Source organism: Chiloscyllium punctatum, chromosome 9, assembly GCF_047496795.1.
Source record: "Chiloscyllium punctatum isolate Juve2018m chromosome 9, sChiPun1.3, whole genome shotgun sequence".
In the NCBI taxonomy this organism is placed as follows: Eukaryota; Metazoa; Chordata; class Chondrichthyes; order Orectolobiformes; family Hemiscylliidae; genus Chiloscyllium; species Chiloscyllium punctatum.
The window spans coordinates 47679443-47751531 of NC_092747.1; the positions used below are offsets into that span (position 1 = coordinate 47679443).

The 72089-nt window shown below is 41.6% G+C and overlaps 1 protein-coding gene across 1 annotated transcript; it reads right to left on the reverse strand.

Moving 5' to 3' along the window:
- Nucleotides 1–8744: 8744 nt before the first annotated feature.
- Nucleotides 8745–30009, reverse strand: LOC140481366 (adrenodoxin-like). Its single transcript, XM_072577447.1, has 4 exons — nt 29705–30009; nt 18111–18235; nt 16302–16431; nt 8745–12239 (listed from the first exon to the last, which is right to left on the reverse strand). Exons 1-4 carry the CDS (start codon nt 29992–29994, stop codon nt 12125–12127), a joined length of 660 nt encoding a protein of 219 aa, XP_072433548.1. The 5' UTR covers nt 29995–30009; the 3' UTR covers nt 8745–12124.
- Between the last annotated feature and the right edge of the window lie 42080 nt (nt 30010–72089).

A 72089-nucleotide genomic window follows, 5' to 3' on the forward strand; every position in this document is an offset into this window, starting at 1 on the left:
CTATAACTGCACTTTGAGATGGAGTATATCCAGCATAAGTTGTTAGAAAATTCAAAGATCCAGTACCTGAAGGAAGTTGGTTCAATCAACTCCATGGCACTGTGGCAATTGATGAGCCAACCTGGCTCAAAAATAGAGAACTGAAGTTCTTTTTCTGTAGTTTCAGATAATTCTGTAATCAAAGCTCCAAGATATAGGATCCTAACTTAAACACTAGGAGGTTTGCTTTGCTAAACTGTACAACATTTTTCTAGAAATATATTTTATTCATAAAATATGTAAACAAACACATTACAAAACATTGACCTTGAAAAATATAGATTTTACAGTAATTACTTATCTCAAGGCTCTATACCATTGTAATAGTTGTAATATTTACAAAGTACATTCTGTCAAGTATATAATTGAACTGCAAAATATTTCATATTGGAAGTCCAAAAGATATATTTTTCCTGTATAAATCATGTTCCATTTTGAGGAGACTCAATACATTTTTAATACTCTTGATTTATAACATACATTCTTTGTAAGTCACACAGCCCAAAGGTTACCAGTTTCCTGTGAGTGTATGATGGCTGATAGGTCCAAGGCAGTGACCTTTCCTTACTGTGCCTTTTCAACGGCTGCCCCAAGCTTCCGAGTCCCTGAGCACTTGGCCCTGGCCTTGGAAAATGCCAGTCTACTACAACTGATGAAGAAATGTTCCTTGCAGCCATAGGTTTCAAGTAGTGAAAGGATGTCTTTTATCAGGTTGATTAGTCTTCCAACTGCAGATGGTGTCTACCTCAGTGCAAATTCCTGAGACCAATCAATACAGCACAGAGCTGTATGTCACAGACCTGTTCAGTCTAAACATTGTCTAGACACAGTGATTTTAGCCATTCTATAAGGAGTTGGATAACAGCCTCAAGGGCAATATGCAGAATCAAACCTGAAGTAATTGGTTAGGAAGGTGAGCGCATACGAAGGTGAATGGTGAGTTCAAAAGTTACATCGTCAGCATCAGTCCTATCAGGATACCTGAGTGAACAAAAGCTCTGTCACGAAAATCTTTGGCTTCAACAGGCTCTTCTCCTAGATGCCCTTTAAGAACTCCATATAGTTTGCAATTTTCCTGAACATCATACTAAGTTTTCAGTGCTGGGGTAATATCCATAGCTTTGAATCCATATATTTCCAACATGATCATCTTGATGAAGGGCCCCCCCCCATTTGAGAACATCCTTCATTACCATCCAAATAGTGTTACATACCCCCAGCGTTGGTTATAGCCAACACATTCCTGACCACATTAACCAGTTGCTTGCTTAGCAAGGGAGCCAATCTCCACGTTCTTCTGTGTTCACTACATGGCTGTATGGATTTTGAAGTCACCACTCTGGAGACTGTTCATCACAGTAAGGGGCTCCCATTTTTGTTAGACCAAAGAAAATGATCTGTGTCTGTTTAGGAAGGAGGAATCAATTAGAATTCCAACATGTCATTGGTATTCAGGTGACCCCCCCAGCTAAAATTCCATGTTCAAGCAGGAAGGAGGCAGGTGAGAATCAGAAATAAAATCGATTGTTATGTCCACTTAAAAAAAATACTAGGGACTGTTCATTTGGTTAGAGACACAGACTGCAGATTTTAATGAGATATTGGAGGATGGTTACTGAAAAAAACACGAGATGGTTCCGGTATAAGTAATAGGGTTTTATAATTTATAGGACAAAGTTACTTTGTGTTATCTGCATATAAGACCATAAGACACAGGAATGGAAGTAAGGCCATTCGGCCCATCGAGTCCACTCCGCCATTCAATCAACCACATCAACTCCACGTACCCGCATTCTCCCAGTAGCCCTTAATTCCTTGTGACATCAAGAATTTATCAATCAATATAGGTAACAATATAATCCTCATGAATGTTTGATGACTGACATAATATAGAAAATACCCATTGTACCCTTTCTGCTAAACCTGCAAGGATTTCATTTATAAGCTTTTACTTTTGCTGCCACATTTAAGCTATGGTTCTTCTCATATATATCTGTATTGCAAGGCAAAAAAATCTCTATTGGCAGTGCCAAGCTATTAGCAATCAGCAGCTTGACAGCAAAAATTGGTTGCTGAATGAAATGAAATTATTTTCATTATCTACAGAATTGGGGGGGGGGGGGGGGGCTCTTTCATATCAATCTTTCCTATGTAATAGGAACAGCAGTTACTTGGCCTATGCTGCAAAACCTCATTTATTCTATGTGCCCCCTTTTTGGTGGTGAATTGGGGGGAGGTTGAAAAGAAAGAGGAAGAGGGCTCTTATGTTCACTTTACACTACAGCACTGCCACCGACAGCAGCATCCAAGTAATGACAACAAATCCAGTTTCAGTTTCGGACACTTAATATTTGGCATTGCAAATAAAGACAAATATACAGCACCTAGCTATGGATGAAATTATGCACTTTAAATAAAACCTACTATAATGGTGTAGTGATGCAAGGAGAGTTTTTTTTAAAAAGAAATATATAATGCATAAAATACCATTTATTTTAGAATTTAAACTTGATTTGGTGAAAATGATTAACCTGCAAACATTTGTAGCTATGGCAATTTCTTTGAAAATACAAAGAGAGACTTCCTGAGAAGTAATAAGGCTTTGTTTTCATTAGCTAAGTTTACCGGGAAACAGTACAATTGAGCATTAAGTTTCAGGTAGAAGGATCTGGAGGTGGTAGTTTTGTTTTTGGCTTACATGAAACACCCATGGTTTGAAGTCAGTCATTTTGTTTTCACGCTCCCAGAATTCTTTGCTAAAGCTGTATGTGGAAAACAATTGCTCCTAAAAAAAAAGGATGGAGATAGTTTAGAACTGTTTAGAAGTAAAAAGGGACTACTTCAGAGTAAGGAGTTTAGTTTGAAAACTCCAGGTCAGAAGTATTTGGTTTGACTTTCTTTTCTAAATCAGTATGCAGCCTTCAGGAAGAGGCACTCAGATTCTCAATGCAGAATTGAAATCACAGTAAAATTAAGCCCCATAGTTGTGATAGAGAAGGAAATTCTATTTGGTATAAGTACTGTAAAGGAGTGCTTTGGGATTAACACATTGCATTTCACCATGAGTTTTGAAATATTTAAAGCCATTGTTCAGTCTAGGATCTGACTTGACCAGTAATATCAATAGCTGGCATCATGAGTGCCAATATATTCATGTAATCTATGTTAAGTGTGACTCTACTAAGGCATTAACATCTTGTAAATTGTGGATTACAACCAATGGAGCTAAGAACAGCAGGAGTTATGGTAATCTGTTTTCTTTACCTCACCTGCTTCAAGGTACTTTTTTTTTGTTTGGTCTGGTTTATTCTCAGATTTAACCCAGAATGTGGTATGCAACAAAACCCTTCATATTCTCTTCATTTGAGATTTTAAGGGCAAAATGTTAAGTTTCTCTCTCCACAGATATTGCCAGACATACAGTTTCTCCAGCATTTGTTTTTATTTCAGATTTCCAGCATCAATATTATGTTTTTAAGAGACCAATTACCTCAATGATTATTATAGCATCTTTGTTTAAAATTTACGATAATTTCTTGCTTAAAGTTCTGTCCAATGATATAACTATCTAGTTTATTCCTAATTCCACACCCCTACTGATTCATTCTAAGCAAAGATCCTTCCATTCTCATTGCTTTAAATCAAGACTACCCTCCTTTTTTCATTCTACCTATCTTTTGAAAATGTTGTGTAGCCTGGAATATTTACTTTCTGATGTGTCATATTGCAACCATGTCCCTAAAATTCTAATGTCACTATTATAGAGTCTTTTCTTTTATATGAATAACTGGCCTGAGGTCCTTGTAAAATTAGAACCTTGCAAAGTAACCATTGTGCTGGTGTGTTCAGTAATTACAGAATAGTAATAATTTCACAAAAACTAGCTCAGGGTGAAAATGTCAGAGGGATAAGGAAGCTCCAGGTAAGCAGAGTTCTTGGTTCAGCGAATCAACTGAAAACCAGTTTGATTGGCAGCCTAGACGTTTCTGGATCTCCAGTGCAGATAATTATGGTAGTTCACTTTTGGAAATACCCCGGTACAGAGGAACCTCGATTATATGAATTTCAGATTAATCAGAAGAGGATTTCGAGGTCCTGCAAAAACATTACATCAAAGAGGTAACTGTACTAAAGAACATTCAAAATCACAGGCAAAAACAAAGAAGGACATCAGCGCTTGGATATTTACACAGCCCTTTGCAAAAGTAAGTGTTTTACAGTATTTCCGTCACTTTACCAGACCATTCATGAAAAAAAAAGCCGAGAATGTAAACGCATGTGCAAGGTGGTGCTTCTATATTACTATTGTGAGACTAAGTTCCCAGAAACTGAAACTGTCTTGCGATCATAGGAGCTGTTTGAAACCTTGTTTAATCTTGTCTTCACCACTCCGTGCCAAATGCAAACTGCTACTGCATTAAAACATTTTCTCGTGTTATCATTGCTTTATTTTATTCATGTGAAATCTGTGTCCTCTTGCGTTCAACACATTAAAACTATAGATTTAAACAAATTCTCCAGTAGAGCACAGTGTTAGATCAGCATGGTTTCCCTTGTCCAAGGTAAAATCAATTATCCGGATAATCAATTATCCGAACGAAATAATGCTCACGCATCTTGTACGGATAATCAATGTCCCTCTGTATTATGACCCAACATTTTAAACAGGAGCTAAAGAACAGCAATCAGTATCAGATATCATTGACTCTTCACACCCATTCCAGAATCATTTGGAAATTATAACATGCATGTAATCAATTGCACATTAAATGACCCACACTGACCAATGATCAAACAAATCAGCTTTGTAATTAACTTGGTGTTACAATACCATGTTGAACAGTAATCAAAGCAATAAATCTTTCTTTTAATTAATTGGAAGATGCAATCTTTAAATTGTGTTAAGATGTTTTGGATCAGAAAGATTAACCCCTTGCAATGAAGGAAGGTTTTAACAAACAAGAACCAAGATTGATATTCTTGTCAAATGATCAAGGCTGAAAAATCAAATTCTACTTCTACAGTTTTAAGTAAACTGGCAGGAAGAATAGTAGACAAGAAAAACAGGAAATTAACTCCAGGTGCACTGAGAAAACACTATGCTGATATGGACAACAGAATTTACTGAGTAGTCGTCACTAGGCAATGGAAAGCTTAAATTGAAACATGCAATCTTCTACTCAGCAAATCACAAAAGATTTATAATTAAGGTCACTTGTAGTGAAAACCTCATGTGGTGTTAGTAACAAGAATGGAAGCCAGAAACAATGCAATTTCAGAGGTCATAACTTATCACAGCAAGAGGGCATGCAAGATATTCACAAGTGAAAAATCAGCTTTAAAAAAAAACTATTGCATTTTGATGAATGTTGTATTACACACAAACCAATGTATATTTAGTTTCTAGTATATTGCTGCCCAATATAGATAATAAAAGGACGAAAAAGGAGTGGGGACAGGAGTCAGTACCCTTCTACTCTGGTTCTATACATTTATTCTCTATTGCTCAGCATCTGAATGTAATGAATCCTTAAAATCCTGTTCAAATTATAGTCAATATCTTTTTGCGACTCACTTTCCAAAAATAGCTGCTTATAATAAAAGCTGCTACATTCTATTGCTCAAGGAAGATGGCCTAAAAAGTCAAATAAGGAACTAATATACTGTAAGATTGTTACACGTAATACTCTGTGCTTGATTTAAAATTTGTTTGCATATTTTTAAAAGCAGATTTCTGTAAGGAACAAAACATCGCTGAAAATATTGAATGATTTTAATATTTCACTTACTATTTTAAACAGGGAGAGAAACTTTCAACTTGGTCATGGAAACGACAGATTCAAGGATAATGGGTTGAGATCTAATGTCTGAACTTTCATATAATATACATAATCCCATTTAACAGTGCACTGCAGTGTGTGCATGGGTGCTCATTTTGAAGTGTGGAATTTAACAAGTTGAATATTTCAACTTATATTGCACCCTAGGATGATAAACTATTTTATTTTTGTGCAATTATAACCTCCAGGTAAGGACAGTCATTGGGGTTACTGTTAGTGCTGAAAGCTTTCTCCTTAACTATCCACCATCACTAATCTCTTTACACCCTCATTTTTGACCTTTGGACTTGTCAAATACTAGCAATCTCATTTTCTGGATATTATAAGAATATTGATTTATCGTTGCTGCTAAGATACACTAATAAAGCTGGCATTTTAAACAAAACTGTTTTCATATCTGAACAGGACCAAAGGCTTTTGATATTTTCTGTAAAAATGGAAAAGTCCTCACATGAAATTGTCATCTTTATCATTAACATGCTATGTCATTTCTTTCATGACATTCAGAATTTAAATCTAAAGTTTTGACAATACTTAAGGTTTATTTCCAGATATATTTCACAGTAAATACAATGAGTATTTTATTAATGGTATCAGAGTATCAGAAGTATCAATATAATTGGGGTCATTATCTCAAAAGAATTCTTGAGTAACAATGGATAACGTGTACCATTTATTTATGTTCCAAGATCTAAATGCTCCAGAGTTTGAATAATTATTTTAATTAACACAATGCATTACTTAAAAATTCAGTTTACAATAATCGCCACAAAATAGACATTCACATGGAATTAATGTCTTTGGATCATATATAGATAGCACCGATAATTTAGTAGCACAAAATATCAGAACATCTGCTCAGTACCAAAATTCATTAGAGAATGGTCCCATCAATTTGGAGGCTACAGACTTTTACAGTACTTTCCAAGGACAGATTGGGGGGGAGGAAGAGAAAGAGAAAACCATTGGCCAGTCATCAAAGTTTTAAAAATGCATGTAGAAAACCAAAAATAGTAAAAATACATGAAGTAGTAAAAATTCTAAAAAGGAAAATCATGTTTACCAAATTAGAGTTCTTTGAGGATGTAACCAGAAGGGCAGATGAAAGGGAATCAATAGAATATCAAATCCTTAGAGTGGAAGCAGGCCATATGGCCCATCAAGTCAACAATGACCTTCAAGGAGCATCTGCCCAGGTCCACCCCTCTACCCTATCCCTGTAACCCTGCATTTCCCATGGTTAATCCACCTAGCCTACACATCCTTGGACACTATGGGCAATTTAGCATTGCCAATTCACCCAACCTGCACATCTTTGAACTGTAAAAAGAAACCAGAGCACCCAGAGGAAATGCAGACATGGGAAAGATGTGCAAACTCCATACAGTCACCCCAAGGTGATATCGAATCCAGGTCCCTGGCACTGAGGCAGTAGTGCTAATCACTGTGCCACCAGTGTGCCTAAATTTCCAAAAAAACAACATTGAATCATGTGCCATGCAGAAGATTAATAAGCAGGACAAAGGACATGGAATTGGGCGTAAGGAGTTACTGGACAGGAAGTAGTAAGTGGGCATAAATGGGGTAGTTTCATGTTGGCAGACAGCAAATTGTGGAGTGTTGCAAGGATTGGCACGCACTAAGACCTCAGCTATCTATATGAAAACATGAATAAAGAGACAGAATGTGTTGAGGTTTGCTTTTGATTCAAAGTTAGGTGGAAAGATAAACTGTGGGGAGGACAGAGGCTGCAAAGACAGACATTAAATGAGACAAGATAGCAGATGGAGTATAATGTAGGGAATTACTATGGTCTTAAGAACAGAAAAGCACTTTTCTACAAAAAAAAAGTACAATTTTTCACATCTTAAAGCTCAAAAGAAACATTGGCATGCTTTTACAAGAAATGGAACATGCAGAATGCTGGTGCAGCAAGCAATTAGGAAGGCATAAAGCACGTTGGTCTTTTTTGGAAAAGAATTGGGAGTATAGAAAGGAGGAACAGCTGCTAATATTGCAAAAGGATTTTGCAAATCCATATCTGGAATATGGTCTGCAGTTTTGGTCTCCATTATGAAAGGAAATACTTACATTGGTAATGGCACAGTGAAGATGGACTTAGTCTCTGGAATGAGCTTGCATGTTATCCTAGGATAAGAGGATGAGTAAATTGGACCTATATCCTTTAGAGTTCACAAGCATGAAAGACCCTTATAGAGACAAAATTCTGAAGGCTCACATAAAAGCCAAGTACTGTCAATGCTGGATTATTCTGAAGTGTTGCATTGGACTTGAAATGTTGTTTTTCTCTGCAAAGACATGGTCAGACTTGCTGAGTTTCTCCAGTACTTGGCTTTTTCTCTCAATCTGAAGGTGCTTGATAGGATAGGCAGATTATTTTAGATTCCCAGACCAGCAGAAATATGGCAACAATCCTAGGATAAGAGGTTCATCATTTAGGGTAATGCCAAAGAGAAAGTACTCAGAGGGTAGTGAAACTATGGAATTTTCTACTTGAGGGCTGTGGGAGACTCCAAGATTTTGGTCTTGGGGGATATTAAGAACTGGCAGGAAGGCAGACTTGGAGCTCACGTTCAACTGAGGTCATACCAAATGGCACAGCAGCAGGCTTCATGGGTCATATGATCTCCTTCTGCACTTATTGTTTGATTTTCAATGACTAAGAAAATATATGTTCAATTATTCAGTATGATTATTGAGAATAATGTGAAAGAAAGAAATTACTTCAGAGATCAAAGTTAATGAATTCACATAAGAATTGTACTCACCATATCCATGGGTTCAACAGCCATCGATACTTGTAGTCAAATATTTTTACATAAAGTTACAAAAACTTCACATGGATTAATGTGGTTAACGTTTATTTGAACTTGCAATGATGTTTTTTTTTAAACTGAGTCAATGATAAAGGAAGTGGTAAGGGCCTACAGCAGGGAGGTAGATATCAGAGTTCAATAACATTAAAAATAACTACTTGCAGTGATAGAATGGTTTACTGACATGTTTAAGGACATTGGTAACATGACCAGTCAATGACAGGAAACATTTGTTTACGTAGCAAAATTGTTGAGATCTGGAACACTGCCTGAAAAGGGTGGTGGAAGTAGATTCAAAAGCAACGTTCAAAAGCGAATTGATGGGGGCAGGGGAAGACAGAAAATTAGGATTTTGGAATCCTGGTTATTTCCTGAGACAACTAAGCCATAAGATTCCAAGGTTTAAAATAAAAGATATATTTTAATATACAATGGTCAAAGCAAATAGCAAATACCATTTAGTTAACACCTATACTCCAAGCCCCAAAAATCAACAAACCGAATGAGGAATTACCAGCTAACTTTTCCCTTACCTTAAACAAACACTTTGAAACCAGAGCTTCTATCAGAATGTACACCTGGGATTAATTACTTAACTTCTCCAGACAGCAGGACAGACATGATGAGCTAATGTTCTCCTTCAGTGCAGTGTTACTGACTATTAAAATGTTTCAATTTCTAGATATTGAGTGACAATAAGAAACGAGTAATAAAGTTTCATTATGTGAATCTTGCAATTGATCAAGAAATAGCAGGAAGTGGACAAACATAGAACTTGGGGAATTGCTTCAAAGAAAGAAATCAAAACAGGTTCAACATGTCTTTTTCATTTGAAATTGTAAATTTCTTCCAGCATTTTACAACTTCCTTAAGAAAAAAAATGTAATTACAAAATCTAAATATAATTAAATACATGTACAATTAAAGACTTGATATAATCTTCAGTTAGCAATTATTGTAAGCTATATTAATTGCAAGTTTGCTGGACACAACTTAAGAAATGTTTTGCATGAGTTTTGTCATTAGTCAAGTTATAATCAAGGTTTGCAATTCCAAGTAACGTTGGAGTAGTTATTACTTATCACATCCACATAGCCAATGAAGAGAAAAACAGCAAGCAAGAAGCAAGATTTTAAAGTGCATATTAACATCTTTGCACAGTTTCATGGCTGTAATTATTCCTTCTAAGAAAATAATTGTGACTTGCTTTTGTACAATTGCGTGACTTCATTCAGCTCAATTAGTATATGTACGTATTTATATTCTGCAAGCTCATTGAGCCCTACCAGTATATCCTCTATTCCTTTATACCACACATACAAAACCATTCATTTGCTGCTGAAAAATCCTCACTCATGCCAGTCATGTCTACCATTCCAACACTTTACCATTCCAACACATTCAAGCCAGCTTCCTATTTTCTACCTTCCATGAGTGATCCAAAATTCAGCTCTTCTTTACAGAACTTGCCCAAAAATCTGTACATCCTGCATGCAGTAACTTACTTTGGTTCCCTAGCTCTCAGATAAGCAACACCACAAATGTAAAATTCTCATCCATACTTTCAAATCCCTGCATGGCCTCAAGCCTCCCCATCTTTATAATCTCCTCCAGTCCCACAACTTTCCAAGCTCCTTCAAAGCCTGGCTTTTACAGCTTCAATTTTAGCTCCAACATTAGTGGCTCTGCAACAGCCTAAATGTTAGAACTCCCTCCCTAAACCACTCTCCTCTAAAGATGCTCCCTAAACAACTAGGCCAAGACTTTGAGATTATATTAGATTAGATACCCTACAGTGTGGAAACAGGCCCTTCAGCCCAACCAGACCACACCAACCCTCCGAAGAGTAACCCACCCAGACCCATCTCCCTCTGACTAATGTACCTTTGGGCAATTTAGCATGGCCAATTCATCTAATCTGCACATCTTTGGACTGTGGGAGGAAACCGGAGCACCCAGTGGAAACCCATGCAGACACTGGAAGAATGTCTGTATGGAGTTTGCACAGTCACCCAAGGCTGGAATTTGACTGGATGTCCAACTGTCACCTGCATAATCTTGGGTCAAATATTGTTTAACAAGGCTCCCGAGAAGTAATTTGGGATGGTTTATGTTAAAAGCACTACATAAATACAAGTTGGCCATGCTGTTGGCCCTCTTTAATGCACCAATGCTATTTACCTCAACTACAGAATGTTACATTCTAACCATAATCAGAGGAATAAGTTACTTCTATATTCCTCATGAGATTTATTAATGACATATTTACATCCTCCAGTTTTGGACTCCCTCATGAATAGAATCATCCCAATATCTAACCTATAAAATCACTTATTTGTTTTAAAGACCCAACCTATTCACCTACTTTTAAAAACCTGTGTCTTGAACTATAAGATGTTTAAGTATTTTAAAAGGGCTTTTGATTAATGAAAAGCAGGCAATGAAATTACTAGGGGCAAAAAAATTGATATATTGGATATTATTTCAACAGTATTGCTATTTGAAAAGGCTGAACTTTCACAAGAAAAACAAATCATCTAGTCTTCACCTCATGAAAGTCATACGTTCTATTGAACTACACATCACTGATGGAATTAAAATGGTCAACATAAATACAGTGACAACTGGTATTTGAAAGTTTAACTCCAAAACTAAAAATAATTTTGGCAAGATATGAACATAGCATTGTCCTGTATACAAGTTCCCTTGTGCCCCACCACCCTGACCCAGTGCTGTACTCATTTTATCAGTGACAGTTTAAGAATGTGAAACTTAAAAATGTAGAGGAAGGCATTTTAGGCACCTTTTGCTGCAAAATCACTCAAAATACAATGTGGAGAAACTTATATTAGTGCCTGATGAAAAGGCTGACAAAACAAATTATAAATACCTTCTCTGCTGTAACATTTTCAAAATATTATATTAATTTCTTACTGAAATACATTTTGAAATACTCAATTAGTTTATTAACGAAAAGGCTCTCAGGGATGATCAATGTAACATTAATGGTTATTATCAATGGAATCGGATTCAAATTTCAGTCTTATACCCACTGGAGCTAGACAAAACTGGTCTGAATTCTGAACTGTAATCTTTGGAATTCCAGCACTCAACAGGACAAAGCTGCACTTGAACAACATTTACAATGTTCTCCAAAAAGTAAAATGGTTTTCTTTATAGTAGAGAAGTTGTCTGTTAGACAGTTTGTAAAATGTACTTTCCCCGAATCTCTACAGCTTTACAATATTGGTGGCTCTAAGCCATCAAGAAATTAGAGACAACTCATTGAGACATTCAATATTGAGTAATCCATCTATACTAAAAATTTTAACACTTATAGTAAAGTATGATTTATTGTTTGAGAAATTAACTTCAGTTATGTTGATTTTGTAAATTAGATTAATCCCTTTAGGAGCCAGAATCAATGTCCTTGGTTTCTCTTGCATCAGCAACATCACTTGGTACTTCCACAGTCATTCCATCCATCCATTTCTTAAGGCAGATCTGGCAACCCAAACGAGATCTGAAAGTAAAATTGAATTATATTTTAAAAACACAAGAATCTTTAAATAAGCTTATCGCAAAATATATTTTGGGAAATATTCCAAAGAGCTGATTCTGCAGTATCTGTGTTACAATTTATAATTATAATGATATATCAAATGACTGCCATAGTTGAAGATATGATCGCTGAGCTGGGAAGTTGGATTTGCAGACATTTCGTCCCCTGTCTAGGTGACATCTTCAGTGCATACATTCCAGAAGACACCGTACAGCCGCCCTTCACTGGAGGCTCCAGAGCACTGAAGGTGTCATCTAGACAGGGACAAAAATGTCTGCAAATCAACTTCCTAGCTCTGCAAACGTACCCACAACCATGGCAACCGGCACCTGAGCTACAAATCTTTACGCAAATCCTGAATATAAAATGACTGCATTTGTTGAAAAAACTTTTATATTCCAGCAAACAAAGTCTGCCCTCAGTCTCTAAACTATTACTAGTTATGTAGTAAAATATGCTGAGTTTTGGACAAAAATCACTGATTCAGAACATCCACAAACTTTCTCAAAGTTATTAGAATTTTTTCAAGTACAGGTCGAATACAATCAGCTATAATAGACATCACCACATCACAGATTGACTGGACATTAGTAACAAAATGACTAATGAATTATGCCCAAGCTGAAGAGATTTAATTTTATATTCCATTCATGTATTTCTCCATGTAGATTAGGCAAAAAATAAATTTGCCACAGCCAAACAAATTCCAGCCTCAGGTGTCTGTGTGGAGTTTGCACATTCTCCCTGTGTTTGCGTGGGTTTCCTCTGGGTGCTCCGGTTTCCTCCCCCAGTCCAAACATGTGTAGGTCTGGTGAATTGGCCATGCTAAATTGCCCATAGTGTTAGGTGCATCAGTCAGAGGGAAAACGGGACTGGGTGGGTTACTCTTCAGAGTGTCGGTGTGGACTTGTTGGGCCGAAGGGCCTGTTCTACACTGTAGGGACTCTAATCTAATAATGGATAAGAATTGTAGTTCATGGGGCAACCATAATTCATTCAACCTAAATTTCATATTCAAATACTTGCCACATTTTAGGAGATTTCAAAATTGGAAGATGATTAAGATGATTAGATTAGATTCCGTATGGTATGGAAACAGGCCCTTCAGCCTAACAAGTCCACACCAACCCTCCGAAGAGTAACCCACCCAGACCTATTCCCCTACTCTAATACTCTACATTTACCCTTGACTGGAAGAAGAAAGGGATGACTTGATAGACGTGTCCAAGGTAATGAGAGGCATAGATACAGTAGGTAACCAGAGACTTTTCCCCAAACAGAAATGGATGTCATAAGGGGTCATAAGTTTAAGGTAATCAGAGGGATGTATAGGGAAGATATTAGAGATATGTTCTTTACAGAGAGTGGTAGGTGCGTGGAATGCACTGCCAGCAGTGGTAGTAGAGTCACTGACATTAGGGACATTTAAGCAAAAACTGGTCAAGCACATGGATGGCAGTAAATTGTAGGTTAGGTTGCTCTTAGATAAAGAAATGCTCAACACAACATATTGGGCTGAAGGGTCTGTACTGTGCTGTATTGTTCTACGTTCTAATGCACTTAACCTTCCACTCTCTCCTCTTTCCCCACCCCTCTCACACCTATTGATGTTCAGTTTAATATTCCAACACATTACATATTGTCCCTTAGTTTCACTTTTGAGGTTTGAGAGCTCCTTGCATATTTAGTTCAGGTTGACTCAAACTCTGAACTGTCTACCAATTCTATGAACATCTTTGAGAGATTGTTTTAATTGCAGAACCATCCAGTTGCTTATTTCCTTTCCTGCAAGATGACTAAAAGTTAGCGCTCAGTCATACAGCAGAGAAACAGACCCTTCAGACCAACTTGCCCACACTGACCAGACATCCTAATCTGACCTAGTCCTATATGCCAGCATTTGGCCATCCTCATCTAAACCCTTCCATGTGCCTTTTAAATGTTGTAATCGTACACACCTCCACCGCTTCCTCTCGCTACTCTGAAAATAGAAACTCCCACTTGTTCAGAGTAACCTACTGAAGATACAAACAAGGAGCAGAAAGACTATTCAGCCACTTGAGCCTGTGCCACCACAATTTCACGGCTGAACCAACTACAATCTCAAATCCACCATGGGGGAGAAAATTGCTTTCTGTTCTAAAATGGGTAGGCCATTAATTTTAAACATAGTTCTAGATTAGATTAGATTAGATTAGATTACTTAGATTAGATTAGATTACTTAGTGTGGAAACAGGCCCTTCGGCCCAACAAGTCCACACCGCCCCGCCGAAGCGTACCCACCCATACCCCTACATCTACATCTATGGACAATTTAGCATGGCCAATTCACCTGACCTGCACATCTTTGGACTGTGGGAGGAAACCGGAGCACCCGGAGGAAACCTTCGCAGACACGGGGAGAACGTGCAAACTCCACACAGTCAGTCGCCTGAGGCGGGAATTGAACCCGGGTTTCCAGCGCTGTGAGGCAGCAGTGCTAACCACTGTGCCACCGTGCCGCCCACTGTGCCATAATAGAAAATAACCTCGCCAAATCTACCCTCAGGATCTTATAAGTTTCAATAAAATTGCTGCAGAATCTAAGCTTCAGCAGATACCAGCTGAAAATCTTATAATAAAGTAATTCGATAACTGAATGGCCAGAAAAACGCTCACTCCAGTCTTTAAGGTCAGGATCCTTTCTTCCAACTTGGGAAAACATGTCGTAGGGACACTGGAACAGAAAGTCACTCAGCTCAAACCTATGTTCAATGAGATGATGGCTGATCATCCACTTCAATGCCTCCCCTCCCCACACTATCCTCAAACCCTTTTGTCACTGACAGATCACTAAATGCCAATCGCTATTTTAAATATTCCCAATGACTGAGCATCCACAGATCTCTGGGTTAGACAACTGCAAAGTTGAGGAGAAAGTGAGGACTGCAGATGCTGGAGATCAGAGCTGAAAATGTGTTGCTGGAAAAGCGCAGCAGGTCAGGCAGCATCCAAGGAGCAGGAGAATCGACGTTTCGGGCATAAGCCCTACTTCAGGAAGCCCTTCTGAAGGGCTTATGCCCGAAACGTCGATTCTCCTGTTCCTTGGATGCTGCCTGACCTGCTGCGCTTTTCCAGCGACACATTTTCAACTGCGAAGTTTCACAAACCTTAAAGTAAAAATTATTTCTCTTGATAGAAGTGTTAAATGCTTGTTTTAAAATAAGTGCCCCTGGGTTTTAGACTCCAGTAGTAACATTAACTAGGAACACTATTAGAAAACATTCATGTTACATAGTGTGACATCATGACCAATTTGAATGTGGGGAAAAAGAAAACCGCATTTACTTGCCAATGATCTTCAATGGAATCACAGTATTTCCCTTGATCAATATCTTGACAGCCAGTACTCAGCACAAGCTGAACTAAAACAGCACCAATACCAAAATTAAAAAGCAGGATCTGGTACCTGCTCACCACCTAAGCCTTCAAAGCCCTTCACCATTGATAAGTCTATGTTCTAACAAAAATCTGGCAGATGGAGCATGTGGAAAAGTGTAAAGTTGCTCACTCTGGCAGTAAGAGTAAAGAAAGCAGAATGTTCTTCAACAGTTACTGAATTCTGAGGTACATGGGGATCTAGCTGTTCTAATGCATCAAATCAATAATAGTTTTATGCAGGGAGAGCTGGTGATCAAGGCTAATGGAATGCTATCCTTCATGATGAAGGGAATTAAAAATGTAAAAGTAAGGATGATATGCTCCAGTTACAAAGGGCATTGGGGAGATCACATTTGGAATACTGTACAGCTTTGATCTTATTAAAGGACAAGTTAAAAATCACAACTCTAGCTTATAGTCCAACAGGTTTATTTGGAAGTACAAGCATTTGCAGCGCTGCTCCTACAGCAAGTTGCTGGAGGTTACAGAAGCTGGTGTTGTGATTTTTAACTTTGCTCACCCCAGTCCAACATCGGTTATCAGATTTAAAGATACTAACATCAAGATTTGTAATAAAGTGTAAAATAAACTGAAAATCTTACGTTTCTGAGAGGCCATAGGCTAGGTCTAACATATCCATCTCTTCATCAGTGATGTCATCCAATTTCTTGTAGATGGGCTCTTCAAAGATTAGGTGACAGGTAGAGCATGCCAAGGTTCCTTCACATGCACCTAGGAATGAGGCAAATATACCATTAACTGCATTTGCAACAATTGCACGACAATCTATTTTTGGAATAATGCCACCTTGGTGACTAAACTACAAACAGAAGCTAATTTTCTGAAATACAGATTTAAAGAAAATATATCCCAAAACATTTAGCAGGAAATAAGTTGACTAGTACTATAACTAGTCCATCACTAAAGGGTAATAGACAAATAGTACACAGTTCTACATTACAGTTCATATTTTCCAACCATTACTGCATTTTGACCATGGTACTATTATGTTAGCCCTGCACTAAATCCAGTCAAATTTCCTCACTAACGAACCTAGAAGTTTCCAAGATCAGTTCATTTACATAAAAGAACAATTCCACTACAATGCTTGCATTCTTGCTAATGGACGGCAATGCTAATTAGATTAGAGAGCTTGTGGCAGTCCAGAGGGAAGGAAAAGGAACAGGCCAGATGATGTGGGAACTGATGGTTTCTAAAGGCTGCTTGGAAAGAGATTTACTGATAGGGAGAAACAGCAAATTACACAGTGTTTTTAGTAAAAATGATCCTTGGCCAATAAACAGACCGTGAAGAGGTAGTCAAAGTAGTTAATGCCATGTCAACATACTTCAAATTAGCAATTTAGTGTTGGGGATACTGCAGCATTTGAAAGTAGATACAGGAGCAGAAATGGCATGGAAACCATGTTTACCATAAGCAACTCCACACACCTGCTGCTATTCTCTAAATATTACACCCAGAGGTAGAATTACGTGTTAAATGATATGGAACAAAAAAAAGTCATTGACTTCTTATCTTGACTGCGAACCATCCTCTTTAAAACTCTCTCCATTCACCTGCATCTTCAACAGGCACAAACAACTCATGGATTCATGGTCACGAAGATCAAGACCATTTGATTAGCTATTTTGGCGGTATTCCCTTCACGTTTCCACCTTCAGTTTCCTTTAAAATACTCCTTACCCAAAACAACACCTTTTAGACACTACAATCTGTAATTATTGAACTGTTGAGTTTGCAAGTCTGAACACAAGTTCTGTTGCTGAACCTGTATTAACATGCAGTGGCTTGCATTACAGTGCCATTTGGTGATGGCACATGAACATGAAACTACAAAGTTTGCACAAAAGGAGAAAGAGGATTTGTACAAGATAAATAAGCTAGCAAAGAACAAAAATCACTTCAACCAGCAGCAACATTTGTTTTCATCCCAACAGTTTAAAATTATAATCAAATTCTTTTTCTACCAAAAAGCTAGTTGTTAGATATAACTATAGTTTTAACACAAGATACTCTAATTGAAATATCACCCATCTGAAATTGAATTAAGTCAAGAGAAATACAATTGGGATATTGCTTTTAGATGTTAATAAAAAAAACACAAAATTAATCACCTTAAAATTTCAAGCGAAGCACAAGCTGTTGTATAGAGATTATGAATTCACCCCAATGAGCACATTTTGCCAAATAATATTATTATTCAAAATATGCTTTCCAAAGAAACAAAAGACATTTAGCTTCCAAAAATGTTGCCAACCTTTACAACAAAGCTATTTCTTCCACTTGAATGGAAAATGGTGATTAAACAACAGTCATTGCATAGGAATTACATTTATGTTTGCTTTTCAGGTCATGGTTATATAATACTGGTGAATTTAAAAAAAACTTACCAAAACCATCAATGTCCAAGTTATTATGAACAACAACATCTAAAAGTGAATCTCCTAGATTTCCTTCTGCTTTAAGTTTCTCTCCATCTCGGTTAATAAAATTAACAGATACTTTATCCTTTGAACTGTAAAAAGGACAAGATTAGTAAGTTTACTTTGCAGGCTGAAGTGGAATGAATAACTAGGTTCACTTTCTGCCAGTGAAAAGTAATGATTTTTATATTTATGTTAAGTGAAAGGAATTTGTATAATATCATCGCAAACGTTTGTGATTATGAAGATAATTAAACCAACGTAAAACAATATTTTCACTCAAATTGCTCAAAGACCAAGATAACTTTGACCAACAAATTATAAAAACTTCAGAATTACAATTTTATACATTGAAGTAGTTTTAAGAATATTGTTGTTATATTTATTTAACTATTCAGTAACAAAGAGCTTCACTGCTGAATGCTATAGAATAGGGAGAGAGAGAGAGCAAAAATCCACTGACTTGTCACTCCTGATTAACCAGCAAACCTTATGGATGCATAGGTGTTCGATAAGGCAAAGAACAGATTTTGCTACAATACCTTGTGGGAGAAAGACTTTCTGACACTCCATAAAGTGCATACAACTAATAATTACTTAGCAAATCTTTCCAGGTTTCTGACCAGATTCTGTTCTCCTAATGAATCCACAATGGAATTAACTCTTTCACTTGATGTGGCTGGAATGGTTTAGCTTGATAACAGAAGACTTATTTACTAGCCTATTCTCACCAGTTCAATTAGCTTGCAGTTTCTTAATAGGTCATATATGACCTACACATCTACACATTTATTACATAGTGGAGTATTATTCCAATATCCCAGCTAGTTGCCAGACACTGCTGCAAGGTAGCAATAGGAGAGATTTGCAGCATGAGTGACCAACTCAAGCAGTAATCTGTATAGAGAAAGCTGTACAATGCTGTATGGAGTTGTTTTTATCAAATGTCTGGGGCTAGGGAAGCATTAATACTTGTCCATGTTTGCCCATAGAATAATATTCCTGCTAAGCTCCATAACAGAGCCAACACAAATCAGACCACTAACCATACAGTTGCCCTTCAGCTGACTGAAAAGTGGAAATGAAACTTGGATACATGGTAGAGCTGAAAATGTGTTGCTAGAAAAGCGCAGGTCAGGCAGCATCCAAAGAGCAGGAGAATCGACGTTTCGGGCACGTCGATTCTCCTGCTTGTTGGATGCTGCCTGACCTGCTGCGCTTTTCCAGCAAAACATTTTCAGCTCCGATCTCCAGCATCTGCAGTCCTCACTTTCTCCTTGGATACATGGCAATCAAATTTACAAAAGGTTCCACAAATTTAAGCAAAAATAGATCAACAGATAATTTTGGGATATTGGGTGAGGGATGAATAATGAGCACACTTCTTCAAAAAAAAAAGGCATTAGATATTTAACATCCATCACCTGATGAGTTTAATCTCAGCCAAAACACAATCAAGAAGGATCGAACCTTTAATGCTGAGAACTACAGGCAACAGTACAACCAAGGTTGATCCATATTCCTTTTCATTCTTTTAGAATGATAAGAAATCAATGAATTACTGAACACACAACAAATTGTAGTGGCAAATATATGGGACATATAGACTTAAGATGTGAAAGCTGTGAAGAAAATGCATGCATCGTAAACAAAAAAAAAATAAAAAAGGTAATGTACAGTCCGTCTATGAAATATGCCAGCACACAAATCTTATTGTCTGCATTCTTTCACTTGTTAGCAACTGACAATGTTCAACAAGTGTTTAGTAAACAATTTGAATTGTTTGAACTGTTTGGATAGTGGGAGGGAACATGCTTATTCTTTCACAGGAACTGGGTATTGTTGACAACGCTATTAGAAATTCTGCATTTATAATTGCACTTCAAAAAAGGTAGTAAAGAGCACGTTCTTGAACGGTTGTAGTCCAAATGGTACAGGTAAACAATGCTGTTAGAATAAGAAATAGAAACAGGGTTTGTCTATTCAGCCTCTCAAATCTGCTCGGCCAGAGCTGAGCAGGAATTTTAGCTCATCAGACACCTCACGTCCACTTTCCTGCACTTTCCTCAATCTTTCATTCCCCTACTTATCAAGAATCTACCTATCTCAGCTTAAACTTTTATATTAATTCATAGGATGCAGTCAGCATTTATTATCTCCAATTGCCCTCGAGAAGGTGATAGGGTGCTTTCTTTAGAGTTGCAATCTGTTCGATGCAGAAAAACCCAAAATGCCTTAGAGGGAGTTCCACTATTCTGACCCAGTAACAATGAAAAAAACAACCATATAATTTCCAAGTCAGGATGATGAGCTGCTTGTAAATTGTGTATATCATGAGAATTCTGTCCCCACAGTTCTCTGTACAAGGACTTTACAACTCTCAAAGAATTCATTTGTCTTGATTAGCATCTCTAAATCTTGAGTCTATGCCCTTTGGTCTTAGATTCTCCCAGGAGGAGAAACATCCTCTATACATTTACCTTGTCAAGCAACTAAGGAAACCCATATATTTCAATGAGTACTAGCCTGTTTAACCTTTGCTCATAAAACAATTCCTACATACCAGTATCATCCTAGTGTACCATCTCTGAACTGTCAATGAAATATCTTTCCTTAAATAAGGGGGGGCAAAACAGTTCACAGCGCTCCAGATATGGTCTCACCAGTACCTTGTACAGTTGCAGTAAGACACCCCTACTCTTATACTCCAACCCCCTTAAAAAAAGGGCCAATATTTAATTAGCCTGATTACCTACTGCACCTGTGGGCTAGGTTTGTGTTTTGTACAAAAGTATCCAAGTTTCTGCAGTTTTCCTCCAATTAAACGATACAGAAGAACCTCTTATCAGATAGCCTTTGGCAGGGAGTATTTTGTTCTGATAATCGAATGCGGGATAATAGTTTAGCCAGGCAGGACCTTGCGATCTTGTCCAGATAATCTGAAATCCGGATAACAATGCCAGATAATCAAGGTTCCTCTGTATACTGCACTTTTGTTCTCCATTCCAAAATGAAACTTTATTTCTCCATATTGCAATCCATTTGCCAACTTCTGCCCACTTACTCTACTTGTCAATATCTTTGAACTGTTTGTATCCCTCCTGCAAGCTGCAATCCCACCTATTTGTGACATCTGCAAATTTGGCTATAATCAACATTCCTTTCCTTCCTCTAACTTATTAATATATATCGTGAACAGTTGTAGTTTGAGCATTGATCCATGTGGAACTGGTCAGAAGTCACATGACACTAGATTATTATCCAATAGGTTTGTTTGAAATCACAAACTTTCTGAAGTTGTGAAACTCCACTGATTACTCCACTTACCTGAAAAATAACCCATTATCTCCACTTGCTGTTTCCTGCCCATTAGCCAATTTTCTAACCATGCCAATAAACTACCTCCAACGTTGCGGAGTCTTGTACTGTTGACTGAACCTTTTGGAGGGGTATTTTGTTGAACACTTTCTGGAAATCCAAATTCAATATACATACGGATTCTCCTATATCCACTGGTTGAAACTTCACCCCCCAAAACTATACTTACATTTATTGGTCAGTGCACTGAGTGGAAGAGCTGTGATGTCATGTTGTGGTTGTACAGGACATTGGTTAGGCCACTTTCAGAATACGGTGTTCAATTCTGGTCTCCCTGCTAAGTAAATATGTTGTGAAACTTGAAAAGGTTCAGAAAAGATTTACAAGGATGTTGCCAGGGTTGGAGGGTTTGAGCTATAGGAAGAGACTGAATAGGTTGGGGCTATTTTCCATGTTGTGTTGGAGGTTGAGGGGTGACATTATAGAAGTTTATAAAATCACAAGGGGCATGGATAGGGTGAATAGTCAAGGTCTTTTCCCCAGGATAGGGGAGAACAAGACTAGAGGACATAGGTTTAAGTTGAGAGGGAAAACATTTAAAAGGGGCAACTTCACACAGAGGGGTGTGCGTATGGAATGAAATGCCAGAGGAAGTGGAGAAGGCTGGTACAATTATAACATTTAAAAGGCATCTGGGTAGGTATATAAACAGGAAGGGTTTACAGCAATATGGGCCAAGTGCTGGTTAATGGGACTGTTAATTTAGGAGACCTGGTTGGCATGGAAGAGTTGGACCAAAGAGTCTGCTTCCATGCTGTATATTTTTATGACTTAACTAATAAGTTAGTTAGACACTATTTCTGAGGTCACCATGCTGACTCTGCTCAATTAGATTACGAATTCCCAAAAGTTATACTATTATTTCCTTAATTGATTCCAATACTTTTCCAACAATAGATATTATGCTAAAATCTGTCTATAGTTATCTGCTTTTTACCTCCTTCCCTTTTTGAATCGGGGCGTCACATTGGCAGTTTTCCAACCTTTGGTACTTCCCAGAATTCAAGGTTTTTTGGAAAATTAAAATCAATACATCCTCTATCTCTGCATTTACCTCTTCTAGAAATCCTAGGATGCAAAGTGTCAGGGACAGAACTTATCTGCATTTAGCCACACTATAGGGTTAATGCTACTCATGCAATGGTGATGGTAATGATTGCCTCCCCCATATCTTTTAGTATTAATAGGATGTTCAAAGTCTAATGTAAAATCTGTTTAACTCTGACATTATTTCCTTGCTCCCATAACCATTCCTCAAGATTCATTTTCTGAGGGGTCTAGATTCACTTTGACCTCTCTTCCTTCTTATATAGTTAAAGAAATAAGCTTTTATATTACTCACTTGTTTGCCCTCATTGTTTATTCTCTTTGTAGTTCTCCTTTGCTCGATTTTGAACTTATCACAATCTTCAGGCCTATTAGAGACTTTCGCCTCCTTAACTGCCTTTTCTTTCAATTTAGTACTCCACTTAATTACCTTAGTTAGGTATGGTTAGTTTGTCCCTCCTTCATTACTGACAGTCACAAACTATCTGCCTTGCTTGCTTACTGGTCTTTCCTGCTAATCCATCTTCCCAGCTCACTTTAGATAAGTGCATCCTCATTTTCTTGCATTTCCCCTTAAGGTAAAACAATTGTTTTAACCAAAAAAAGGTTTCTCTGTCTCAAAAAGAATATTAAATTCTATCATGTCATGATCACTACTTCTTAAGGGATCATTTCCTTGGGAGGTGATTTATTAAACCCACTTGTTATCCAATATCAGATCCAATACAGCTTGCTCCCTGGTCAGCTGGAGTGGCCGCAACCTGGTGCAAAGACAGGCCTGGAATGACAGAATCCCTAGTGTCAAGACAGGCCATTTTGGCCCAACAGTTCTACACCGACCCTCCGAAGTGTAACCCAGACCCATTTCCCTACCCTATTACTCTACATTTGCCCTGACTAATGCACCTAATAGAGACATCTCTAAAACATCGGCCAATTCACCTAACCTGCACAACTTTGAAATGTGGAAGGAAACCAGAGCACCCGGAGGAAACTCACGTGGTGAACCACCCACAGAAAAACACTAGGTCAGTGTGCAAACTCCACACAGACAGTTGCCAGAAGGCTGGAATGGAACCTGGGTGCCTAGTGCTGTGAGGCAGCAGTGCTAACCACTGAGCCACCATGCCACCCTTGTTACAACTGTGGCATACGGTCAAGGAATGTAGACTGGGAAAAGAGTTAGGTGTGCAAACTGCAGAAGGTCAAGCCACTCTAGGAAGTATTGTTGGGCAAAAGGATGAGGTAATGAAGGACCGTGACCATGGGATCAGGTGCCCTGAAGCCAATTTCCCGAGGCTGGGACACCAGCTATGAGACCCATAACAGCGGGCTTATTCATCCATCCCAGGAGTGATGCCATCAGAACCCATCATCCAGATCTCGGCACATGTCCTGAAGAGGCTCCATGATATATTGTTCTCAAACTATTCCTAATGCATTTAAATTCACTGATTTTCAAAAGGTTAAATGTCCCTGAATGTTAAGTTCCCAGCTTTGATCAGAATAATCATGTTTCTATAATGGCTGAGAGATCATATTCATTTACCTTGGTTTGTACCAGTATCTATCTCATTCCAACTTCTTTGTACATCAAGATTCAAAGCCATATGTTTCTTCTGTTATCAATTTCCCTGCACTTCTTTGGTTCCTTGGTGCAATTTGACATTCACACATTCTGTTCCTTCCAGTTTTCTGGGAATCATCAATCCAATCACCAATCGGCAATCCTACCTTGTCCTTTACCTTTTAATTTATAATTTTCTGTGCAACAGTAGTTCAGTGGTTAGCACTGCTCCCTCACAGCACCAGTGACCTGGGTTCAATTCCACCCTCAGGCGATTGTCTATGTGAAGTTTGCCCAGTTTCCCAGTGTCTGCATGAGTTTCCTCCCACAGTCCAGAGTAGTGCAGGTTAGGTGGATTGGCCATGCTAAACTGCCCAAGGATGTGTAGACTACATGGATTAACATGGGAAATGCTGAATGACAGGCATAGAATAGGGAGGTTGGGACAAGGTGGAATGCTGCATCGCAAGTTTGGTGTGGACTCACTGTGCCAAATGGCTTGTTGCCTTCCAAACTGTAGCGATTCTATGATAAGCAGAACCTGTTCACTAGTATTTAGCTTAAGACTTTATCTACAGCCCTAGTTATGCCACGTGCCAGGACTCTGGCCCCAGCACGATTCAGATGGAACCTGTTACATCAGAGCAGTTCCTACCTTTCCTGTGCAAACATCCCATGAAGTCAAACCCATTTCTCAAACCAATCTTGGAGCCAAGCATTTAAGTTTTTAATCTGTTGACCCTGTGCCAATTTGCTGGTGTCTCAAGTAGTAAATCGGAGGCATCTTTTTGGTTCTGCTTTTTAAAAATAGCCCCTAGCATCTCATATTCCCTCAGCAAAACCTCTTTCCACCTATATCATTGGTACCTACATGAATCATTCCCCACTTACTCCAAGCTCCTCTACACCCCAGATGAGATATCCTGAAACCTGGTACCAAACATCCAATACAACCTTTGGGACTCTCTATTCAGAGAGTCAGTTATATTCACTGACTGTACTATCCCTGATTACAACTATGTTTCCCCTTTCTCATTCTCTTAAAATAGTTCCCTCTACTAGAGGGGTCTGGTCAGTTTGCTCATCTTCCCTACAGCCCAACTCTCATCCAGAGGCTACAGGAATCATAAGCCTGTTAGACAAACTCAAAGGATCAGGCTCCTCCACTTCTACTTGGTTGGCTTGTAATCACACCCTCCTGTCCCTGACCTTAGTCTAAGGGGTGTAAACTACCTTGTGAAACAGTGTCCAAATAAATTATAAAAGGAGGGGATTGAAGACTGGCTTGAGAGATACAATAGAATTCAAAAGGATGGAGATGTTTATGGAGCCTCCTCCTCAGGTCAGTAGCTTAATTGACCAATAAACATTCACAACAAGAAGTGACAGGACTATAGTATTGTGATCGTCTTTATTGAGCTATCCTGCAATCATCCACCTTATAGTTTGCCTCTTTCATTAATTGGCATATTTGTAATCCTGTCCTGCAAGGGAGAACATGAGAGAGTGACAGATGGTTGGAGGTGATTTATGCCTCAGGTGAGGGGAGACATTAAAAGGAGAAGACCTCTTAATAGTAAACTTGGATGGTGCAGGAATTCAATCCACACTATTGGTATCACACTGCATTACAAACCAGTCAACCAACTGCCAGCCTGTCTTGTACCTTCACTAGGCTGGCATTTTGTTTCATCTGTAGTGAGTGTTACTCCTGCAATGCTCTTCCTCCCAAGTCAGTGAGCGAAGAGCCAAATCTGCCTCAAAGTGATAAATGGTTGAGTGAAAGATATGCAGAGTGATTCCACCACAAGCCAATACTTCCATACTCCATGTACCTGATTGAATCATAAAACCCGGAGTGTGGAAGTTGGCCATTTGGCTCATCAAGTCCACACTGACCCTCTGGAGCATCCCACTCATTGGATGACAGTTATAGAATCCCTAAAGTGCAGAAGCAGGCCATTTGGTTCATCACGTCTCCACCAACCTCCAAAGAGCACCTCACTTAGTGTACATAAATAAGTCTATCCCTGTAGCTCTGCATTTCCCATGGTAATCCACCTAGAGTACACATCCCTGGATACTATGGGTGATTTAGCATAGCCTGCACATCTTTGGACTGAGGGAGGAAACTGAAGCATCTGGAGGAAACTCACACAGACACTGGGAGAATGTGCAAACTCTACGCCAGACAGAACTCGGGTCCCTGGTGCTGAGACAGCTGTGCTGGCTAATAAATGGCACACATGTAGATGGTGCCAATTAGGTAAGCCAGCCACAATAGGCTTCAGCGTTCATCTGTGCATGGGTTTCAACTGACAGCAGGTCCTGTGTGCTCAGTTTTTCTCTCTCCACCCCACCTTAAATAAAAGGCTTACCCTTTTGGCTTCAGTTGCTTCCCCTGACGCTCCCTCCTGACTTCTATCACCAATTTAGTCTTGGCCAGGGGTGCAGGTGGCAGCGTGAGTTGGCCCTGCATGCAATCTGGTTGTTTTGTTCCACGGTACTGCTTTTGAGACAGGCAGCTGCAGATCTTGCTGTGCGTCAATGGTGTACTTCAATGCAGTGTGCACTCATTATTCTATCTAGTGGTGGCATTTACAACATGTGAACAATTGGATAAAAAAAAGGTGCAAAGCTTGAACGCATTTGTTTGAAGAGAATCAATCTGGTCTGGTCAATAAGGTGATAGTGGAGTAGGACACTTCAGCTGGAGCTCTTCCACTCTGCCTCTTCATTTTTATCCCCCTCCCTTCTGTGGGTTTTCTCCTCGTCTTCCCAGACTCAGCTTCGTACACCCACCTCCTGACTCCTGGCCTCCAAAACTGGATCAGGTGCTCGGAGTGGGGACACTAATTGAATTGAATTTATTTTGTTATGTGTATCGAGATACAGTGAAAAGCTTTGTCTTGTGAGCAATACAGGCAGATCACAGTTAAGTAGCATAGATGAATAAATGATAGATATGCAGCAGCAAAAAACAAAAACATAGGTACAGGTGAATGTTAAGAGTTTGAGTCCATTCAGTATTCTAACAGTAGGGTAGAAACGGTTAGTTATGAAACCAGCTTGTGCGTGTTCAGGCTTCTGTACCTTCTCCCCGATGTTAGAAGAAGTTGTAAAAATAAAACACTGCCAGGGTGGGCTGGATCTTTCAGAATGCTGGAGATCTTTCCTCGACAGCGGGCCTGATAGATGGAAGGTTAGTCTTTGAGATTGTCCGGGCCAGGTTCACTGCTCTCTAACCATCTCCGATCTTGAATGGTACAGTTGCCATAACAGGGTAGTGATGCATCCAGACAGAATGTTCTCAATGACACCTATAAAAACTGGCAAGGGTATTCACCGTCATGCCAAATTTCCTCTTCCTTGGGCAGCTGAGGAGACATTGTTTGACCTTTGTACAAAGTGTGTTCACATGAAGAGTCCAAGAAAGCTTGTTGTGGATGACCACTCCCAGGAGTTTGACACTCTCCACTTGTTCCACCTCCATGCTGTTAATGTGTAGGGTGCATGAGTAACATCCCGCTGAAAATCAACAATGAGTTCCTTGATTTTGCCAGCATTGAGAGCTAGGTTATTCTCATTGCACCCTTTTTCCAGGTCTTCCACCTCCCGTCTGTAGTCTGTTTCGTCAGAGATTCAACCGACTATGGTGGTATCATCAGCGAACTTGCATTAGTCTGGTATTTGGCGACAGAGTCATGGGTGTACAGCGAGTACAGTTAGGAGGTTGAGCATATACCCCTGGGGACTCCAGTGTTGAGTGTCAGTGAGGATGAAATATTGCCCCCAATCTTCATTGATTGTGGCCTGTGGGTCAGGAAACGGAGGATCCAGTTGCAGAGAGTGGGGCTTAGTCCGAGACCACTAAGTTTAGTAATCAGTCTCAAGGCTGAACTGTAGTCAATGAGTAGGATTCTTACATAGCTGTTCTTGGTGTCAAAATGTTCTAGGGACAAGTGAAGGGCAAGTTACATGGCAAGTTACAAGTTACTTAAACAATCCAGGTCTCTTTCAATGTATATTAGATTAGATTAGATTACTTACAGTGTAGAAACAGGCCCTTCGGCCCAACAAGTCCACGCCGCCCCGCCGAAGCGCAACCCACCCATACCCCTACATCTACCCCTTACCTAACACTACAGGCAATTTAGTATGGCCAATTCACCTGACCGGCACATCTTTGGAGTGTGGGAGGAAACCGGAGCACCCGGAGGAAACCCACGCAGACACGGGGAGAATGTGCAAACTCCACACAGAGTCACCTGAGGCAGGAATTGAACCCCGGTCTCTGGCGCTGTGAGGCAGCAGTGCTAACCACTGTGCCACCGTGCCGCCCAAAATAACTTCAGTTACATCACACTAAGCTTTTGCTATAAATTCTATGTCTTACGATCTTATACTTCACAATCACCTGATGAAGGAGCACTGCTATTGCTTCCAAATAAGCCTGTTCGACCATAACTTGGTGTTTTGTGATTTTTAACATTGTACTCATTTGAGTAAGTGACCATAAAGCTAAAACTTTGTCAATGCAATTCTCTGCTTGTGAAAATGTACTGCTACCAACAAGGAGGGAGTCACATTTCTAAGTTCAGTGACCTTAAATAAAGCAATACTTTCAAATTACCAACTGATCAGCAACCTTTTCTCCTACAGTATAAATTGTTAACATTTGAAGTTTGGCAATCATTCATTTGCTTTGAAAAATCCTCAGCAAATTATCAGTGACATGTCCCACTTTTCAGCAAAATTAAAATTTTAAAAATTACAAAACACGCTATTCTAAACTGTGCATAAACGCTTTACTCTCACCTAACAGTTTAATAACACGTTTGAACCTCTTCATATCTTAATACAACACTCAATACATTTCTGTATGCCAGTTCCCAGAATAGTTCCTGACTAAATTACACTTATACTGCAAAAGGAAGCTATGTCAAAGTACAAAAGTTTATCGCAACTTTAAATCATAACTAAATTATATTTCCGTCACGTATCACCGCAGGGTGTCCAAAAGCGCTTGGCAACCACTTGTACTGTTGGAATATGGGAAACGGTGTTAGCCTCCACGCAAATTAATATTAACAGCAATAGGCAGATTACTTGTTTTAATGACCTTGTGCTGAATAATAAATATTGGAAGTGCCCTTTCCTCTTCGAATAGATCCATGCGATATTTATGTCCAACTGAGGCAAGAAGCAGAATTTCAGTGTGACATCTGATCGCTCAATACGATGTCAATATCGCTACTACCTTCGACATAAACAAAAGTCATACGACACCAGATATATAGTATATAAATAAACTTGCTGGACTATAACCTGGTGTTGTGCGACTTCTGATTTAGTCCAGAGGCACCTCCACAACCTTTGACATAATCCGCCATTTACAAATCTCTACCTCACAGAACAACATGATAGGAGGTCCGTCAACAACTAATCGGTTAACGCTCCTCTCTTGCACATTACACAATGACACCCACAGTTACCATGTCTCCGCTTTCCTCAAACACTACCCAGGCCCATGACAGGGGTATGCGGCCGTTGCCCTGCCTTCTCTCACCTCTGTAATCGGGCCCCAGTGTTGAGCAAACGTCGGCCCCACGCATCATTGCTGCTCGCACCGCGACTGGAGCTTGAAAAGAGACCGTTCCTCCCGCACCGGGAAATGCTCAGGTGCCTGCTCCTGGAAGGTGCAGGCTGACACAGTCGCTTTAGTAAGACACACTCACTGATCACCAACAGCCGTCGGAACCCACTCACCGCCATGTTACTGTTGCTACTACTGACGTCACAACCGCAAGTCCCGGGCTGCCAATGGGACGGGGCGGGGCGGGGCTTCATTGACGGCATCGCCCCGCCCCGCTCCGCTCTGCCCTGCCCTGCCCAGAGTCCCGAAATGTTAACTCTCTTTCATTCCTCACAGATGCTCCCAGACCTGATCGGCTTTTCCAGAATTTTCTGTTTATGGCTTTTATTTGCAACACACACTTCTGAGCTTTCTTTTATACAACATCCTGATTGGTTGGGATTCTGTTCCTTGATTGGTTGCGGTTTCGGTCTTCTGATTGGATGGGATTTCTAACCCTGATTGGGTGTTGTTTGGGTTTCTGTGCTCGGATTGGTTGAGGTTTCAGTGCACTGATTGATTGGCAGTTAGGGCCTTGATTGGGTGGGGTTTCAGTGCGTTGATTGGTTAAAGTTTCTGCATTCTCATTAGTTAGGGTTACAGTGTTCTGATTAGTTGGGGGGTTTCAGTTTCTGATTGGTCGAAAGTTCAGTGTTCTGTCAGTTTTGGACTTGTGTTCGGAATGTTTTGGTTTTCAGCGTGGTGATTGGTTAGGGTGTCAGTGCTCTCATTGGGTAGAATTCAGTGTTCTGATTGGTTGGGTTTCCAGATTCTAATTGGGTGATTTCCTATGTTTTGATTGGTTAGGATTCCAAGCTCTGATTGGCGCTTTAGTGCCTTGACAAGTTGGGATTTCAGTGCACTTGATTGGTTTGGAGCTTGAGTGCCCTGTTTGATTTGGGTTTCAGTGGTCTGAATGGTTGTGGCTTCAGCATTCTCTTTGGCTTCTTTTTGCCTAAATACTGTAACATGTTAGAATAGCCTTGACTGGATCATATGCTCGATTAGCTAATCAGAGCATTCCAATGAGGAAGCCAATCAGCAGTCAAAGCCATGAGCCAATCAGGACAGAATTGTTAGACCAAGCAGTTTTGAAATAGGTGGTAAATAGGGGTGAAGAAACATGGAACATGCTGCTTGAGAGGGTGATAGAGCTGATAATGTGTTGCTGGAAAAGCACAGCAGGTCAGGCAGCATCCAAGGAACAGGAGAATCAACGTTTCGGGCATGAGCCCTTCTTCAGGAATGAGGAAAGTGTGTCCAGCAGGCTAAGATAAAAGGTAGAGAGGAGGGACTTGAGGGAGGGGCATTGCAAATGCGATAGGTGAAGGGAGGTGAAGGTGAGGGTGATAGGCCGGAGTGGGGGTGGGGGCGGAGAGGTCAGGAAGAAGATTGCAGGTTAGGAAGTTGGTGCTGAGTTCGAGGGATTTGACTGAGACAAGGTGGGAGGAGGGGAAATCCCTTGAACTCAGCACCGCCTTCCTAACCTGCAATCTTCTTCCTGACCTCTCTGCCCCCACCCCTACTCCGGCCTATCACCCTCACCTTGACCTCCTTCCACCTATCGCATTTCCAATGCCCCTCCCCCAAGTCCCTCCTCCCTACCTTTTATCTTAGCCTGCTGGACACACTTTCCTCATTCCTGAAGAAAGGCTCATGCCCGAAACATCGATTCTCCTGCTCCTTGGATGCTGCCTGACCTGCTGCGCTTTTCCAGCAACACATTTTCAGCTCTGATCTCCAGCATCTGCAGTCCTCACTTTCTCCTCCGAGAGAGTGATAGAAGCAGGTACTCTTGCAACATTTAAGAAGCATCATCATAGCATTCATACAGTCTGAAAATAGGCCATTCAGTCCAATTAGTCCATACTGACTCCGGAAAACATCCACCCCTAGTCTCACACCCATACCTTATCTCTGAAACCCTACATTTCCTATGGCTAATCCAACTAACCTACACACCCCTGGACACCACGGTGCAATTTAGCACAGCCAATCCACCTAACCTGCACATCTTTGGACTGTAGGAGAAAACCAGAGCACCTGGAGGAAGCCAGTACAGACATGGGGAGAAAATACACTGCCACTGTGTAGCAGCAGTGCTCACCACTGAGCAACCATGCCCACATATGCTGATCCAACAGATAAACCTGGCATTTTACTCCAACATTTTTTTAAACTTGGAGCTGCATAACTAACCTGACTAAAATATCAAGGCATAGTAAGATATGGACTAAGTGCAGGTAACTGGGTTTAGTGTAGTTTGATATTTGTTGGTCAACACAGACATGGGGGCCTTTAGGGCCTGTTTTTACATTGTATGAGAACAGAATCAAATCATCAGGTGTCTACCATAGGTATCTCCACTGTGACTGTTTATGTAGATGCAGTTTATGAAACTAATCAGAATCTGGGACCGTTTGGATAGATTATGTGAGATAAATGTAGAGAATCCTGCTCCCTTCCTGATGGGTTGGTGCATTTTCAGAATTGGCATGAAGTCTGATCAAACGATTTGCTCTTGATAGGTTGAGGCAGATTTTCCGATGGCTAGATAGTTGTTATTCCAGTGTAAAGGGAATTGTGCCTGTGGACATTGTGAATCCCCATTATAGCACACTGCTAAGGGATTGCTTCCGACATTACATTTTCTCGGGTTAATTCACGCCTTGAACCCTAGGAATGGAGACTTTGGATGATTCCAGCAAAATTAAGTAAAGTAGTTATTCAGGAAAAGTTAGATGATTAAATACATAGCCTAGCTCCTAAGTAACTATTAAATTGACACACATTGACCGCACACATCTCAACTACAATCCTCCGAGCTCCTTAGAGCCCAAGATCTCCTCGGACCCACCCCCATGAAACTTGATGACCCCCCCCCAACTCCAGGACCTGATCATTACCCCCATCTCAAAGCAGGAGCAGACACCTTGGCATCCACCACCCCTCATGTCTGACCTAATGACCCTCCACTATCAGTTTGACAGCCCAACCTTCCAACCAGATCAAAATATTCCCTGCTCATCAGTTGGTGTTACCAGACCCACCTTTGGACCAGATCTAATACCCTGTGGCAGGACCCAATGATTCATTCCCCTTCCCCTGCTGTATTGATCTCATATTAAATTTGATATCATAAGGCAATGTGGCCTTTCAATGAATGGTCATAATGATCACCAAGACAGATTTACCATCACCAATCGCTTCCAATTATGAAACACTCCAACTTTACATTGCTTCTGTTGTAGGGAAAAACACCAGTCTCGGAGTCAGGATCAGGGTTCAATGACAGAATTTATTGCACAAGGCAATACCAGAGCTCCGGAGAGAAAAAGACACCAACAGCACAGTGGTCAGCTGTGAGTCTTCTCTCGACCTGGAGCACATGTCAAGAAATTTTTATATATCTTGTGATACAATAGGTCAGTGATGAGGTTATTGTCTTTGTAACGTGGTTTGTTTATGTCAATTATTGCAGAATCATTGATAGTTTTGATACAGTCTTTGTCAGTTCCAGCGCAGCCTTTATTAATTTCAGCATGGTCATTGTCTGTTTCACTGTAGACGTTGTCAGTTTCAATGTCTGCACGGAAATCCATTGCTGTAGTAATGGACGCTAATTGCTCTTCCTAAGAAGGACGATTACTGCAGTCCTGGCTATTAGCATTTAGTATTGAGTCTGTATTAAGCTGTTAGCATTTCTATAAGAGGTACTGGCTAGACCCAGAGACTTTGGTGGGCAATGTTAGTTACTCATTTGTATTCTCTCTCCCACCTGCCTTAAACTAATCAACTGGGTTGTGAGTGCATTGTGCTGGCATTCTGGTGGCCCCAGGCAATGTCTGTATCTGCTCTGCTGTTTCTCTCCATATTGTGATCCAGCGGCCATGTTGTGTATCAAGTTGGCCAACTGATGGCTCAGCAACCATCTTGCGTGTCCGTATACCTAGTGTCACCCTGCCCTGTGCCATCTCCCTCTTCACTCCCCTCTTTGTGGTCAAGAAGGCAACTTCAGAGATCTGTAGACCACCCAATTTAAATGTACAGGTAGGTCATCTCCAGGAGCTCCCCCTGCCGAGGGGTATCATGGAGTGCCAATTTCATTGGGAGCTCTTCCATGGTGACACTTGCTGCTGGTACAGTTCTTGTCAGTAGTGCCTTACAGCAGAGCTTAAAACACCCGAGGCCCACACAGAATACCAGCATGAGTGCAATGAGGAGAACTATCCCGTGTGCCAAATAGGGTCCCCAAGATCTACCTAGCAACCAATTTAGCCAGCTGTGTGTGATTATGGTTCCCTGTCAAAAACTGTCTAGTTGGTCTCAGGTATTCTTGATGGCTTCTGTAATGTTATAAGAGGTATCAATAACATGGGTAATACAATTGTCACCAATAATTGTACGAACTCCTCCTTGGTGGGCTAATTGATAATCCACCACGTAACGTGTCTGTTGTGTGTAGAGTCTGAGTTCAGCCAGCTCTGTGTTAATTGCTTCCAGAGCTTTCGAGGTACTGTTGCCTAGGATAGTCAGGCCACATACAAGATAATTTCGGTTTTTAGCGCTGACAACTCCTGCTGCACCCCAGATAGATTCCCAGAAATCCATATCCCAGTGATGATCCCAAAGTGGTGGGGGCCTGCCAGTCAGCGCAGAGCTCCTGACTGATGGAGCAGGTCACTATCCTTCTCCGAATATGTCCCCCACTGGGGTATGGTACAGTAAGGGATGCAATTGTCCCTACTGCAAACAGGACTGGGAGGTCTGGGTATCTGTCGCATAAGTACTCTTAAATAGGAAAACAAATCCTGTCACCGCTCAGCCGCTCAATAACAGACATTGTCCTGTCCGGTTTATCTGTCCACCCATGTCCCCACCCACCTTCAGTCCCCCTTGCTGGTAAGTATCAAACAGGTATGTCCATGTGGCAGAGCTGACACGGGTGCCATTGCACTGACCACATATGAACTGTCTGCTGGTGGTGACATTGAAGCACGCCTGCTTGCTGCAGGAGCAGATAAACTGTCCCCCAGTGACCATAGAGTGCTGATAAGTGCACTGAGTCTGGACACATGAGTCATTTTGGGAACCATGGCATAAAAGCATTCCCATCCCTGTCCTGTGAAACAGAGTGGGTAATTACCGGGGTTTAAATGGGTCTTCCCTTCCCTAGGCTGGGGGGCCCAGCCCCATGGGCCGGTGGTCCTTCCAGCTGCACACATTTACTCTGGAGTTCCCGTTTGTATTCCTCTATTTGCCCTTTACACGGCGCTCCCAAGGTGTCTACTATATACAGGTCACAAGGGGTCCACACCGGGGTAGCCACAAATAGTGATTCCACTGATCGCGCAAGTGGGTAGCAGACAGTTCAGTTCCCATGCAAGCTTAGGAAGGTTTTATAGATGAGGTTATCCTCAAAGCCTGGCATGCTCCTGATAGTTGTGACACTTAAATACAATGAAATACAGATTGGTCTTTACGTGTTGCAGTTAAAATGGAGTCACAGTTAAAGTCTTTGTTCCCATTAGGAGGTGCAGTCATGCCTTGTTCTGTTGTGTTTTCGGTGCTCTCCCCGGGATGACTGTCTTGTCCACCATTCCTGTTTGCACCTGGGGAATGTTCAATGATGTTAGTTTGGTCACAGGAGTCTTTAAATGGTTTTAGTTGGGTCCAATGCTTCCATGTGCCTTTCCCTTTAATGTCTAGGTAGACACAGATGTCCCCACTTATTATCACGTCATATGGCCCATTCCATTTTGGGGCAAAGCCTGCTTTGCCAGGCAATGCTTGCACTAGGATGCAACTTTCTGCTGCTGGAACATCAGGGAAGACTTTGAGTTCTCCTACTCTGTCCTTTTTGTCCTGTTTGTCAATTACAGAATTCCGCATCCCTTTCAACTGGGCGCTTAATTCTATGACATATTGCTGAACTTTGTCTTTTAGTGGACCCACATCAGTGCAACCTGTGATTATTGTCTCTGGCAATTGCATTGCTCCCTCGATCATTAATTCATATGGCGTTAGCCCGGTTGCCTGATAGGTGGTGGCTCTTAATCTTATTAGTATGGCTGGCAGCACTTCAGCCAATGTTCTGTCTGAGGATTGCATAGCCTAAGCCAAAGCATTTTTGAGCATTCTATTCCTTCTCTCTACCATTCCTGAGCTCTGGGGGTGATAGGGGATGTGGAATTTTTGTCTAATGCCAAGCAATTGGCATACAGACCTCATGACCTTTCCTGTAAAATATGTCGGAGTCGATCTGGAGGGGTACCCTCTTCAACCCCATGCCACCATGTAGGCATGGACTACATCGAAGGCATAATAATTGTCCGTATTTATATTCACAGTTTTTCCTTTTGCTAGTTCCAGTGCTTTGGTGAGTGCTACCAGTTCTGCAACTTGTGGGGACTGACTACCATCAATCCTCCCGGACATAACTGTTTCTAACTTATCACTTACCATGGTCCATCCTGTTGGGGGCAACACTGCTACATATATTCGTGCCCCGTCCACGAAGAGGCTTTCTTGGCTGTGTCTGGGAGGGTATCCTTTAGTCTCCCCCTATCTTCATCCCCATCTATATCCCCACAGCTGTGTGGTTCCCCTGCGTCTGGAATTCCCTCAGCTGGGTTCTCTCCCGAATCTCTAACTATTACCACGTACCGACTGTGGTAAAAGAACTGCCTCCCACTTTGCCCTTCTCATAGAACATAAAACATAGAACAGTACAGCACAGAACAGGCCCTTCAGCCCACGATGTTGGAAATGTATTGGAAATGGCCCTCAGTTTCCCTGTGTTTAGCATCTCTCCGAGGGTGTGTTTAGTCATAGAGTCATAGAGATATACAGCATGGAAACAGACCCTTCGGTCCAACCAATCTATGCCGACCAGATATCCCAACCCAATCTATTCCCACTTGCCAGGACCAGGCCCATATCCCTTCAAACCCTTCCTATTCATATACCCATCCAAATGCCTTTTAAATGTTGCAATTGTACCAGCCTCCACCATTTCCTCTGGCAGCTCATTCCATACAGGTACCACTCTCTGTGTGACCCTCTTAGGTCTCTTCTATATCTTTCCCCTCTCACTCTAAACCTATGCCCTCTAGTTCTGGACTCCCCCACCCCAGGGAAAAGACTTTGTCTATTTGCCCTATCCATGCCCTTCATCATTTTGTAAACTTCTTTAATGTCACCCTTCAGCCTCTGATGCTCCAGGGAAAACAGCCCCAGCCTATTCAGCCTCTCCCTATAGCTCAAATCCAGCAACCCTAGCAACATCCTTGTAAATCTTTTCTGAACCCTTTCAAGTTTCACAACATCTTTCTGATAGGAAGGAGACTAGAATTGCACGTAATATTCCAACAGTGGCCTAACCAATGTCCTGTACAGCCGCAACATGACCTCCCAACTCCTGTACTCAATACTCTGACCAATAAAAGGAAGCATACCAAACACCTTCTTCACTATCCTATCTACTGCGACTCCACTTTTTCAAGGAGCTATGAACCTGCATTCCAAGGTCTCTTTGTTCAGCAACACTCCCTAGGACCTTACCATTAAGTGTATAAGTCCTGCTAAGATTTGCTTTCCCAAAATGCAGCACCTCGCATTTATCTGAATTGAACTCCATCTGCCACTTCTCGACCCATTGGCCCATCTGGTCAAGATCCTGTTGTAATCTGAGGTAAACTTATTCACTGTCCCCTATACCCCCAATTTTGGTGTTATCTGGAAACTTACTAACTGTACCTCTTATGCTCGCATCCAAATCATTTATGTAAATGACAAAAAAGTAGAGGACCCAGCACCGATCCTTGTGGCCCTCCACTGGTCACAGGCCTCCAGTCTGAAAAACAACCCTCCACCACCACCCTCTGTCTTCTACCTTTGTGCCAGTTCTGTATCCAAATGTCTAGTTCTCCCTGTATTCCGTGAGATCTAACCTTGCTAATCAGTCTCCCATGGGGAACCTTGTCGAACACCTTACTGAAGTCCATATATATCACATCTACTGCTCTGCCCTCATCAATCCTCTTTGTTACTTCCTCAAAAAACTCAACCAAGTTTGTGAGACATGATTCCCCACGCACAAAGCCACGTTGACTGTCCCTAATCAGTCCTTGCCTTTCCAAATACATGTTCATCCTGTCCCTCAGGATTCCCTCCAACAACTTGTCCACCACCGACATCAGGCTCGCTGGTCTATTGTTCCCTGACTTGTCCTTACCACCCTTCTTAAACAGTGGCACCACGTTAGCCAACCTCCAGTCTTCCGGCACCTCAGCTGTGACTATCAATGATACAAATATCTCAGCAAGAGGCCCAGCAATCACTTCTCTAGCTTCCCACAGAGTTGTAGGGTATGCCTGATCAGGTCCTGGGCATTTATCCACTTTATGCGTTTCAAGACATCCAGCACTACCTCCTCTGTAATATGGACATGTTGTAAGGTGTCACCATCTATTTCCCTACATTCTGTATCTTCTATATCCTTTTTCACAGTAAATACTGATGCAAAATATTCGTTTAGTATCTCCCCCATTTTCTGCGGCTCCACACAAAGGCTGCTTTGCTGATCTTTGAGGGGCCCTATTCTCTCCCTAGTTACCCTTTTGTCCTTAATGTATTTGTAAAAACCATTTGGATTCTCCATAATTCTGTTTGCCAAAGCTATCTCATGTCCCCTTTTTGCCCTCCTGATTTCCCTCTTCAGTATATTCCTACTGCCTTTCTGGTGTTCTAAGGATTCACTCGATCTATCCTGTCTATACCTTACATATGCTTCCTTCTTTTTCTTGACCAAACCCTCAATTTCTTTAGTCATCCAGCATTCCCTATACCTACCAGCCTTTCCTTTCACCCTAACAGGAATATACTTTCTCTGGATTCTCATTATCTCATTTCTGAAGGCTTCCCATTTTCCAGCCATCCCTTTACCTGCGAACATCTGCCTCCAATCAGCTTTTGAAACTTCTTGCCTAATACTGTCAAAATTGGTCTTTCTCCAATTTAGAACTTCAACTTTTAGATCTGGTCTATCCTATTCCATCGCTATTTTAAAACGAATAGAATTATGGTCGCTGGCCCCAAAGTGCTCCCCCACTGACACCTCAGTCACCTGCCCTGCTTTATTTCCCAAGAGTAGGTCAAGTTTTGCATCTTCTCTAGTCGGTATATCCACATAGTGAATCAGAAAATTGACTTGTGCACACTTAACAAATTCCTCTCCATCTAAACCCTTAACACTTTGGCAGTCCTAGTCTATGTTTGGAAAGTTAAAATCCCCTACCATAACCACCCATTATTCTTACAGATAGCTGAGATCTCCTTACAAGTTTGTTTCTCAATTTCCCTCTGACTGTTAGGAGGCCTATAATACAATCCCAATAAAGTGATCACCCCTTTCTTATTTCTCAGTTCCACCCAAATAACTTCCCTCGATGTATTTCCAAGAATATCCTCCCTCAACACAGCTATAATGCTATCCCTTATCAAAAACACCACTCCCCTCCTCTCTTTTCATCCTTCCTGTAGCATTTGTATCCTAGAACATTAAGCTGCCAGTCCTGCCCATCCCTGAGCCATGTTTCTGAATTGCTATGATATGACAATCCCATGTTCCGAACCATGCACTGAGTTCATCTGCCTTCCCTGTTAGGCACCTTGAATTGAAATAAATACAGTTTGTCCCTGCCTGCCATGACTGTTTGACTCACTTCTGTTCTCAATTGTACCAGTCTCAGATTGATCTCTTTCCTCACTATCTCCCTGGGGCCCACTCACCACCCCCCCCCCCCGCTCCCCCCCGCCACTTTACTAGTTTAAATCCTCCCGAGCAGCTCTAGCACATCTCCCTGCCAGTATATTAGTCCCCTTCCAATTTTGGTGCAATCCGTCCTTCTTGTACAGGTCACTTCCAGCCCAAAACAGCTTCCAATGATCCAAAATTGTGAATCCTTCTCCCACACACCAGCTCCTCAGCCATGCATTCTTCCACTCTATCCTCCTATTCCTGCCCTCACTAGCTCATAGCACTGGGTGTAATCCAGATATTACTACTCTCGAGGACCTCCTTTTTAAATTCTTGCCTAACTCTCTGTAATCTCCCTTCAGAAACTCAACCTTTCTCCTTCCTTTGTCATTGGTTCCAATGCGGATTAGATTAGATTAGATTAGATTCCCTACAGTGTGGAAACAGGCCATTCGGCCCAACAAGTCCACACCGACCCTCCGAAGAGTAACTCATCCCCTCCCCCCCCGACTAATGCACCTAGCACCATTGGTAATTTAGCATGGCCAATTCACCTGACCCGCACATCTTTGGAATGTGGGCGGAAACCAGAGCACCCAGAGGAAATCCACGGAGATACAGGGAGAATGTGCAAACTCCACACAGGCAGTCGCCCGAGGCTGGAACTGAACCTGGGTCCCTGGGCTGTGGGGCAGCAGTGCTAACTACTGAGCCACCGTGCTGCCCTTAACCTCTTGCTGGCCCATCTCCCCCATGAGAACATTCTGCACCCTCTCTGAGACGTCCTTGATCCTGGCACATCATACTGATTTTTCGCTGCTGGCCACAGAAATGTCTGTCTGTACCTCGGACTACAGAATCCCCCAACACAATTGATCTCTTGGAACCCGACGTACCCATTGTTGCATTAGAGCCAGTCTCAATACCAGAAACTTGACTGTTCATGCTACATTCCCCTGAGAATCCATCATCTCCTACATTTTCTAAAACAGCATACTTGTTTGAAATGGATATAGCCACAGACGACTCCTGCACTAGCTCTCTTACCTTTCCTGGAGTTAACCCATCTATGTGACTGTATCTGAGCCTTTTCCCCCTTCCTATAACTGCCATCCATCACATACTGTTGCAGTTGCAAATTCCTCATTGCTTCTAACTGTCTCTCCAACTGATCCATTCAATCTGATATGATTCGCAACCAACAGCATTTATTGCAGATATAATCCACAGTAACCCTTAAACTCTCTAACAAGAAGCACATATCACTCTACTAAAGGCCATTTTTGCTCCTTCACAATCTACATAACCAGAAAATAACACCATCTTATTCCTCTACAAAACACTGCCCCAGGTTAAATGAATAGTTATGGCTTATATTTTAAGTATAATCAAGAGACATATCTCCAAAAACATATAATCAAGACAGAACCCACTCTACTCGCTACTGCAGACTTTATGTAGGCCACACTTAAAACAACAATTCACTTATCTGATTCTGTGCTGTGAACTTCACCCAACAGTTCCTCCAAGATCAGTTGTGAATTTCACTGTTTGTTAATTTTCCCAGATGCACTTTGATGTCCAGCGATACATGAATTCAAGCAGCAAAGGCAGTAACTGTGGCAAGTACACTGTGGTGTCAGTTTCTTTCTCTCTCTCTGTCTCCTGCACTGACCTTACCATGTACTTCCTTTGTCTGTTCTTCTCCCTTTTAAAACTGCTGTTGTTTTGACTTTCTTTTCCCAAAGTTCCAAAGCAATGCATCAACACATAAAACAATGATTGCTGCTCCTGGAATTCAAGGAAATCACCTCTGACACCTAAAATCCTTAAAAAAAGGAGCAGCTGTTACAGCCAGAAATTTTTCCCATCCTTCATCTTGGATTAGTGTGGAGGATGATACTCCCTGTCATTACTATGGGCTTGCTAACCCTAATGGCCCAAGCAGCACAGTCTAAGGCTGCTATGCACCTGGGTAACCCGGTGAACACTGGGCCTTCTGGAGTTGATTAGTACCCTACGGGCCTTCTTCTCCTGCTACCGTGGTCATGGGTTGCCACTGCGGAGTAAAACTCTCCCTCGTTATTACAGTGGATGTGAAAGTACTTGCTGGGATCTGGCAGCCCTAGCCCAGGGGCCAATATGAGTCGAGCTTTAAGCTGACTGTACACCTCCTCCTGTTCTGGCCACCAGTTTACAGGTTCCAAGGTGGGCTTGCCTCCTTTAATTAGTCTCTGGATCGGTTCAGCCAATTTTGCAAACTCGGGTATAAAGTTCCCACTGTAGTTGAATATCCCCAAGACCTTTCTGACTGCCCTGACAGTGGCAAGTCATGGCATCTGTTGGATTGTGGTCATTGGGTATTTCTTTGAGTCCCTGGGATATAAAGTGTCCCAGATATAAGCCTTGTGTTTTGCCAATCTGTGCTTTGTGGGGCTGACCCTGCAGTTGTCAATTCCTGCAATACTAGCCCTAAAGCTTCCTGGTGTTCTGACTCGGACTCTGAGGCAATTAGGATATCATCTACATATTGGAGGGCAGTCTACCCTCTGTTAAATCTACTCTCTTTAGGATGTCGCTCATCACCCTGTGAAAAATAGTGGGCCTGTTGTGGAACCCTTGTGGCAGATGAGTCCACGTGTACTGTCTGCCCCTTACTGTAAAAATGAATTTGTTCTGGGACTCAGGGTGTTACAGAATAGACCAGAAGCTATTGGCTATGTCTAAAACAGTAAAGATCTTGTGCTCAGGGGCTGCAGTTTAAAATGGTGGAGGGGTCTGCTACAATGGGGTGCAATTTGGGGATGACCTTATTTATTCCTGTATAATCAAAGGTGAGCCTGTAGCTCCCATCAGGCTTTCTTACTGGCCTCATTGGGGAATTAGTTGTACTTGTGGTTTCTTTCAGGATTCCCTGTTTCACCATTCTTTGAACTATCTTTTCAACTGTTTGTTCTGCTTTGGGTTTTATTGGGTATTGCTGGTGGGGCTTATGCTCCAGTCTGGGAACCCTTATCAGGTCAATGTTAACTAGACCTGTATCTCACTTTGTTTCTGCCTAGGCTCCGGTGGTGGTGGTGGGGGAGGCGCAGATGGCTCCGAATCCCCCCTTTCTGAGGTTCCGGTCCCTACTAGTGACTAGCCACTTTAATAGTTTTAAGGTAACTTGTGAGTTTCCCAATCTCAGTCTTTCGACCGTCCTGTCTGTGTCAAATCAATTTCCCTTTTGCACAATCGATTAGAACATTATATTCTTTCATGAGATCATTGTCCATTATGGTGCCCTCGTTACTTTGGCATACAGAGAATCTCATGGGACTGTAGATGTTATTTATTTCTACAAGAGCAGTTTCGCTGAGGTAAGCTGGTGTTTTCTCCCTTCCTATCCCAGTTAAGTGAATAATTTTGTTTCTGTGGAGTAAGGGTAGGTTTGTGATGGATACAGCGGCTCCTGTGTCCACTCACTTTTCCTCCCTCCTATTACTGCGGGTATGTAAATTCTCCCCTCTCTCTTACCCTCACGAATGGGGGCAGCTTGGTTATCAGCTCTGTTGACCTCGGGACTCACGCGGTTCCATGCTGTTCCGGGTGGTGTTTGGGGGTGCCCCATGCTTTTCACAGCACACTGCTTCTGTGTGTCCTGTTCTGTTGCAGTGGCTGCAGTATTTTACATTGTTCCCTGGTCTATCCCCTGCTCATGGGACCCTACACTCTCTAATAAAGTGTCCCTATCGGCCACAGTTGTGGCAGGATCGTTTTATTCTATTCTTGCCTCCATTCCGGTCAGCTGCTTTGTCAGGTCTTGCCTTTGTTTTGGGAGCTTCTGCATCCTGCACCCCGCTAACCCACTCAACTAAGGTCATCATAATCCTGGAACATTACTCCCATTTTCAAGATGACTTGGTGGGTGTTAGAGAGCCTGTCTTTAAAAACTTGCATGAATACCCAGTCCCCCCAATCTGGGTTTGCTTGCCCTGAGCATTCTTGATAGATCGTAAATAATTATTCCCCATATTCAGAGGCTCCTTCCCCTTTAAGTAGCTTAGTGTTCGTGATCCTGCTCCAGTTTGTGGGAGCATTCCCTAGCACCCTCTGGATTTCCTCTTTAAAGTCAGTGAAGGGGGCCTGCTAGGCATCTATCTCAGCTCTGAGGGCAACGGCATGTGTTCACCGTCCTCCCCTAAAGTCTCGGGTTGCTGTGGCGTTGGGTCCGCCAGCTACCTGCCTCCACTTGTCCACTGAACAAGCTGCCCGGACCAGCTGGTGTATATCCCTCAGGTGTAGTTGATGCCCTACCCATACACTATCCAGCTCTTCCCAGTATCTGGTCTTTGCGCTCCGAGGCTGTAATTTGCCCAGGGAGGCCATAATCTGTTGCCTCTCCCCTGGGGTTAAGGGTTTCTAATTTGCTTTAGGTTGCGACTCTGTGCCTCCTCTGGTAACTAGCACTAAGTTATATTCCTGCACAGTTTGTCCAACAGAGGGAGCAGTTGGCTCCTGATGGACAGTTTCGTAGGAGGGGAGACAGTCAATTTCTCTCTCCTCGCATTTTTTTCTAAGGTGAATTCTAAATTTTTTACTCTGCCCTCTAGTTCTCTAACCTGCTCCTGGCCCTATCTCCACCTACTTGTGGAGGCATTCACTCGTTCAATTAGGTCTGCTAGTTGGTGAATTAACATTACCCCTATCTTTTTAGTTTTATTCTGTTTCTGCTTATCTATCTACTCTCTCTGTTGTGCTAATGTTATGCTCTCTGGGTGGGTCCTCTTCTTCATTTGCTCTGTCAGCCCTTGTCTGTCTGCTTTGTACTTCTCAATAAGGGAACCTGCAGTATCTCCCCTGAAACTTTCATCTGCCATTTAGCAGATTGTGTAGCCCTACCAACAGTATAGTATTCCTAACCAGTGGGAACTTCTCTACCCCCTGGCCAATAATACTGTCCCAGCACTGTCCGTACAACCGTAGTAGCCTCCTAGCAAGGAGTGCTCTCTACTGTTGGGACTTCTTTATCCTCCCGGCCACCACTACTAGTCGGTACCTACCGGTTGGCTGGGAATGCTGGTTCAATAGCGTGTGCTCTCTACTGGTGGGATTCTTTACCTCCTGGCCACCTCTACTGACCCAATGCCTCCTGATAGGCCCAGTAACCTACCTCTAGCCTGGTGTGTTCTCTACCAGTGGAACTCTTTACCCTCTCGGCCACCACCACTATTCAAGCTCTGTCGTTTTACTACGGACTGACAGGGTATCATGGTTACTCACAGTGTCCATGCTCCCCACCTTGGTAACATATGCTCCACTGAGGTTTGGCTCTTGGTCACAGTGATCAGCTCCTCTTCCTCACCGCATTGGAAGTTACAAGTACAGTCAGCACCCAACTTTTAACTTAAACTCTAATTGGACTCTGTGTTGTTCGCCCCTACAGAGTCCAGTTACCTGACTTTGCCATTTGTGCTGCACAGCTCCTAGTGCCCTTGGAGCCTCAATTCCCACTTCACATCCCAAACTTCACATGGATAAGCTACCCCTCTTAACAATCGGTTTAGAGCAGGGCTTTTGAGACAGGCACTACCTTGTCCTCTGGCTATTTCAGCACAAGCAGCAGATTCTTACAGCAGTTAATACAGTTAAACACTTATTCTCCACAGACATGCACTTTAAAAATTTTAACTCAGTACTGTAGCAAATTAGACATTGCAATCAGTATACCTTTTAGACTGTGTTTTTGGCTCGGTCTGACTCTTCCCGTTTGCAGGTACAAATTGGTTCTTACACTGGCTCCCCAAATGTGGCCTTTGACCAGGGAACCAGTAATAAGAACCCTACTTGTAGCGCCAATTGTTGGAGGGAAAAACACCAGTCTTGGAGTCAGAATTGGGGTTCAATGACAGAGTTTATTGTACAAGAAAATACCGGAGCTCCAGGAGAGAAAGACATCAACAGTACAGTGGTCAACTGCAAGTCTTCTCTTGACCTGGAGCACATGTCAAGAAACTTTTATATATCTTGTGATACAATAGGTCAGTGATGAGTTCTTGTCTTTGTAACATGGTTTGTTTATAGCAATCATTGCAGAATCGTTGATAGTTTTGATACAGTCTTTGTCAGTTCCAGCGCAGCCTTTGTTAATTTCCGCGTGGTCATTGCCAGTTTCAGTGTAGACATTGTCAGTTTCAATGTCTGAGCAGAAATCCATTGCTGTAGTAATGGGCACTCATCACTCTTCCTAAGAAGGATGATTACTGTAGCCCTGGCTATTAGCATTTCGTATTGAGTCTGTATCAAGCTGTTAGCATTTCTATAAGAGGAGCTGGCTGGACCCAGACACTTTGGTGGGCAATGTTAGTTACTCATGTGTATTCTCTCTCCCACCCACCTTAAAATAATCAACTGGGTTGTGAGTGCATTGTGCTGGCATTCTGATGGCCCCAGGCAGTGTCTGTATCTGCTCTGCTGTTTGTCTCCATATTGAGATCTGGCAGCCATCTTGTGTGTCAAGTTGGCCAACTGACGGCTCAGTAGCCATCTTGTGTGTTCATGTGCCTAGTGTCACCCTGCCCTGTGCCATCTCCCTCTTCACTTCCTTATTTACTTGAATGTAGCCCACATCCACCATTAAATGTACTGCTGATAGGCAGAGCTGGATATCATGAAAGGCTAGAAAACCATTCTGAAGAAGGGGCACTGGATCCGAAACATCGACTATGCTTTCTCTCCACTAGTGCAACTAACCAAAGGGCCTGCTTCCATGCTGTACATCTCCACAACTTTATGACTGTAAGTGCTGCCAAACCTGCTGAACTTTTAGAACAATTTCTGTTTTTATTTCAGATTTCCAGCCTTCACAGTTCTTTGTTTTTTTTTAATAGAAAACAACTGATGGCTCAGCAGCCATCTTGTGTGGATGGAGGGAAAACTGGGAAAGCACTTCAGTCGTCTTTCTTCCCCAGATGTTTTCACTGACTTTCAGGAAGCACAAGGGCCAGGTCACACTTATAAAAGGTCTCTGACTTAATAACTAAAAATGGCTCAAACAAAAATAAACTGGTTTTCTTTTGGCTTAAAGTAGCGTTTACTGCAGAGAATAGTGAGAGCTCTGTTCTGATGGGGACCTGAATGCTTCTCACCATCTTGGTCACATTCCAAAGCTGTTCAGCTACCTGGTAACCAAATACATTGTTGTTGGCAGGTAGGAGGCCTGTCATTGATCACTGATCGCTAGTTCAGTCATCAATCAGCTACTTTGTGGCAACTAATGCTCTCTTTGTACATACCCTTTCAGCTCCAGCTCATCTGCAAACTGGACTTACACTGCTGGTGGAACCAGCAATTGTGTGATCAGTGTTTACAACAAGTGCCAGGTCACTTGCTTTCAAAACAATAATCCTCCAGCAATCCTTCTTTTGTCATTTCAATTCACAATCAAAAGTGCAGATCTTTACACCACTTCTGCTCCAGTTTTGTATGTTCATTTGCAACATTAGCAAAGAGAAACGAAGAAGAGCTGTGGAAATAGACTTCTATAACAGGTAAAAAACAATGCTGTGAAGTACTGGCATTTTACCACTAGGTGTCATTAGCACAGAGCAATATCTCCATTCTCTGCCTATGATAGAATTTATCAGATTATTGGTGTCTGCATCTCGGTTCTCTATGTATAGTACAGCAAGATTAAGGTAGAGCAAAAAGGTAAGTGGAACCCAGGTTCCATAGAATGAACTCAAGCTTGTTGGCTTCTTAGTTTTGGCAAAAGAAGTTGATGTTCATGGGCGTGGTCAAGTGACAATATCTTGGAAGTCTTTTCTGTAAACATTTTGATGGATAATCAGGCAAGTGGATAATTGAAATATAAGAGTTTCTATTGTGCATAGTAAAGATTTTATTCTTTGGTGTGATGAACCTGTTCCTTTAACAAGGTTAGGTTGTTCTTAGTTTTTTTTTCAGAGAGCTTGTAAACAACACAGGTTCCGAAACGTCTGAGGTTGGATGGATTTTAGGGCCAACTTGTTCACAAATAACAGCTGCTGCCTCAGGCAGAAGGCTTTCAAGTTTTGAAAAAAAAACTTGTATAAAGAAAGGGGGGTGGCCAGTTCTAGCAGCTCAGTTTTTTGTTTGGTTTGAATACAGCAGTGGGTATGTGTGAAGAAAGGCTGCTGGACTCTCTTTGACCTCTGTCCTATAAGAACTTGTTTGTTTTTAATTTTTGTGCCAAGGGATGTTTATGGGGATTGTTGCAAGTATTTTGGAACAGCGTTATTAAGTTGGGATAGTCTACTGGGTTTTCGGATAGGATAAGTTATTAGGTATTCTGTTTTCTCTTCTTTTTGTTTCATTCAGTAATCTTTTAAATAAATTCTGTTGTGTTTAAAACTAAGTAATTTGACCAGTTGATTCTCTCCTGGAATATCCATTGTACACTTGCTTAAGACAAATGCAAGTTAGGATCAGGTCTACCTTCTCGAAATGTTTTGAGGAATCTGGCCTGGTTTTCGGATAGGATTAGTTATTTGGTATTTTGTTTTCTGTTTTTTGTGTTTCATCCAGTAATCTTGTAAATAAATTCTGTTTTGTTTAAAACTAAATAGTTTGACCAGCTGGTTCAAGGAAGAAGTGACCTTGGGCATTGACAAAAGGTGGTTAAGGCCAAGCTGTGAGAATTAGCAGGCAAGCTGGAGCTACCACCTTCCATGAGGAAAGAAGATATACTTACAGCAGTTGCTCAGCATTTAGATTTGCTGAAAACAACATCACAATCTTTAGACATGGCTAAAATTCAACTGCAAACCCGAAGCAGCGTGAGTTAGAGGCAAAAGACAGGGAATTATGATTAATAGCCGAGGAACGAGAAAAAGAATGAATGGCTTTATCAGAAGAGAGAGCAAAAGAGATGGCATTTGAACTTCAGAAATTGGCACTTAGACAAGAAAGTCAGTTTAAGAGGATGGAGATGAAGGCTGAAGGTTAGCTTAGAGAGGAAGAGAGTGAGGATGACCAGCTGATTCTCTTCCTGGAATGTCCACTGTACACTTGTTTAAGATAAATGCAAAGTTAGGACCTAGGCTACCTTCTTGAAATGTTTTGAGGGGTCTGGCCTGGCCCCTAACAGATTGGGGGCTCTTTGCAGGATTTATTCTGTAGTTCCAACTTGGGATTTAGAGTTGTTGGACTCAAAGGCAGCGACTGATAGGTGTTAGTATCTTTTCTTCCAGGCGCGGATTTGGTTGGTCTAAACAGTGCTTGGGATAGCAATGGCTCTTTCAGTCATCTGGAGATGGAAGAAGTGACCTTGGGCTTTTGAACTTCAGAAATTGGCACTTAGACAGAAAAGTCAGCTTAAAGGAATGGAGATGAAAGCTGAAGGTTAGCTTAGTGAGGAAGAGAGTAAAGATGAGCAAACCCATAGTAGCCAAAGGCCTGGTGAGAAACTGATTAAATATATTAAAGCATTGCCTAAATTTGATGAGAAGGATGTGGGAGCCTTTTTCATCTCATTCGAAAACGTGGCCAAACAAATGTGGTTGCCAGTGACCATGTGGGTTTTGTTGATCGAAACAAAACTTGTCGGTAGAGCTAGTGAGGTATTTGCATCACTATCAGAGGAGGTACCTGGGGCGTATGAGAAGGTGAAGAAAGCCATCTCAAATGCATATGAGATTGTGTCAGATGCCTACAAGACAACATTTCAGGAATCTAAAGAGGGACCCTGGTCAAAACTACATTGAGTTTGAAAGGCTCAAATAAAGTAATGTTGATAGGTGGATAAGAACATTAAAAATAGAGCAAACCTACAATGCACTTAGAGAGACAATTATTTTGGAGGAGTTCAAAAATTCACTTCCTGAAGTAGTGAGAACTAATGTAGAAGAGCAGAAAGTTAAAACAGCAAGATTCGCAAGAATGGCTGATGATTATGAGTTGGCCCATAAAACAAAGTTTAGATTCCAGAATCAACTTCAGTCCATGAGGATAGAAATTGGGGAAAAGAGAAGTCCCCACATAGAAAGGGAAAGGCAGATCTTGGTGAAGATCATAAGGATAACTTATCACAGGGTAAAAAGGAAATCCTTGAGGGGGACAGCGAAGTTAAAAAGCTCCAGTGTTTTCACTGCAATAAAATAGACCACATGAAATCACAGTGTTGATGGCTTCGGAGAAGCACTGGGAAGCCAGATGTAGGAAAACAGGATAAGCCAGTGAATTTTGTTGGAGTGATAACAGAAAGCATAGTGGAGGCTAGAAAGCTGCACAAGAATGTACAAGCTGGTCAGAGATTGGTTAAGGAGAAAGTGCCAAATCTTCTTAAAAAATATACCTGCAAAGGTAAAGTTTATTTACATAGGCCAGGAGCAGCAGGTAAAGAGGTTACAATATTAGGACACAGCATCCTCTCAATCTGTGATGCTCAAAGATGAGGAGATATGTACTTCTGAAGGACTATTGCCAGAAAAGGTGCTAGTAACGGGAATTCACAGTGAGACAAAAAGCACTCAATTATGTAAAGTAAAGTTAGCGTGTCCAGAGAAGAGTGGAGAATTTGTGGTAGGAGTACTGGACAAACTCTCAGCCCCAGGAATACAATTTGTCCTTGCTAATGATACATCTGATTCACTGGTAGGAGTGCTCCCTACTGTGGTTGAAAAGCCAGTGGAAACTCAGAAAATTGAACAATTGCAGGACACACATCCTGGAATGTTTTGTGACTATGTGGTAACAAGGTCACAAAGTCACCAGTTGAAACAGGAGAGCTCAAAGAGTACAGATAAGAAACTTGAAGTGGAATTAGCAGAGACCCTGTTTGACCAGATGATTAATATAAAGCAGAAGAAGATAAATGACAATGCACACCTTTAGCTCAGATAAATTAATTGATTTACAGCAGAAAGATGAACATTTAAAGCAGTTGTATAAAAAGGCATACATGGAAGGGGAATCCAAATGTAACCCTGAATGTTGTTACCTTTAAAATAATGTCTTAATGAGGAAATGGAGACCATCACATATTCAGGCAGTTGAGAAATGGGCAGAAGCTCATCAAATTGTATTACCAATGGGGTACAGAAAGGAGGTGTTGCGAGTGGTACATGAGCTACCATTTTGGGGTCATTGAGGAGTGAGGGAAACACAAGCTAAAATACAGAAGCTTTTTTACTGGCCTGCATTGCACAAGGATGTAGTTGAATTTTGCCAGGCATGTCAGGTAATTAGAAAAACACAGGCAGTAATAAAACCTGCATCTTTAGTACCTATTCCTGCCTTTGAGGAACCTTTTACAAGAGTCTTGATTAATTGTGTAGGTCCCCTACCTCAAACAAAAAAGTGAGAATCAGTATTTGTTAACAGTAGTGGATGTTTTGACGAGATTTCCAGAGGCCATTCCATTACACGCTATCACAGCCAAAAGGCTTATAGAAGAAATACTCACATTTTCCACTAGATACAGACTACCAATAGAGATCCAGTCAAATCAAGGGTCAAACTTCACATCAAAATTATTCAAAGAAGTTATGGACAGCTTAGGAATAAACAATTCTAAACAACTGTGTACCATCTAGAATCACAAGGAGCACGAGAAAGATGGCATCAGATATTAAAGACCATGTTGAGGGCTTTTAGTCAAGACTATCCAGATGATTGGGATAAGGACATTCTGATTGTGCTTTTTGCGATCAGTGATGCACCAAATGAATCGATCAAATTCAGTCCATTTGAATTAGTTTTTGGAGTGAGAGGACTGTTCAAAATATTAAGGAGAAATTGGTAATTCAGCATTCAGAGACCACAAATTTAGACTATGTCAAATTTTAGCAAATGATTAACCTGAGATGGGAAGTTGGCTCGACAGCATTTAGAAGTATTGCAGCATATAATGAATCAGAAGGCAGACAAGAAGTCAAAAATTCACAATTTTGCTATTGGGGATAATGTAATAGTGTTACTTCCAGTGATAGGTGGACCTTTAAAAGCAAGGTTTAGAGGACCTTATCAAGCCAAAAGGAAATTAAGTGAGATGAACTACTTGATAGGGATTCCAGCTAGAAAGAAACCTCACAGTGTGTCATGTGAATATGCTCATTAGGTATTTTGACAGGGAAGGATAGCAAGAAGAGAATGTGTTACCGGTTACTACACAGAGAGAAGAACCAAGTTCAGAGGACTCTGGATTGGATATTCCTCAAATTAAATTGGACAATGAGGAAGTTGTCACAAATTGAGATGAAGTATTCAGATATGTTCCCAAGGAAAATCGAAACGCTGGACTGGGGTGTACAAAGTTAAAAAGTCACACAACACCAGGTTATAGTCTAACAGGTTTATTTGGAAGCACTAGCTTTCAGAGCAGCGTTCGGAAAGCTGGTGCTTCCTAATTACTAACACATAGGGAGATATGTAGAAATAAGCTGGGAAGTACTAACATAATTATGCATGATGTAGATATAGGAGATGCTGTTCTGATTAAGAAACATCCTTAAAGGCATTACCCTCTAAAGTTGGCACAGGTTAAAAAGGAGATTGAACCATGCTCCAAGATGACATAATTGAAGTGAATTGCAGTGGCTGGAGCTCACCCATAGTAATGGTGCCAAAACCAGATGGCACCCAATAGTTATGTGTGAACTATTGCAAAGTCAACGCATTTACAAAGACTGATGCATATCCAATTCTGCATTTGGAAGACTATGTTGAGAAGATCAGACAAGCAACGTATATTTCTATGTTGGACTTGCTCAGAGGATACTGGCAGGTACCTTTGTCAGAAAGAACAAAGGCAATATCAGCTTTCATAACACTGAATGGACTGTTTCAGTTTAAAGTCATGCCATTTGGTATGAAAAATGCGCCAGCCACATTTCAGAGACTAGCCAATAAGATCATTTGCTGGATTACCCAACTGTGTCGTTTATATTGATGACCTAGTGATTTTTAGTCACACGTGGAACAAACATTTACAGCATTTGCCGAGAGGTGCGAGGGAGGAGCGAAGGACTTCTGGGAAGGTGAGTTTAACAGTTTAAAAACCTTGCTTCAGGCATCGGGGCCTCCATTTGCCAAGAGGTGTGAGGGAGGAGTGAAGGACTTCTAGGAAGTTTTTAAGTGGGTGAGATCTAAACCTGAGACCCTACACCATCGTGCATCCCTCCCACCCACCTCTTCTAACCTTATGAAGAGTCTGTAAACTAGGTACGTTTTTTTTTCTTCTCTTTCTTTGTTTAGTTCTGTGCGGGCTTTCAGAGTAACAGGATATGGATGTTAGGGCAGTTGCATGTTCCTCCTGCAGAATGTGGCAGGTGAGAGACACTTCACATGTCTCTGCCGACTACATCTGTGGGAAGTGCACCCAACTCCAGCCCCTCAAAAACCAAGTTAGGGAGCTGGAGTAGGATGAACTACGGACCATTTGGGAGGCTGAGGGGGAAATTGAGAGGATGTACAGGGAGGTGGTCACTCCCCAGCTACAGGATAAGGACAGCTGGGTTACAGTTAGGGAGAGGAAAGGGAACTGACTGTCAGAGCAGGGATCCCCTGTGGCCGTTCCCCTCAGCAATAAGTATTCCGTTTTGGATGCTGATGGTGGGGAGAGCCTACCAGGGGAAAGCCATAGTTGTCAGGTCTCTGGCACTGAACCTGGCACTGTGGCTCAGAAGGGAAGGGGGCGGAAATAGAAAAGCACTAGTGGTAGGGGACTCAATAGTTAGACGGATTGACAGGAGAATTTGTGGTCAGAAACGGGACTCCCAGAAGGTATGTTGCCTCCCTGGTGCCAGGGTTCAGGACATCGCCAATCAGGTTTACAAGTTTCTGAAGGGGGAGGGTGAGCAGCCAGAAATCGTGGTACATATTGGCACCAATGTTATATCCAGGAAAGGGATTCAGGATCTGAAAAGGGACTACAGAGAGTTAGGTTGGAAGCTGAAGCGCAGGACGAGTAGAGTAGTGATCTCAGGTTTGCTACCGGTGCTGTGAGATAGTGAAATGAGGAACAGTCAGCGAATACAGCTTAACACTTGGCTGCAAGGCTGGTGCGGGAGGGAGGGCTTTAGATACCTAGACCATTGGGATACCTTCTGCGGAAGGTGGGACCTGTACATGAAGGATGGGTTGCACCTGAACTGGAGGGGTACAAATGACCTGGGTGGGAGATTTGCTCATGCGATTCGGGAGGGTTAAGCTTGTTTGGCAGGGGGGGTGGGAATCAGAGCCACATGTCTGAGAGGGGGTCAGTTGCAGACAGGACAGTGACAGGATATATTGAATCTATCAGGAAGGTTTCTCACGCAATGAAACATAGGGATCGGTTAAGGTGTGTCTGCTTTAATGCAAGGAGTGTCCAGAATAAGAGTGACGAACTTAGAGCATGGATCAGTACTTGGGACTATGATGTTGTGGCCATAACGAAGAGGTGGGTTTCACAGGGACAGGAATGGTTGCTAGATGTTCCAGGGTTTAGAACATATAAAAAGAACAGGGAGGGTGGAAAAAGAGGAGGGGGTGTAGCATTGCTAATCAGAGAGTGCATCACAGCTACAGAAACGAAGTTTGTTGAGGAAGGTTTGTCTACTGAGTCAGTATGGGTGGAAGTTAGGAATAGCAAGGGGAACAGCCACCGCATTGGAGGTTTTCTACAGACCCCTTAATAGCAGTAGAGAAATTGAAGATCGTATAGCGGGCTGATTCTGGAAAAATGCAAAAGTAGCAGGGTTGTTGTTATGGGTGATTTCAACTTTCCCAATATCAACTGGAACCTCCTAAGTGCAGGTGGTTTGGATGGAGCCGTTTTTGTCCGGTGTGTTCAGGAGGGTTTCCTTAATCAGTATGTAGACAGACCGACAAGAGGAGAGGCCATTTTAGATTTGGTGCTCGGCAACGAGCCAGGACAGGTGTCACATCTCATGGTGGGAGAGCACTTTGTTGAAAGAGATCACAACTGCCTCACATTTAGCATAGCTTTGGAGAGTGAAAGGAGAAATTACCAAGGGAAGGTATTTAATTGGGGAAAAGGAAATTATGATGCTATCAGACAGGAGTTGGGAAGTCCAGACTGGGAGCAATTGTTCCACAGAAAGGGCACAGCAGACATGTGGAGTCTATTTAAGGAGCAGTTGTTGCGAGTGATGCACAAATTTGTTCCTCTGAGACAGGTAAGAAGGGGTAAGATTAAGGAACCTTGGATGACTAGAACAGAGGAACTTCTCGTCAAAAGGAAGAAGGCAGCTTACATCAGGTGGAGGAAGCAAGGGTCTAGCAAAACTTTAGAGGATTACAGGCTTGCTAGAAAGGAGCTCAGAAATGGACTGAGGAGAGCCAGGAAGGGGCACGAGAAAGGCTTGGCAAGAAGGATTAGGAAGAACCCAAAGGCGTTTTACTCATACGTGAGGAATAAAAGAACGCTCAGGAAGAAGGTAGGGCCGATCGTGGATAGCGTGGAGTCTGAGCAGATAGGGGAAACCCTAAATGATTTTTTTGCTTTGGTTTTCACCAAGGAAAGGGAACTTGTTGTGAATGAAAGCTTTGAGGAGCTGGGATACAGTCTTGACCAGATCAAGATTGATGAAGTTGATGTGCTAGAAATGTTGGAAAACATTAAGATTGATAAGTCCCCAGGGCCAGACCAGATTTATCCTAGGCTGCTCCAGGAAGTGAGAAAAGAGGTTGCTAAGCTGCTGGCGAGGATATTTGCCTCCTCACTCTCCAAGGGAGTTGTACCGGAGGATTGGAAGGAGGCGAATGTTGCTCCACTTTTCAAGAAGGGTAGTAGGGAAATCCCTAGCAATTACAGACCAGTCAGTCTGGTGTCTGTGGTCAGCAAAGTTGTGGAAAGAATTCTGAGGGATAGGATTTATGACTATTTGGCAAAGCATAGTGTGATTAAAGGCAGTCAGCATGGCTTTGTGAGGGGCAAATCTTATTGAGTTCTTTGAGGAGGTGACAAGACAGGTCAATGACGGTAGAGCAGTGGATGTGGTGTATGTGGATTTCAGCAAGGCATTTGATAGGGTTCCACATGGTAGGCTCATTCATAAAGTCAGGAAGTATGGGATACAGGGAGATTTGGCTATCTGGATTCAGAATTGGCTGGCTGACAGAAGGCTGTAGATGGAAAGTATTCTGCCTGGAGGACAGTGTTGAGTGAGGTCCCGCAGGGCTCTGTTCTTGGACCTCTGCTCTTTGTAGTTTTTATAAATGACTTGGATGACGAGGTTGAGGGGTGGGTTAGTAAATTTGCAGATGATACAAAGGTTGGAGGTGTCGTCGATAGTATAGAGGGCTACTGCAGGCTGCAGTGTGAAATAGACAGGATGCAGAGCTGGGCTGAGAAATGGCAGATGGAGTTCAAGCTGGATAAATATGAAATGATGCATTTTGAAAGGTCAAACTCAAATGCTGAATATAGGATTAAAGACAGGATTCTTGATAGTGTGGAGGAACATGGGGATCTTGGTGTGCAGGTACATAGATCCCTCAAAGTTGCCACCCAAGTGGATAGGGTTGTTAAGAAAGCATATGGTGTTTTGGCTTTCATTAACAGGGGTATCGAGTTTAAGAGCCATGAGGTTTTGCTACAGCTCTACAAGTCCCTGGTGAGACCACACTTGGAATATTGTGTCCGGTTCTGGTTGCCCTACTATAGGCAAGATACAGAGGCTTTGGAGAGGGTGCAAAGAAGGTTTACCAGGATGCTGCCTGGACTGGAGGGCTTGCCATATGAAGAAAGATTGAATAAGCTTGGACTTTTCTCTTTGGAGAGAAGAAGGAAGAGAGGAGACCTGATCGAGGTGTACAAAATAATGAGAGTCAATAGCCAGAGACTTTTCCCCAGGGCAGGATTGACTGGTACGAGAAGTCATAGTTTGAAGATATTAGGAGGAAGGTATAAAGGAGACATCAGGGGTAGGTTCTTTATGCAGAGAGTTGTGAATGCATGGAATGCATTGCCAGTTGAGGTGGTGGAAGCAAAGTCATTGGGGACATTTAAGCAACTGCTGGACTTGCACATGGATAGCAGCGAGTTGAGGGGTGAGTTTATCAGACTTGTTTGATCGACTTCGAAAGGCAGGCTTGGAGATAAACCTAGCTAAAAATGAATTTTCCAAAGCCAAAGTCACCTTCCAGGGCCATGTTATTATTGGACATGGACAAATGACCCCACGGGATGTGAAAACATAGGTAATTGTGGAGTTTCCTATACCATCAACAAAAAGAGCAGTACTTCAGTTCCTGGGGTTGAATGGATTTTATTGAAAATTTGTACCAAATTTTACCAGTGTAGCTGAATTGCTGAAGACAGGCAAGAAGTTTCAGCGAACAGAGGACTGTCAGAAGGCATTTGACAGCCTGAAAGCTATGTTAATCACTGCCCTGGTATTAGCCATATCTAATTACACAAAGCCATTCAAGGTGGCTATCGATGCAAGCGATGTGGATGTTAGTGCTGTGCTGTTGCAAGAAGATGATGAGATGATAGAAAGACCTATCGGGTTTTTCTCCAGGAAGTTGAACATTCATCAGTAGAAATATTCAACAGTTGAGAAGGAGACGTTGAGCTTGGTCTTGATATTACAACATTTCAGTGTTTATGTTACCATTAACATATCTGAAACAATCATATATGCTGATCATAACCCACTGAAGTTTGTGGATAAATTTAAGCACAAAAATGCCAGACTGTTTAGATGGAGCTTGTTATTATAGCCATTCAGTTTAAAAATTGTGCATGTGGCAGGACGAGAAAACATGATTGTTGATGCATTGTCGAGATTTGAGTGAGAAACGGAGGCATTTGGTAGCGGGAGTACCACAGACTGAAACGGAATGTGGTTGTGCACGTTTGCATGTTTATAGTCAGTGTAATGTATATGTGTGTTTTAGAATACTAACCAATTTTTAAGGGGTTTTAAAATGAAGCCATTTTTGGCTATTGATGGTTCATCTTTTTAAGGAGGGAGGTGTGGGGATCCAAGATGGCTTCACACCACAACCCAAGCAAAGTGGTTCTTATCCTCCCCTTGGTAGCTGTTTTTGTAAAAGTCAGCAGTCTTAAGTCCTCAGAATCTCTGTACATTATTTTTAGTGATCTGGGAATATGACCAAAGGTAAAGGGCTGCATGGATAGCAACAAGCAGGGCTTCCCCGCACTAACAGACATGCCCGCAGCCACAGTGCCGACCTCCACAGAAGCTCCTTTGAACATACCTGCTCAGCAGAGCCTGCTTTCGGAGTTTGTGCAGGGGACTGTGCCATCGGAGACTGCGGCAGAATCCTTAGTAGGATGGATCCAGACCCTGGAGAAAAAGGTATGGGCCTTAGTGGAGCAAGTTGAAGACCTCAAAAATCAAGGTCAGAGGAAGGATATCCATGTTATTGGGCTGCTGGAACAAGAGGAAGGGGATCAGACAGACAGCTTCTTTGAGAAATGGCTCCCACAGTTCTTGGGACTGGAAGCCAAGGCGGGCCAGGTGCGAATCGAGTGAGCTCACTTGGTCATGGTGCACAGACCTGGATCAGACCAACATCCCCGCCAGGTCCTAGTTCGATTCCAGTATTATCGAGACAAGCAAATGGTATTGGAAGCTTCCAAAATGCTGGGGAAGGATCTGCAGGCCCTGATCTACAAGAGATCGAAAAATATGTTCTTTCAGGTCTTTTCTGTGGCTGTGATCCGTAAGAGGAAGACTTTTTATGAAGTAAAGAAGAGGCTGAGAGACTTGGATATTCAGTATTCTGTAAGGTACCCGGCAGTGTTGCATTTCAGCCATGGAGGGTCCGTGCATATTTTTGATTCATCAGAAAAGGCAAAGGATTTCCTGGACACTTTCAAATAGACTGGCTGGTTCAAGTAATATGGACAATAATGTTTTCTATGTTTTCTCTGTTGCTTACTTGGTTTACCTGGTTTTGTTACTTCAATATGTGGGTTTATTCTTCCTTTTTTTATTATTCCCTTTTTTCTTTTTCTTGGTTTGAGGTTTGTTTTTAATCCGTAATAACTAGGATTGATGTATGGGTGGGATGGGTTGAATGCCCACTTCTAATTTCCTTGTTTATAAGATACATGCATTCTTTACTTTTGTTTTGCCTGGGTTCAGCTAGAAGGAGCCATGGAGGTGTTAATGGGTAGCATGAGTGCTCCCTATGGGAAAGGAGGAAAGTCTCCTGTTATCTGTTTGTCGTGTTTGTTTACTATAAGACTGGATTTCAGAAGTTTTGCTTTAGTAGTTTTTGTAGCTGTGTTTTCTAGACTTTATGAATCTTTTACTGTTTCCACTCAGCACGTTATGAGTAGGGTTCTTCCTCACAGGGGGTCACAGGCTGATTCAGATGGCTATGGTGAGTTGCTCGTTCAAATGGTACACCTGGAATATTAAGGGGAGTCACTCACCGATCAGGAGAAATAAAGTACTTTCAAGTCTTAGAAAAGAGAGGATCAATGTTGCTCTGTTGCAAGAAACACATCTAGACGATAAGGAGCACCTCGACTTTCCTGTCGTCAATTTTATCGGCACGGTGGCTCAGTGGTTAGCAGGGACCCGGGTTTAATTCCCGCCTCAGGCAACTGTCTGTGTGGAGTTTGCACATTCTCTCCCTGTCTGAGTGGGTTTCCTCCAGGTGCTCCGGTTTCCTCCCACAGTCCAAAGATATGCAGGTTAGGTGAATTGGCCATGCTAAATTACTAGTAGTGTTAGGTGCAGGGGTAAATGTAGGGGAATGGGTCTGGGTAGGTTGCTCATCGGAGGGTCAGTGTAGATTTGTTGGGCTGAAGGGCCTGTTTCCACACTGTAGGGAATCTAATCAATCTAATCAAATTACAGCAGGGAGGTTTCGCTGGGTGTTCTTCTCATCTTTTAATTCTAAAAGCAGGGGAGTGTCTATAGTCATTCAGAAGAATCTCCCATTTCAGTTGTTGACCAGGTTAAGGACGAATATGGGCGGTCTGTGATCCTCAAAGCTCTCATACATGAAGAGGAGTAAGCGATTTTGAATGTTATTGCCTCTGGCACACCCCCTTATATTTTTAACTGATGCACTTTCCAGGTTGATGGCCCTTGCAGTGCACCACACGATTATTTGGGGAGACTTCAATCGTCTTTTGGATCCCTATATGGACAGGATGCCCCAGGGGTCTCCCAAGAATCTCCCTGCAATCCAAACAACTGATGGCCTTGTGTGGGGAGTTGGGGCTGGTGGATGTGTGGGGAAGCCTTCACCCTGAGGGTAGGAACTTCACTTTTTTCTCCAACCCACACGAGTACCACACAAGGATTGATATGTCTTTTGCTCCACCATTTCTTCGGATTTGGTACTGTGCTATAAAATTGGAAACATAGCCATTTCTGACTATGCGGCAGTGTGTTTGAACGTTAAGGCCAGGGGTAATGGGACAGGTTTGCGGCATTGGCGCATGGACTCTTTTCTCCTGAAGGACAATAAGTTTATTGAGTACTTTTCACGGTAGTTTAAAACTTCCTGAGATATTAATTCATGTACGGCCAGTAACTGGTTGGTGCTCTGGGAGACTGCCAAGACCAATGCAACAGGTATAATTATCTATTACTCAGTGAGCCAGAAGTGACAGAGGGGAGAGCAGCAGTGTATGCTTGAGGCCCGGTTGAAGGCAGCCAAGACTGCATATTTTGACAGGCCGTCTGTGACCAAGCTACAGCGGATCACAGGTCTCTGGGCTGCTCTGAGTTCCGCATTCACCCAGACAGTAAAGAGAATGATCTCCTTCATGACATAAAGGCTATTTGAGTACGGTGATAAGCCGGGTAGATACCTGGCATATCTGGCCAGGAAGAAGAGTGCCCCACCCCCCCGACCCTGATGGATTTCCGAGCCAGTTTTATGAGGAGTTTCTAAATATGCTGGCTGGGCCAATGTTGGACATGTACAATTATTTATACAGTCAGGACTGCCTCCTGTCCTCTCTGAGAGAAGCTAATATCTCCCTTATTCTCAAGAGAGGGAAAGCCCCAGAGGGCTGTGCCTCGTACATGCCCATCTCGCTGCTAAACATGAATTTTAAAATTCTGTCTAAAATGCTAGCGCTGAAGTTGGAGAAGGTATTACCCTCTATGGTAAAGGACGGTCAGACAGGTTTTATTAAGGTTCGCAGGTTCTCTAACAATATTAGAAGAATGGTGAACATGGTCCAGGTGTCCCAGCCTCCGTCAATCCCGGTCTTGATTGTCTCCCTTGATGCGGAGAAAGCATTTGACCGGGTGGAATGGCTGTATCTTTTTTATGTCGTGGAACAATTTGGTCTTCGGGGGGCGCTCTTCGTCAGATGTGATCCTATGGCAGCAGTCCTTACGAATGGTATAAGATCTGACAATTTTAATATTGGTAGAGGCAGACGAAAAGGGTGCCTCCTTTCACCGCTGTTGTCTGCATTAGTGATTGAGCCGTTAGCAGACGCTATCCAGAGGGACCCCAATATAGTTGCCCCGGAGGGGGGAATCGGGGGGCATAAAATCACCCTTTATGCAGACGACGTTCTTCTTTTTCTCTCTAACTTGACAATATCTGTGTCCCATTTAATACAAAATATTAATTTATTTGGCTCTTTCTCAGGGTATAAGATCACTTTTATCAAATCAGAGGTCATGCCCATGGAGGGTCTTGAAGGAGTACCCAATCTTGAAGGTGGAATTTGATTCCCTTTCAGGTGGTCACAGGGAGGTTTTCTATACTTAGGCATTTTTGTTACTCCCGCCAGTGATCAATTATACACGGCAGTTGCTTGAGAAGATAAGACAGGACCTTCAGCATTGGGAGGCTCTACCAATATCTTGGTTGGGTCAATAGCTCTTGTTAAAATGAATGTTCTTCCTCACTTATTATATCCCACATGAATCCTCCCTTTGATGTTACTTAGGCAAGCATTGCGGAGACTGAATGGTTGGCTTGGTTCTTAATTTGCCACCACAGGCGACCTCTTATTAAGCTTGCTAAATTGCAGCTTCCACAAGGAATGGGGAGCTAGAATTCCCAGATTTCAAGAGATTTCAAATAAGTTCCATATTATCCTATGTGAATGACTGGGCTTGTCAGGATCTGAGGTCAATATGTCCAGACATTGAGGCCACCCAGGCAAAATGTCCTCTTATTAATTTGCTGTTTATGGACAAGATGAGCGCTGTGACAGAGCATTGTAGAAATCCAATTGTCATTAAGGTTTGGAGAATGATGTGACAAAACAAGGGCAGCTTATATAAAACCTCCCTTCCGACTGCCATAGTAGAAATGCCAGGATTTTGGCCGGTATCAATGGATTCTGGCTTTAGGTTCTGAGAGTCGAGAGGAGTGTGCTGTCTGGAAGACTTATTTGAGGGAGATGTATTGATGTCTTTCAATCAGTTGAGCCATAAATTTGAATTGTCCAGTCTGGACCTCTTTTGTCGTTTTCAGATTAGGGACTTTGTACAGAAAAAGACCACACTATTGGTTAATCGCTATAAGTCAGATGTGAAGAGGAGAGTACTTGGGTCCACAGGTATTCTCTCGATTAGTACCCGCTACCATTTACTGGGAGGTGGCACCTCAAAAGACATTGAACAGCTCTGCGGGATCTGGGCTCAGGAATTGGGAGTGGGGATCTCGTCAAAGGTTTGGGAGAACATGAGAAAGATTTTGATCTGTAATAGAATGCAGGCTATGCAACTGAAGGTTATCCACAGGGCGTTTTTGGCCCCAGAGTGGCTTGCGAAATTTAAAAAAGGAACGTTTCCAATGTGCCTCAAATGCAAAATAGGCATTGGTACTCTCACCCATTGCTTGAATGGTCGTGCCACAAGCTTCGCAGGTATTGGGGTGCTATAGCAAATGTTTTGGAAGGGATCTTGGGAACCGAAGTCAAGATAGATCTGGCATCCCTCCTCTTGGGCCTGCCAAATCTGCCTTCTTTAGATGAGCATGGGAAGAAGCTGTTTAATATTCTTACATATTGTGCAAGGAAGAATATTCTGTGAGCTGGATCTTGGAAAATCCCCCAGGCCTGTCGGGATGGCACAGGTTAGTTATGGAACATGTCCCCCGAGACTTCCTTACAAGTGTGATGCTCCAGAAAATTGAACTTTTTTTATAAGATGTGGCAGCCTTTTTTGAACTATATAGACATAGACTTGTTGGCTATATTGATTAGGGACTTTGTACAGTCATGAGGACTGGGTCTGGCGGGCCGAAGAGGAAGAATCCCAAATAAATACAGGTATGCTAACTTTTGCTTCCGATGATGGGGAGCTTCAGTGGGGTTGCACTGAGTGGTGTAATTTAATTTAATTTAACTTAATTTATTTTGTTTAATTATTTATTGAATTGTATATGGGTAGATATTTTCTTTGATTTGTTTTGTAGAGTAGTAGTTAGTTTATTGTTATTGTTGTTACATTATAAGATCGTTATATTATTTTGATTGTAATTTTATAAAAAATAAAAATCTTTTTCAATATAAAAAGGGGAGAGGTGTGATGAACCTGTTCCTTTAACAAAGTTAGGTTGTCCTCAGTTTTTTTTTCAGAGAGGTTGTAAATTTCACAGGTTCCTAAATGTCTGAGGTTGGATGGATTTTAGGGTCAATTTGTTTAAAGTTAACAGATACTGCCTCAGGCAGAATGCTTTCAAATTTTGGGAAAAAACTTGTATAATGAAAGGAGAATGGCCAGTTTGAGCAGTTGATTTTTTTCTTTTATTTAGTTTGAATACAGGGTGTGTGAAGAAAGGCTGCTGGACTCTCACAATTTGACCTCTGTCCTGTAAGAACTTCTTTGATTTTACCTTTTGTGCCAAGGGATGTTTATGGGGACTGTTGCAAGTATTTTGGAACAGCATCATTAAGTTGGGATAGTCTGTTGGGCTTTCGGATAGGATAAGTTATTCAGTATTCTGTTTTCAGTTCTTTTTGTTTCAGTAACCTTATAAATAAATTCTGTTTTGTTTAGAACAAAGTAGTTTGACCAGATGATTCTCTCCTGGAATATCCACTGTACACTTGCTTAAGACAAGTGCAAAGTTAGGGTCTGGGCTACCTCTTGATAAGTTTTGAGGAGTCTGGCCTGGTCCATAACAAAAGTAATAAAATTTAGCCAGATGAAGTATGCATCAAATATCAAGTAAGAAGACGACAATCATGTTTGCCATTATATTAATTACCTTTGTTAAGATGCATATGAGAAAGAAGGTGATAGCCAGTCTATAGAGTTCTTATAAAAGTACATAAATACATACAGAAATAAGAAATAAAACTATCAAGCTATAAGATTTTGCTTAAAGGATATAATGTAGTCATTACAGACATAAAGGAACCTATTGGGTTTTAAGTCTAAAAATATAAGAGAGCTCTTGTGGTAGTCCCTTCCTCTAAGCCGGGTGGCCAGAGCTCAAGCCCCACTTGCTCCAGAGGTGTGTAATAAAATCTCCGAACAGACTGTTAAAAAATGGATACTGGACAAAATACTGTCATTTTTTTTTAAAAGACAGCCTCAAGGCCCTGAAAATTTCTACCTCGGTCAGTGAAACAAATACATGTGAAAATTGCAGTCACGATGGTTATCATTTCCAAGGCTCTCTATATTCAGATATAGTGTCTTTGGATTGGAAATTTGCAAATGCCACATCATTAACTAAGAAGGCAGGGAGAAACTGAATGAGAAGTTTTTGAAATTAATTCAGGGCATGTGTACATCACTAGCTGGGCCAACATTTATTGTCCCCTTGCGAAGGTGGTAGCGTGCTGCCTTCTTGAACTGCTTTAGTTCATTAGGTACAGGTAAACCCACAATGTTGTTAGAAAGGAGTTCCAGAATTTTGACCTAGTGATGCTGAAGGAATGACAATATAGTTCCAGTTCAGGATGTTAAGTGGCTTGGGGGAAACTTGCAGGTGGTGGTGTTCCCACGTATCTGCTCTTTTTGTCCTTCAAGATGGAAGTGGTCATTGGTTTGAAGATGCTGTCAAATGAGCTTTGGTGAATTTCTGCATTGCATCATTGAGATTAATAAAAGCCAACTTTGCTTTCATGCCCAGGAGTTAGTTGAGGAAATCTCTCAACTACTTTCAATGTGATTCTCATAGGGAGAGCAAAACTGTACACAGTACTCCACAATTACCCTGTATGAATGGAGCAAAATACCCTACTGTTGTATACCATTTGCCTTGCAATAAACAACAACATTCCACTTGTCTTTCTAATCGCTTACTGGTCTTGCAGACTAGCTTTTTGTCATTCTTCCACAAAGGCACCCACTTTCCATTGTAACACTGAGTTCTAATATCCTTCTCTATTTACATAATATGCTGTTTTCTACTTTTCCTGCCAAAGTAGACAAGTTTATATTTTCCTGCATTGTTGTCCATCTGTCAATTTTAGCCCACTCTGTTAATCTGTTAATTATCCTTTTTCTTCATAACTTAGGTATGAATTTGCATCATCCTCTTCATTGTAGCAAAATAAGTGGCCAATCCTGGAAATCGCCACTTCTATCCCCAAACATTAGCGCTTCTCATTTTCAAAGGGGCAGGAATGGGGTCAGGTTGTGAATTGTACTTATGTAGTTCATGGCCAACTTGGCCATTGGTTGGATTTACACAAGTCAGATTTTGATAGCCCAGGAGTGTGAAACTCATAGTGAGAAAGATAGACCTGGTAAGGTCAAGTGAGAGCTTTGTACATTTCTCGGATTGTGCAGATACCTCTTGGATGTGGTTCTGGGAAAGCTTTGGAGGAGATCAGTTGACATTGGTGGTGTTATTTGTCCTTTGTGGGGAGGCAAGGTGCATTTTAGAGTTGTTAAAATTTGCATATAAAATGAATAAAATAATTATCTGTTAAGTTCTTTGGAACTGTCAACGGATCTGACAAGAGCAACTGCCAAAAGTGTCAACTAAATTGTTCAGAGGACTTGTCAAAAGCAAGGGTCAAAGAGAGCTCTGAATCTTAACCTCTCCAGGAATTTAAAAGTTCTATTCTTTAAATCTTAGTAATACTTGACTGGAGTCTTTTTAAAAAGTCTTGTTTGCTGTTTTACTCTGCCTAAGGCTTTTCCAATAACCAATTACTGCTGCATATCAGATTTCCATTATCACAGTTGGGTTACTGTCTACAGTTTGATTGACAATGACAAACGGTTAGTAATGGCGTTAAATACAACTATAACTTAATTCCAATTGCTGTCCCGATATGGAAATGTGCACTTGAATTAAATCCTTTGTTGTTTTTAGGCATTACTTACTTGACAAAATGTAGTAACTTTTTTCAATTAACGAGAATGATTTTTCCCCAATGATGTCTGCAATAAACAGTCAGGAATTTATGTAATAAAACTTCATTTTGTTTCATCTTTGTAAGCAAATTGTGGTCTAATTAGTCTAAGTGAACTAATTCCACTTCACATTATTTCATTCCTGAATATTTTAAAACTAGAGAGGACCCTTGTGTGCATTAAATATATTTATGCTATTGTTTCCCTTATGAGATAATGCCTGTAAGGTACAAATTTCCCAGGCTAATTTTTGCTCCACTTTATTGTGTACACTGTTTAAATTCTAATGGTGATCTGTACTAAGTATCAACTGTTGCTCTAGCAACCACGCTGCTGCCATTGAGTGGAAAAATAAATTAACTAATTGAAAAAGTTTCTCCAGCAGTACTCATGACAACAATGTCAGGCCATTATTCAATTCTGCTTCAGAAAGCAATGAATCTACTGTGCATTCAGCTTAGTTAATGGTCAGATTGGGAAATATATAACTTAAAATTTTGTTCCTGAACTTTTACTTGGGCAGTGGGAAAGAATCGTGATTCTTGATTTTCCTACACATATTCCAATGGAAATGGGCAGCAGGAAGTCGAGGCGATCCCCACCTCATTTATCTGATTATAGTCTCAGGTCAAGAGGACAGCACTGCCTATGCTGTGCAGGGAAACCAAACTGCATTGCATTGAAAACACATAGGTGAAATTTTGGTAGAGCCATGCCTATCTTGATGGCAGAACTGCAAGTATATAACCTTTTTGATCTCTTGCAAATTCCAGTTTCCACACAAAGTTACAACTGATAGTGGCAACAATCTGCATGGGAAACATGTGTGATTCTGAGCTGGGGGTAATTTCTCAATGGTGAAACTCATTATTGGTTCACATTACTGCAGCTACAGCTGATGGTAAAGAAACTTCTTGATCAAACAGGAAGGCTCTGGATCATGGCACAAACCTTTCCCTGACCCTTTTCATTGTCAAAAACAGAAGATTTAATGAGAGCAAAAAGGTTGCATAGGAGTTTTATTATATTTAAAATTCTCTTGTAAGTAATTCATGTAACACTAGTTTAACTTTATTCCTGGGTGCGCATTATAGTTTTTTATTGAGACTGGCTTAGTCAGAGAACTAAGTGTACTGGCCCACCTCATAGTTGGCATATATTGATTGTTATAGAGGAGGTAGAGACATTTTCTTTATTGTGGAAGAAACAATTATTTTTGTTCATTATTTATTTTGTGTTCAGTTGTTGTACTTGTCACTGTGGGGCATGAATGAACTTGCAAGCACAACTGACCCTCCCTTCTATACATTTTAAAGGAAGTTGTCTAAGATCACTCTTAGCATGGATTATTGAAATGTTGTAGGTGAATTCCAAACCGTTTATAGATTCTGCCAGCTAACACCCTCAGGTAGACACATGTTTGGACAGTACTGACACTGTCCTTCAGATCCCTCATTTTCTTACACAGATTTACTATCCCCACCATCTCACGCCGGACTCAGGATTCCAGCTCTTTCACTCTTCCAATCCTCCATTTCCCCAATCCCTTACCAGATCCTCTCCCAATTCACTTACCCAACCCCACACCACCAATTCATCTTTGCCAAGATTCCATTCAAGATATTTTCTTCTGTTTCCATTCTCTTATGCTGTAGAGTTCAACAAGGAAAATCATTGCACAAAGCCAACTGTTCGCACCACTTTAAACAAACATGAACCAAGATTCCAGGATGTTTGATGAGGCACTGGTGGCATTAATGCTGGAACAGGGCAGGAGGAAAGAGGCCATGTTTCAGCTAGACCAGTAGACGGTCTAGGAACATCCTTGGAAGAGGGTGGAAGCAGACAGCTAGATACGTGAATGCCTACTTAGAACTTGGAACTGACAACCTGGCAGCAGTGTCATAAGACATTTAATGATCTCATGTGGATGGTAAAGGCTGATGAATGCATTTCTACATGACAAGGGAGATAGGCAGGACTGTCGGCAAAATAAAAATGTTAAGTTTGGAACCTTTCAGGCAGGACCAAAATTTTCAGCAGCTGCCACATTATTCACTAAATACTTATAAGCAGTTTCAATTAAAAGATCAAACCTCAAAACATTTCCACAAACATAGCAGCAGCCTGGAAATATCAATCAGCAGCTAATCTAAAAATGGATAATAAAAAAAATTCCAAGTTAGTTTTTTTAAAACATTCATTCATGGGATGTGGGTATTAGTGTAAGCAGTGTTTCAATTCTCTCCTCCCCCCCACCCTACACATACACACCCCTTGGATTTCTGGTTTAAATAACACCATTTTAATTGGTTCATCTGACTTAAATCCTTCCATGATTCAACTCTGGCTGCTCATCAAAACATATAAAGTCACTTCAAACAACTAGGTTAAAAGAAACAACGTCACTGAGAAACCCCAGGCAAAACTTCATGTTTCTGCTCCCAAATCTTCTTTAATTCAAATCTAAATTTCCTCAAACCCTCAGCCTCAGTAGCTGTCAGATCTGAATGATGATTTACGATCTTCTGTGAGATTGGTCCTTGTGGTGATTTCTGTAGGTCTAAAACTCAGGCTGACTGATCCTGTCCTTTCTTTGCAGTGCTATGTCATATCCATTGCTGTTGTGCTTTTAATGGTGATCCTTATTGCGGATACCATAAACGTATTTTCTCGACCATCCTCACCTCACCCTCTTTAATCTTGCAAATCTGTTCCGGGTAGATCTACTTTATCCTGATGTTATACCCACAACCAAAAAAAGGGAATTTTGGAAAGGTGAGATATTTCTGACTCCGAAGCTGATCTTTATGTTGTGTTGGGTGTGAAAAACAAAAGTAAAATACTGCAGATGTTGTAAATCTGAAATAAGAACAAAGCACTAAAAAAAAACTCAGCAGGTCTGGCAACGTTTGTGGAGAGAGAAACAGGGTTTAATGTTTCAAGTCCAGTGCAACTCTTGGGAATAGAAAGGAGCTGGAACATAGTTTTATGTATTGACAGAGGGGAGGAAGAGTATGTGGAATAGATTGTGAGGGTGGGCAGAGCAAAAAACAAATGGAGTGATTATGGTGGGAAAAGGAGAGAAAGAAATGTAAAGTGGGAGTAAACTAGGTTGTGAAAAGAAGAAAATGAGTCTGTTCTGCTGAGACCAAAGTCAACAAAAACTTAAAAGTGTGATTTAACTTGGAGACTGCATACATATGCATAATTCACTAGGTGCAATTTCTGGTACTGAACAGAATACTGTTTAACTGCAGAATAATTGAGAAACATTAATTTTCAATTTAAGTCTATAAAAGTATAAACTCCTTAATGTGGTAAATTATTTCTAAAAAGCTGAAATTGGCACTGAACAGAGCACTGCTCACGGAGCACTGTGAGACAAAATGTCCTGAGGAATAAACAATCAATTAAATTGTTACTTTGGTTACATACTTTGGCAGTTTAAACAACATATCAGTAGTATTTCTCAAAAGTTCAACAATATCACTGGTAGCACTATCCTACTCAGTTAAGGAATATACTGTGTGACAAAAAGAGGAGATAATAATTAAATCACAGCTGTTAAGAGGAGTGAATGTGTGAACAGGCTCAGTAACTGATTGTCAACAGTTTGAAAATGCTACTTACTATTGTATGCTACTTACTACTTAATACCTACAATGATCAATTTGTTATTTTAAAATTCTTGCAATTGCTTGTTTTTTTTTTAAAATCATTGACATTTCATAATGGAATCTTCCTTTGTAAAATTATCATGTTATAATTGTATCCTGTGTCAATAATGGTGCTGAAGGATAATCACCAACATGTTGGTAGAGTATGACAGATTTTCATTACAAATGTCGACATAGGAATTTATAATGAAGTTATTTTAACAAGTAAAGTGAACAAGAGTAAATCTGTACTGACACCAGCTCTTTCTGTACATTAGATAGTGAGATTACAGCAGAAAACCTAGAGTTTCATGAGCTGAAAATGCCTTCAAAGTTCCTTTTTATAAGTTAACTTGAAGTCCAATTTAGAAAATGGATATGATTACCTAATTTATAAGCAGTTAAATATTTTCATGTATTTATCCATATGAAAATTTAGGAGCCTGTTAGGCTTAGAAAGGGTGGACGCTGGGAAATTGTTTTCGTAAGCGGGGATACTAAGACTCGTGGGCACAGCCTTAGAATGAGATGGGGTCAATTTAGAATGGAAATGAGGAGACATTTCTTCAGCTAGAGAGTGATGGGCCTGTGGAATTCACTGCCACGGAGCGCAGTTGAGGCCGGGACATTAAATGTCTTCAAGGCAGAGATTGATAAATTCTTAATCTTGCAAGGAATTAAGGGATACTGGGAGAGTTGGGTAAGTGGAGTTGAAATGCCCATCAGCCATGATTGAATGGCAGAGTGGACTCGATGGACTGAATGGCCTTACTTCCACTCCTATGTCTTATGGTCTTATAGATTCATAGAGTTATAGAGATGTACAGCTTGGAAACATACCCTTCGATCCAACCCGTCCATGCTGATCAAATATCCCAACCCAATCTAGTCCCACCTGCCAGCACCAGGCCCATATTGCTCCAAACCTTCCTATTCATATATCCATCCAAATGCCTCTTAAATGTTGCAATTGTACCAACCTCCACCACTTCCTCTGGCAGCTCATTCCATACATGTACCACTCTGCGTGAAAAAGTTGCCCCTTAGGTCTCTTTTATATCTTTCCCCTCTCACCCCAAACCTATGCCCTCTAGTTCTGGACTCCCCCACCCCAGGGAAAAGACTTTGTGTCTTTACACTATCCATGCCCCTCATAATTTTGTAAACCCGGTCCTGGGCCTCCTTCACCGCCGCTCCCTCACCACCAGATGCCTGGAGGAAGAACGCCTCATCTTCTGCCTCCGTACACTTCAACCCCAGGGCATCAATGTGGACTTCAACAGTTTCCTCATTTCCCCTTCCCTCACCTCACCCTAGTTTCAAACTTCCAGCTCAGCACTGTCCCCATGACTTGTCCAGACTTGTCCTACCTGCCTATCTCCTTTTCCACCTATCCACTCCACCCTCTCTTCCCTGACCTATCACCTTCATCCCCTCCCCCACTCACCCATTGTACTCTATGCTACTTTCTCCCCACCCTCACCCTCCTCTAGCTTATTTCTCCATGCTTCAAGTTCACTGCCTTTATTCCTGATGAAGGGCTTTTGCCCGAAACGTCGATTTCGCTGCTCCTTGGATGCTGCCTGAACTGCTGTGCTCTTCCAGCACCACTAATCCAGCAACGTAGAATGGGAATGGGATGAGTGTTACAGCGGCACATTCACCTTCCTGAAGAAAAACCTCTAAACTGCCCCTGTCCGAGTAACAATGAATGATCATGTGAACATTTATTTGGAGGTAGCAGCATTGGGTAGTTTGACTGCAGTGTTATCTCCAAGAGCAACTGATAGACTGAGGGCAATGGTTTATGACTGTTGAGTCACGACAGATGGAGAGAGGGGCCACTCAATTTGCGAAAACCTCCGATTGAAGATATAGTAGGCTATGAAATGCTTTCCGTTGTCAATAAAAGTCAAGCTTTAACAAAACAAAACAGAGACAGACAACATTATGAGGTGTGGAGAAGGTGAAGAGCGGGTGGAATGTAATCGCAGACATTCCAATATCGGAACAGATCTATTATGATTATATGATTGGAATTTGCGATACCATTACGACAATGGCACAGGATAACAACCATTATGTAATCATTCCCATTCTACTCCTTACCTAAGGATCCTGAGTGGGGAGGTTGCTATGGCTGGGTAAACTTGAATGAACTACTGGATTAGTGGTGCTGGAAGAGCACAGCAGTTCAGGCAGCATCCAACGAGCAGCGAAATCGACATTTCGGGCAAAAGCCCTTCCCGAAACGTCGATTTCGCTGCTCGTTGGATGCTGCCTGAACTGCTGTGCTCTTCCAGCACCACTAATCCAGTATTTGGTTTTCAGCATCTGCAGTCATTGTTTTTACCAAACTTGAATGAACTCCCTACACTGCCTATTCTTTCCCAGGAAAGACCATGCCCCAGACATAGAAGTAGTTCCTAGGTAAAAACAATGACTGCAGATGCTGGAAACCAGATTCTGGATTAGTGGTGCTGGAAGAACACAGCAGTTCAGGCAGCATCTGAGGTTTAGCAGTAAAATCGACGTTTCAGGCAAAAGCCCTTCTGCCTTTATTCCTGATGAATCCAGAATAGAGGTAGTTCCTGTATTGCTCCTCCATTTCTGCCTCATTTGTAGCCCTTTTCCCTACCCTATTCATT

Coding starts and splice junctions, on each gene's coding strand:
- LOC140481366 (XM_072577447.1), bottom strand. CDS start 29,994: ATGCCGTCAATGAAGCCCCGCCCCGCCCCGTCCCATTGGCAGCCCGGG. Junction 18,236..29,704: donor ACTGGGGCCCGATTACAGAG/GTGAGAGAAGGC, acceptor TCCTTTTTACAG/TTCAAAGGATAAAGTATCTG. Junction 16,432..18,110: donor CTTGGACATTGATGGTTTTG/GTAAGTTTTTTT, acceptor CCTCATTCCTAG/GTGCATGTGAAGGAACCTTG.